The sequence below is a fragment of the Helianthus annuus genome, chromosome 12, assembly GCF_002127325.2.
Source record: "Helianthus annuus cultivar XRQ/B chromosome 12, HanXRQr2.0-SUNRISE, whole genome shotgun sequence".
NCBI classification, from domain to species: domain Eukaryota; kingdom Viridiplantae; phylum Streptophyta; class Magnoliopsida; order Asterales; family Asteraceae; genus Helianthus; species Helianthus annuus.
The window spans coordinates 108,437,135-108,509,223 of NC_035444.2; the positions used below are offsets into that span (position 1 = coordinate 108,437,135).

The 72,089-nt window shown below is 38.9% G+C and overlaps 1 protein-coding gene and 1 pseudogene across 1 annotated transcript; one reads left to right on the top strand and one right to left on the bottom strand.

Annotated features, from left to right (window-relative positions):
- Positions 1–30,773: 30,773 nt before the first annotated feature.
- Positions 30,774–35,668, top strand: LOC110895767. Its single transcript, XM_022143122.2, has 4 exons — positions 30,774–31,409; positions 31,942–32,540; positions 32,697–32,884; positions 35,085–35,668. Exons 1-4 carry the CDS (start codon positions 30,938–30,940, stop codon positions 35,455–35,457), a joined length of 1,632 nt encoding a protein of 543 aa, XP_021998814.1. The 5' UTR covers positions 30,774–30,937; the 3' UTR covers positions 35,458–35,668.
- A 9-nt stretch (positions 35,669–35,677) lies between these two features.
- Positions 35,678–43,682, bottom strand: LOC110895768 (annotated as a pseudogene).
- Positions 43,683–72,089: the final 28,407 nt, after the last annotated feature.

A 72,089-nucleotide genomic window follows, 5' to 3' on the forward strand; every position in this document is an offset into this window, starting at 1 on the left:
AGAAGTTTCATCAGTAGCACTGATCCTTTTGGGCAACTTGCCCTGTTCCACAGCCTGATCAGTGAGTTTGTGAGCAAGGCGGACAACTGGCTGAATGGTGTTGAGGTTAGCTGAGGTCACATGGCTTCAAATTTCTGGGGCCAAACCCTTGATGTACAATTCGATCCTTCGGTACATAGGTCGAGACATGTTTGGGCAAAGAGCAGCATAGTCATTGGACAGTTTGGTGTAGGTCTCAATCTCTGACCCAACCATCTTAAGCTCAAAGTACTCGTTCTCGAGTTTGTGGATGTCATCCCTGTGACAGTACTCTTCTTTGATCATATCCTTGAAATCTTCCCATGCAGTGGCGTTAGCGGTTTCCAAACCAATCATTTGAATCTGCGCTTTCCACCATGAAAGTGCGTTTCCTTCAAGCGTACCGGTAGCAAACTTCACCCAATTAGCAGGGGGACACTCGCAGACAGCGAACACAGCTTCGACCTTCTCGATCCAGTGCAGAAGGCCTGTGGCACCCTCAGTGCCATTGAAAGGGAGAGGTTTGCAATCCATGAAGGTCTTGAAGGTACAAACACGTGGTTGCACAGGCGCATGCTGACCTGTTGTGAGAAGTGAAGCGAAATAGGTTTAGGGGAGAAAAGACAATGCGGCGGTAGGATCTAAACATCCTAAAATAACGAGTTTACCTCCAGGGTGAGTCGCGAAAGCTGCAGCCACCATGTTGATCAGGTTAGTGAACTGAGCCTGAGTCATGTTAACGTTTCCTCTTCCGCGTCCACTCATTGTCTTCATAACCAGAAAACATAGTATGAGTGTGATGTCGTAATGTAGCGAGAATGAGATAGAAGAGGGAGGTGTATCTAACTAACTAGGCACATTAGTACGTATAGCAGAACACAAAGCATAAAGTAAGCAAGCAAATAAACACTAGTCCGAGCTATGAGGTCTAATGCGTTGAGCCTTGCACTTGGAGTGTAGTGTCGTCATGAGTCACGGGTTATAGTTTGGTTTTTCTCAAAAAGGTTCCCTTTTTAAAACCATGTTCACTATAACCAATGGCTCTGATACCAATCTGTCACACCCCCAAAATCCACATGCGGAGTACCACCGCTCGGAGGCGTGACTGACCAGGATCCAGCCACCAATTATACTGAGCAATTTAATTAATAACATAAGTAATACTCACTAACCACAAGGTTAGCAAATATTATAGTCAAAGTTCAAAAGTTTTAAGTTCAAATAGTAACATAAGTAGCGGAAGCGTAGACAAAACAGTTTAAAACAAGTTTCATGGTTCAAGTTTATTTAGGACCCAACCCATGGGTTAGACGACCACTACACATCCCCAAGTAGCAAGCTCCTGAGTCACTGGGTACCTGCAAAGCATGCAGTAGGGTATCAACAAAAATGTTGGCGAGTTCACGAGTTGTCCAGTTTTTAATTACCAAAAACTTGTTTCACCAGTTAATTTATCCGTTTATACATGCCATGGGGAGCTACCCCAAAGTAAGAAACTAAACTGTTTTTCCAATACCGAATACTAATTAACCCCACGTTTCTGCAGTACCCCGTTTGTCAATGTTCTATCATCATTGACGGTTGTCAGAGTCTATTAGTTCACGCCCGTTCCCAGTAACAAGGGTCGGTGTGAGGCTGGTGAGACCTAAATAGCGCTATCAACTAATAACCCGTTCGCCAGACCCTGGCGACTAATCGGTATAATGTAGTAGGGACTTAAGTGATAGAGTTTCGTTTAGTGTTGCTCGTTGCATTCCGTATAAACCATAATTAACCAAGAGTTCCCAGTAACAAAGGAAGAAAAGTAAGTTTGTTCCCAGTAACAAGGGAAGAAAAGTAAGTTTGTTCCCAGTAACAAGGGAAGTAAGTTTGTATCCCTCACAGGGGGATAGTGTTGTTTTTAGTTCCGTTTCCCAATCCACCGGGAATGCATGCTTTAAGTTGTGAACTCACCTTGGGTTGCTCGGCAGATTAGCTTACTTGGTCAAGCTTGCTAGTCACCACGTCCTAACATGGTTACCAGTATAGGTCAGGTTTGGGGTACAAGTAATCTCGTATATCCTACATGTATCTAACACATAGAATGCATGCAGTTATCTATTAAGTTATTGGGCCTGCTCTAATAATTACACGGTTAAACAACAACAGTTAACACATAGTCCAGTTAAACACATAGTCCAAACATAACACATTGTGGCCCAATAACCAAGGTAGGCAGCCCAGTCGAGACAAGGTGGTCTCGACTCGAGAACGTGTGGTCTCGAGTCGCAACCAGGAGATCTCGAGTCACGAACATCTGGTCTCGAGTAGTGCTGGCATGAGTCGCAACCTCAGGGGTCTCGAGTCCAGTCTCGAGTCGAGATCATGAAGTCTCAAGTCGAGACCTTGCCGGTCTCGAGTTCTTGCAGTCTGTCTCGAGTTGTCACGTGTTGGTCTCGAGTCGCAACCGGGGGTCTCGACTCGCAACCACGGATACGTGCACATGAAGTTCTTCTAGAACCTCTGATGTACTAGCCAATAGAATTGCAATATCATGTAATTGTGTACTATCCAATCAAATCACACAAACATGTTTCTTTATCTAACATTTAATCAAAATGGATCAAACTCAACAATTCAAAACTTCAAATCTTATTCATATCATATTGAAACTGTTCTTCACTATTTCATCAGTTTACAAAAACCATGTTCATCACTCATCAAAATGGACCAAAACCTCCTATACGATTACTTAAAACAAATATACATACTCACAACAAGGGCCGATCATGGTTGTTTCAAGAAGAGCATTGTCATTTAATCACCCGGTCATTTTAACACATGTATTCATACAGATTCATATAAGGTACATTGTTCACTAAGACAAATTGCACATTCAACATAGGAAAGAATATTAAGACATCAATGGTTGTATAACATTACTCATCTCAATCATTCAAGACAACAACACTCAATCATGCATATTGTCATCAAACTAGCACATTTCTCTAATGCTATCATCTATTATGTGAAAAAACAACTAACCGGTTAAAGATTAAAGGGTGTGAAGGTGAGTAGATTCGATGAAAGGGAATCCTCAAGTGAAGAACATGAGCCGATCCAAGAGCTCCTTCTACTACCGTCGGTTGTGCCGATAAGGGAGGAGGATGATGGTAGAACTTTAGGGTTTAATGGTAGAGGGAGAGTAGGAGGGTGTGTGAGAGTGAGTGTGAGGGAATGCTTGCAAAAGGTGAAAAGTGGCAAGGTTGGTCATCCTCATGGGTTTTATACCCATTCTAAGGTCGGTACACCCTAATGGGTTCCGAATGGGCTCAAGTGCACACGGCCCAACCATTTAATGTTCACTCGAGACCGAGTGGTCTCGAGTCGGGTTCATGGTCTCGGCTTACTATATGTATATATATATATATATATATATATATATATATATATATATATATATATATAACTATGTATATCATACGTACACATTGTCAACACATAACTTAACACGAGGATCACATAGCATATCAAGATCAACACCATTTTTCATTTAATAATATATAAACACATGATGTCACTACAAGATAGTTGCTCGGGAAAACCCAGAGTGTCACATTATCCCCAAGTTTTAAGAACTTTCGTCCCGAAAGTTAGGGCAGCCACTGTCAAGCTAGTGTGAGTGAGAACACTTCAACGGGGTGTCACATGTTATTTTCAAAAAAATGTTTGAAAATGTTTAACAAAATCAGTCTGTATTGTCAAAAGATCAACCAAGGTCATTAAATTGGACTTGGTAGATTAATTGAGTAATCAGAGTCATTAACTTGGACCTGAATACTTGAGTGGATTTCTAGAACTGATAGACTGTGTGTTTTTGTGAAAAGATAAGTTTGTAATGTTTGATGTTTAAGACACAGGTTATGGACTTCATCATTCCCACGACAACTAAGTGTTAAATATTGAACCAGATCAAGACCTCAGATTCCAGCATACTAAGAGGGGGAGTTTGTGAAAGGGGGTGTCTGGATCAACAGTCAAAGGGGAGTCTGAAAATGGAGCTGGGAAGTGATTCTGATTGTGTGAAGATAGAGTTTTTACGATGAGAATACAAACTTGGAAAAGAGACCAAGACTGAAGACTCGGAGCCAAAGACTTCGTCAACATCCAAGGGGGAGTCTGTTGGTGCACTGAATGTCTGTTTACTACGTCTGTATCGAGTCTTAGGTCTAGATAGGTTGTACGGAGTCGGAAACCAGGAAATGAGATGTTAGAGGGTGATTTCGCTCATAATGACATGTGTGTTATTAGAAGCGAAATCAGTTAGATAGGTGATTTCGCTCCTGTGTGCTTGTTTAGGTTAATTTCGCTCCTAGGTAACTTGTTAATTTCGCCCAAAATCTCATAGGGGTTTCGCTCATGTTGTTTGGACCGAAATCAGCCGGGCTATATATAGGTGTTGTGTGATTTCGCTTGGCAGAGTCTTTGGAGTGAAATCTGAGTCAAGGTGCTGCCGGATTTTTGTCAGAACTGTTGTAAAACGACTCAGAAAGTGTTTAAAAGAGGAAATTAAGAGGAAAAGCTGTGTGACTTCATTTACATTGATTCCGCCTTTGTATTTGAAGATGAACTGCCTTATACTGACTATTTAGGGTCACGACAACGGTCCAACATAATCAATTCCCTCTTTCAGAGTGTAGCCCTTTGCAACCAATCTCGCTTTGTAGCGTTCAACGTTCCCATTCAAATCCAGTTTTGTTTTGAACACCCATTTGCATCCTACGGGTTTGACTCCGTTGGGTAATTCTACCAAATCCCAAACGTCATTTTTCTTCATGGATTCAAGCTCATCAATCATTGCTTTATTCCATTCAGAAGACTGATCACTGCTAATGGCTTCATTGTAAGAGATAGGATCATTGAGCTTTCCGGGATCCATTTCAGTCAGGTAGGTAACATAATCATCCCAATTAGTAGGCCTTCTTTGCCTAGATGACCTCCTAAGTGGATTCTCGGGTTCAGCGTTGTCTTGGTTATGAGCGTTTGATGTGCCTTCGTCATGAGGTATAATAGGTTCTGATTGTGGAGGTGAATTTGGAGTTGGTGCAGTAGCTTCAGGTACAGTAGTTGCATTGGGTACAAGAGGAGTAATCGGAGTAATGGCAAGCGACGAATCTCTCCCCCTGCGTCTTGTACTTCTTGCAATTCTTCGTAAGGGTTGGTACTGCTCCCACTGACCTTGAAATCCTCCAGGAACGCAGCACGCTTGGTTTCAACAATACGGGTGACATGGGAAGGACAATAGAAACGATAACCCTTTGAATTATCAGGATACCCGATAAAGAAACAGGTAACTGTTTTAGGGTCAAGTTTCCTTAGGAAAAGATTGTAAAGTTTTGCTTCAGCAATGCAGCCCCATACTTTCATATATTTAAGACTCGGTTTCCTTCCTGTCCAAAGTTCATAAGGAGTATTAGGGACAGACTTAGAAGGAATTCTATTGAGTATATGGACAGCTGCTTTTAACGCTTCAGTCCAGAGGAATAATGGTAAATTAGTGTTGGCTAACATACTACGCACCATGTTCATAAGGGTACGGTTCCTTCTTTCAGCGACACCGTTCTGCTGAGGTGTATTGGTTTACAATCCCCTGGCCCTTACAAAACTCATAAAATGGACCAGGAGCTTGACCCACATCAGTATGTCTTCCATAATATTCACCGCCTCTATCTGATCTCACAACTTTAATCTGACGATCTAATTGCTTTTCAACTTCAGCCTTATAATCTTTAAAAGTTGTTAGAGATTCAGATTTCTCCTTAATAAGATATAAGTACATGTAACGAGAATAATCATCAATGAAAGTGATAAATGAAGTATGTCCTGTTATGTCAGCGATTTGGTAGGGACCACTAATATCAGTATGAATGAGTTCTAATAAATTAGAGCTCCTAGTGGCACCTTTCTTATTCGCTAATGTCATTTTACCTTTAAGACATTTGACACATGTTCCAAAATCAGAGAAATCGAGAGGAGGTAAGACTTCATCCTTTACGAGACGATATAATCGTTCTCTTGAGATGTGGCCTAAACGTTGATGCCACAACATGGATGAAGTTTCTAAGTCTCGTTTCTCTTTCATCTTTGTGAGTGATTCATTAATGTTATATGACAACAAAGATTTGGAAAAGCCATCATCTAGTTCTAATCTATAGAGACCACCATCCAGAACACCAGTACCATAAAGAACAGAATCATAGAGGATAGAGAGTTTGCGATGACCATGGGAAACAATAAAACCGTCCATGTCTAACTTTGGTCCTGATACAAGGTTCCGAGTTACCTCAGGAACATATAAGGTATCATAAATTTTAATACATAAACCAGTTTTCATAACTAATTGTAATGTTCCAATGGCCTTCACTTCTAATTCTCGATCATCCCCAACCTTAAGCGTTTTTTGGTTTCTTTCCAGCTTCCAGATTGAAAGGAATCCCTGAGTTGAATTTGTAACATGAACCATAGAACCAGAATCAAACCACCAAGAATTAGCAGGAACACTTAAATTTTAGGACTCAAGTATCATAAAATAATCGTTACCTTTCTTAGCAAGCCTCTCCTTAAAGTCAGGGCATTCCTTCTGCATGTGTCCTGTCTTTTTACAGAACTTGCAGCGGATACTGCCTAAGGAGTTCTTAGAGCTGGAAGGTGCACTTGTATTAGGATTAGGCCTTTGGACTTTTGAAGCATCCTTCCTCTGATGATTGTTCTTCCTTTTCTTAGAGTTGGAGGTGGTGAAGTTAGCAACATCGGTAGTGCGATCCATCCTCATACGCTCTTCCTCCTGTACGCACATAGCGACCAGCTCACTCATCGTCCATTTGTCCTTCTGAGTGTTGTAATTGATCTTGAATGCTTCAAAGGACGAAAGAAGCGAAGTGATGATAAAATGAACGAGGAAACCATCACTGATTTCCATTTCCAGCCCCTTCAGCTTATCGGCCATGTCATTCATCATCATGATGTGCTCGCGAATGCCGCTCCTCCCATCATACTTAGTCGTCACAAGCTTGAGAATAAGAGTACTAGCGTGTGCTTTAGACGTCCCCTTGAACTGCACCTCCACATGTTCCAAGTAGGTTTTAGCATCTTCAGAATCTGGAATAGCTCCCCTGATTGCATTGCTTATGGACTGCTTCATAAACATGAGAGACATGCGGTTACACCTAGTCCACTTTTCATGAGTTAACTGCTCAGCAGCAGTACTTTGAGTGGTAAGGTCCGCTGGCTTATTCTCTCTTAGAGCATAATCAAAATCCAGCAATCCAAGTGTAAGCATGAGAGCATCCTTCCATGCAGCAAAGTTATCACCAGTCAAAGGTGGAATCCCGCAATTGGGCGCTGATAGTGGAAATAAGATGAGCAAGTTATGATACTAACGAAGAAGTCCTAATGTGATCTAAGGGCACGTTAAACTAAGGCAGGCATAAATAATGACCGTTTTACATTATGAAGCTGTGATATTGACTATTACTAACATCAAAATAATTGACTTAGTTAAAAAATTCTACTTAAACGAAGACAAATCAGCTTTGGCCAGAAGTGTAATCATTTAAGCATATGTGCAAAGTGGTTGTAACAAATCAGCTTTAGCCAGAAATTGAGACAGTCACTTTAGTTATGCACTTGTTGAGTATGCCATCTATGAAGGAATTAAATCAGATTTGGCCAGATATTAGGACATTCATGTTTATGATGCACACTCAACATAGCTTTCGTAATACTTGAATAATAAGTAGATGTATCAAATCAGATTTGGCCAGAAATGATATATCAGAAGCGTATTCAAGTTAAGCCATCTTGGTTTTGTAAAACATTATCTGATTCTGATTAATTAACTAAATAATTACAAAACCAACATAGCTTTCGCTGGGGGTTGCAGGGGGACAGCGTGCCCCCGCACGGGGTTCGGGGCGGAGCACCGAGCTAAATCTTAGTTCACATTAAACAGCCTAAAATAATGAGGTTTCGAGTCAGGTCTCGACTGAGTTATGAGATCTCGAGTCAGTTATGAGGCCTCGAGTTGCAACCTTGTTGTCTCGAGTCGGAACCATGGTCTCGACTACTATATCTTATGAGATCTCGACTCATGAAGAGGTCTCGAGTCGCAACCACGGTCTCTAGTCGCAACCTTATGGTCTCGAGTTATGACCTTATGGTCTCGAGTCGAGACCTTATGGTCTCGAGTTGTAAACTTTTGAGCCCTTATGATTTCGAGTCGAGACCTTATGGTCTCGAGTCGAGATCTGTTGGTCTCGAGTTGTGAAGGTTTAATGTGTGACACCCCAGGATAACCGGGAAAACCATACAACTTAACTAGCTTCCTCAGTGAGTGCCATCAAATTTCGGGACGAAATTTCTTTCAACTTGGGGATGATGTGACAACTCGAAATTCAGAACCTTTCTTGTATCTTGATGTAACTTGCTTGAAACACTTCGTGACTAGTAACTTGTTAATGTGATAACATAAGTGAACATTTTATGTGACTATGTGCTTGCTTGTACGTATGGTATATATGTATGTATATTACGTGAACCGAGAACCCAACTCGAGACGACAAGGACCCGACTCGAGACCATGAGGTCTCGAGTGAATAGTGACCGATTTGGGCCTTTGGGCCGTGACCTCCTCTAACCGGTTTTGGTAAGCCCTTTAGGGTGGATCATGAAGAACTAGTATAAATACTACACTCATGACCACACTCACCATTTCCTTGGACTACACACACTCACACTCTCATACTTTCCCTCTCACTAAAACCCTAAGAACACAAACACACATCATTTTCGGATCCAATCGGTTAGCACTAGGATTTCGGTTCAAGCTTGGAAATCAACATTTGGAGTTCACCTTTCATACCTCTTAACCGGTTAGTAACTCACATTGTATTTCGGTTTGTTGTTGATGTGTAATGAGGTTGAATGATAATATGTGTTGGCTTGATGATTGTCTATCTATGATAAAGATGTTTGCTAGATAGAAAATAGTTGTTTGTTGTCAAAAGATGATATTACATGTATGATAATAATGAACCGGTTAACATGCTTGAATTCGGATTGTTGATGCTTTGTGTTTAAAGGAGGTTGAATCACTAGTCTTGTTGAGCATGAAATCGGTATATGTTGGTCATATTATCGGTTAAGTATAGAACCGGATTGTGGTATTAAGTCCAAGTGCTTGATAGTTGTTCGTGTATAATTAGGAAGAATGCATAATATGCTTGAACAAAGGTTGAATATGTTATGAATATGCTTGAATGTTTGAAGAACATGAAGAACTTGTTGAATATGCTTTGAATGTGGGTTAAATATTTGAAATCCTGCTTGTTTGATCTGAATTCATGAATGTTTAGACAAGAAAACATGTTTAAGTGGATAGTACACAAATAGGGTGCATGCAATTGGAATGTTATTGGATAGTACAACTGTGCAGAATCAGCAACTGTTGGGGAGTCGAAACCCCTGGTTGCGACTCGCAACCACAACATTACAAGTCGAGACCGCCAATTGCGACAGAAGTTACGAGTCCTGTTGCGACTCGCAACCACAGCATGATGAACCGAGACCATAGTTGCGACACAGGTTGCGACTCGAAACCTTAGCATGATCAGCCGAGACCACGGTTGCGACTCGCAACCACCTATGATCAACACAAACAGCATGACTCGAGACCCTGCTTGCGAGTCCGGGTGCGACTCGAGACTACGCTTAGTGGGCTTGCTTAGTTACGGGCCTTAATCAATGGGCCGGTTTTATGGGCTTCTGAGTTACCGTTGACACGTTGTTTTGGGCCTGTTACCACGAGCCCAACTGTTAGGGCCTCACACTTAGACTCTGAGTTGTGTTTGACTGTTAACTGTGAACTGTTAATGATAAACGTGTTGCCATGATTATTACCTGTGTACAATACGTGTTGAACATACGTGCACTGCTTGGCTTAAATCTGATACGAATAATATCTGTGATAGGACCTAATTGATTACCTGCAATTCGATTGACCTTTCTGTGATTTAACTGCCGAGCAAACCAAGGTGAGTTCACACCCTCTACAAAGCATGGGATTCCCTGGGTTGGGAACGGGGTTAAGGAACGTGGGTTCCTCGTCCTCCTTGGGTAGGACGGTGTTGGTTCAGGAATGTAATTCCTCGTCCTGGTGGACGGATAACTCGTACTAGACTAAAACTCTATCACGAAGTCCCTCCTTTTTGTATCGACTTAATCGCCGGGCCAATGGCGAGCGGGTCATTAGTTAGATAGCGCTATTTAGGTCTGACAAACCTCACACCGTGCCGCAGAGGACGGGCGTGAACTAATGGATCTGGGGCACGTCAATGATGATAGACATTGATGTTTACAGGGCACATAAACATGACTACAGTCAGCAGTCGATATGGTAACGAGTCTAGTGTACGCATGGGGTAGCCCCCACGGCCGAAATGCCTGATAACTAACATGGGGTAGCCCCCACGGCTGGAGTGCCGGAGTAATTGGGAACGAACAAGTCACGTTTTTAAACTATGGGGTAACCCCCACGGCAGGATGCCAGATAAAGGAAACTGTTTTCGAAACAACTAAAACGAACAACCACTGTGAACTCACTCAACTAGTTGTTGACTCGTTACTACATGCTTTGCAGGACCATAGGTACTCAGCTGGAGCTTGCATGGAGGAGAGTCGTTGTGGGACACGGATTGCTGCGTACCTTGTTAAACTTGAAAACATTTGAACTTATGTTTTACTTTTGAGACTTATGCTTCCGCTTGCAACTTAAACTTGTTTGTTTTGAAACACCAATCGTATTGGTTAAACTTTTATAACTGTTTATATGCTCGTTCAGTATGATTGGTGGCTGGATCCTGGTCAGTCACGCCTCCAAGCGGTGGTACTCCGCAGGTGGGATTTTTGGGGGTGTGACATAATGGCCTGATGATTTCGGGTCGAGACCTTATGGTCTTGAGTCGTAATCTGATGGTCTCGAGCCCACTATTGATAGCTATTTATTGTGATAATAACTGAAAACTCGAATTCTAAGGGATTATGAGATATGATTTCCTGTTTTAAGATGATCTAATTTTATCAAAATATTTCGAAAAATTATAACTGTATATCTTTTAACAGTTTTCGAATAAACTTAAAAGATAAAATTGGATCAAACATGGAAAAACACTCATCAATCCTAAATACATTCCAAAACATAGCAGAATTTTCAAATTTTCCTAAGAACATGATGAACCCTAAAAAAAATAAACATATATTCTGGAACCCAAAACCTGAATTTTTTTAAGGTTTTTAAAACAGATTTCGGTCATAAACATAATCCAGTTGATTTCGAATGAACATGTGATTAACCTTTTCCGAAAACAGTGATCTCGAGTGGAAATATTCGACTCAAAACCGGCTGTTAGTTTATTAAGTTAAAATTTTCTGTTTTCATGATTTCAATCCTAGAATTAATGGATACGAAAACAGAACTGACTAATCAACATATGCTCTGATACCACATATTGGTTCAGTTCTGTTTAAACATAATGGAAAACATGAAAACATACCTGTCACCGCAGACAGTGCAGTGGAGAATCCAGTGATAGATGATGCCATCGAGTTCGACATAGATGTCAGTGTGATCTGGTTCCTCCTTAGGGTGCTGACTGACGATGGTGACTGATTAAACCGAAAAGGGTATCGGCTATGGAGATGGAGGTCGAATGTGATGTTATGCTTATGGGGTATGTCTAATTGTGTAACTGTCTAACCCCTTAGCCTCCACATAAGTCTCCTTATATAAGCACCCAGGAGGAAACCTAATTAGTTAATAAGGGTAATATGGTCCATCAACAATTACCAACTAATTATATAATAGGTTATTATATATTTTGATCTATATAATGTAAATGATTATAATGGCTATAGATTAAATATTAATACATAATATATTTAATCTAACAAGAGATTCCACGAAAACAAAGTATATAAAAAGCCCGAGTTAACGGGACTTAAAATAAAACGGGTTAGGTAACACCCCAAAAAAATATATATAGGTTTCGTATATATATTGAATATCGGTTATGAACAAGATAAAATAACTAGGAAGTAAATAACTTAGTTAATAACGAGTCTTGTAGTAATAAAGAAGTTGGTTAAAATTCACTCAATGTAACTTCGGTAAATTAGAGGGGCCATAAGGGACAAACTAGAAACAAGTTTTAATTAAATAAAACTCTCAACACCAAAACACACACCTTGAGTGTGTGTTCTGGTCGACATTTTCTACAGGAGCAAAGGAACTCCTTTGTTCAACGCTAACTTATCTAAATCCAAGAAATTGAGAGGCCAAATCAGTCCCAAATTGAAATCCAAGCTCGGATTAGTGATCACCTAAGTGAAGGGATCACAAGGTATGTTAAATTTCATCTCTTGGTTATGCCTTGAATTTTGGTTAGAATGTGAAATCGAAAATTTAGCTTTGCATGACCAATGTTTGAACGAAATTAGGGATGAAATCATGTATAGGAGTAAACCCTAGTCAATGATTTAGTAAATTAGTGTTCAAAGTTATGAAATCATAGTCATCCATTTGTGTGTTTAGTGGGTTTTGTAGAAACATGATGAACATTAGAATCATGAGTATCAAAGTAGTGTTATTAGAATTCTATAAAGTTAGTTTTGATATTGAAGTGTTAATTAGACACTAAATTGAAAATGATGTTAAACTTGGTAGAAATAACTAGTTATGAACTAGTTTGTAAATGTGTAAAAGTATGCCCCTTAGGTGTTTGATAAAATGCCTAAATGAACGCTAAAATGTGGAAATTTCGGGTGAAACACATATTTGAATAACATGACAAATTATGCGAAGTATGAACCGATAAGGATTTAAAGCATAAAGTTAATCTAGAGTTAATTGTATAAATGATCAAAAGTAGTTAACTTTTGATAAGTTAAGTTAACTAATGAAGAAGTCGAATAGTAGTTTCGACATAGAAAATAAGTGAGGTGGAATAGTCGTGATTTTTAATGACTAATTTAACCACCTCGTAAATGTTGACAATAGTTTGACGCCTAACGAGCTAGGTGGAGGCTTGGGAAAGAAGCGGTCAAACGAATCAAGCACGAGAAGAAATGCGTATTCGGGATACGAGGTAAGTAAAGCTTACACTTTTTTTTTGTAATACCTATAGGTTTTATAGGTCATGATGAATATAAAGTCTTGCTTGAATTATGATGTTCCGACACGACATGTGCGGTTCGGAACAAAAGACAATGTTAATAAACCATGTTCAATGGTTAAAAAAAGGAGCTAATGCGGTTAATTTGTCATGAAATGACTAAAAGATAACGAGTTTTTAAATGGTTACCTTATAAGGTAAACCATTGCAAATAATAAGGGTAAAACGGTATTTTGGTCACTTGTTGATAATAACCGTTAGTTGTGAAAGACACTTTATAGCGTAAGTTATAATGGGTCAAAAGAATCAATAAATGATTTATAAGTAAAAAGACTATACGGTGTAAACCGGAGCGAGTCATATAGATAAGACGGTGATAAATATCATCTCATAAAGATTCATGGTCATTTAGTCCAAACGGGTCAAAAGGTGAAAACATCACCCTTTGATAATATTGACTAATGGTTTGTCGAGTTGTGTGATTCAGGGATAAATAGCACATGGATGTTTACATCGCTATTACTTAGCGACCACTAAGGCAAGGTATCGAAACGGATCTATATATTGATCCGAGCCAGGTTTATATAACGATTTAACTCATCATGTAGAACTTGAGGTTCTATAAGAGTTAGACATGGATAAAATATAGGTATTCGGTTATCTTTGAGCTAAACAGAATAAATTGAGTTATGATTATAGTGTTTTAGAAATATAATGGTTTCTAAACAAGATAATAGTTTTAAAAGTGGGATTTTGGTCGAACATGGCTTTAAAAGTCCTTTGTCGTAATAGGAGGGGTAAAAGTGACCAAAATGCCCTTATAAGTGAAATTCAGCAAACGACCCTTAAAGGTTGTTTAGAAATGAGTTTTGTGATCAAATAGATACTTGGAATAAGTATAAAAAGTGAAATATGCGAATCTTTGGTTCAAATGACTCTATATGAGCCTTTGCCGTAAAATGATAATCTGAGGGGTAAAACTCGGAATAAATATATCTCCACATTAAATCCTCCACACATATAGTTGTGGTGGAAGATAAATTGATAAATAATGTGGAAGTACAATACTAGAAGTGAATGGGTATGAATTATACGTTAAAAGTGCTTAAATACCCTTAACGGGTCAAAATAAGCTTCTAGGTCAAAACGGGTTAAAGAAGGTATATAAACCCGTGATTTTGAGCCTAATATGATAGGAGATATTGAAATTATGAAGTTCATGAGTTCAAAGATCAAATAAACATGTTTGTTTGATAAAATCACAAACGGGTCAAAATTTTGGTAAAAAGGGTAATAAGCCGAAGACTTAAAAGTCTTAAATTTTGTTAATCTGGATGTTGGATTTTAACTCCATATGATGGAGAATTTAATTACGAACGCGTAGGAAAAAGAATCGCGTAAAACGGACTTGTATAGTGAAAGTTATGCAAGTTCTAAGTTAATATTTGGTGAATTTTCGTAGTTGGGCAAAGTGCAGCAACAATAAAGGAACTTGCTGTCAAAAAAAGGGGCTAGGTGGGGCGTCTAGCCCCCCTGAATCCCAAAATTGTTTAATTTTGTTTGTTTGAGCTACATAACTTGCTTAAACTTGTAATTTAACTATCAAAACTAACTTTTAAGTTGGTTTTGATCATAGGTGAAGGTTAAGAGTGCCCGGATGAAGATCAAGCTCGATGAGGAACCAAACACGATAAAACACAAGCTTCCACGCGGCGTTTCGTCGTATCTTTTAAAGGACGAATTCAATTACATTAAGTTGTATATTCTTTTAAATTGTAAAAGTTTTAACTAACCTTATTTATCAAAATTACATGTTTGTTTTCGTAAACTATACGAAAACCGTAAAATAATAACAAGGGTGTTACAAGTTGGTAATCAGAGCCCAAGGTTAAAAGAATAAAGTGTTCGGTTCGAGGCTTGATCGCAAATCCGGTAAGTACATGTATGTTAATGATTTAGCATGCTAAAGTGTTGTAAACAACACATGGTTATCGTGTAATACACGTTACACCAATAAAAACATATAGAGTAGATATAGTCGACGAAATTACACGCGTTGATGCGTATAGTAGAAAAGCCTTGTATTATAATACGGGCATCCATTAATATCGAAATTACTAACTGTTGTAAATGTTTTAGTTGAAGGACACTCGCATATGAAGATAGCAAGTGTCTAACAAATTGCGGATTTGACAGAGGAACGGTCCAAAGAGTATGCTAATCAAGGACCTAAATCGCGTAGCGACCGCGAACAAGGCTAATGGCAAGAGAAGCCCGTTAGGGCAAGCATTACCAGGTGCACGTTTTAAATTTAATTGCACAAATAGTAATATGCAACAAATACGTAGAGATTGAAAGTTGCATATGTAGATTAAAAACTTGGAAAAACCCGAATAGAAAATCTATCCAGTATATTTTTTCCAAGAGAAACAAATAGAGGCATTACTTACATGGGGTGTAATGTGAAAATTATAAAAATGTCATGTATACCAGGTATTGGTCGCTTACTCTGGCCAAGTAAGTGGTGAGCACGTGGTACCATGAACTTTTTATGATGGACACGCTTACACCTGATGTAGTGTCACACCCCGACCACGTAGAACAAACAAAACGTGGCGGAAATGTCGGGGAGTGTTGTAACAGAATTAATTGTTTCAAATCCATGGCATTTGAAGTTTCATTTTATTAATCAAACATGAAAGTTTACATTGTTTTAATCAAGAACCAAAGAGTACATAACATAAATTAACTAGTTCTTGTCTCGTTTTAAGTCACTAAAGCACAGGTCCGCCTAAGTATGTCTTCATAAGTCCTATGCATCATATCCTGAAACACATGTGAAAATAGGTACGTCAGCATAAAAATGCATGTGAGATACATAGGTTTTGTGAAAATAGAATTCATGACTTATGTTTAAGAAAATGTTTAGTCATGAACCTTGTAATTTGCTTTGTCTTGTAAATCATTTGGAAAACGATAAGATCAGATGATGTGTATAAATAAATGTAAGGTTAAATGAATAACCAAGTAAAATGAGTTTGTATAAGATAAGTTGTTTGTAAAACAATGTCTTGTGAAAAGTATGTTATTTGTATAAAATGTTATACGTCTCAAATTGATATGATTCAAATAACGCTACGATATGTAATACCATACAAGCACTTATATATAGGAAGTACCAGCGGCGTATCCACCATGCTTGTATCATATTACACACGCCTCGTTACTCAAATCATTTACCCAAATCAACCATCAATGTAAATTGTTCATGTACAAATCAATTGTCAAGTGTTACTGTGTAAACCATATCAAAATGTCCATGTCTAATGTTTATGTTTCAAGCGAGTCATGTAATGTGTATATCAATGTCAAAATGTTTATGTCTAATGTAAATCATAAATTGTGTATATGAATGCCAAAATGTTTATGTATGGTAAGTGAAATATATCAACTAAACCATATGTAAAATGCACAAAAACAAGATATTGAAGTAAAACATGGTTTAAATCAAAGTTATGCTTTGTGTAATAAATGCATGCTATACTGATATAAACATCTATGCGGTATTGTGAAAATGCATACATTCAAGCCTTTGTGACTGTAGTGATAGACCATTAAAGAAATTAAAGGTCTATATGTGTTATGTTCATCGAATTCGGTCATTCCTTCCAATCCAAACAAACCCGGGATTTCAGGAATGGGAGTTGTCAAGTCCTATGGTACCATTACCTACTAACGGGCGGCATGATCGGTGTTAATGAATGTACATTGTATAATTTGAACAAACCAAATGTCATACCAAAATTTGAGCATGTGATGAATAAATGTACTAAGTACGCACACAATGGGCATACATAGCATAAAATGTAATGTAAAACATTGTACTAAGTACGCACACAATGGGCATACATAGCATAAAATATAATGTAAAACGTTGTACTAAGTACACACACAATGGGCATACATAGCATGTAATGTAAAACAATGTACTAAGTACGCACACAATGGGCATACATAGCATAAAATGTAGTGAAATCGTGTACTATGAATGTACTAATGAACATAGCAAGTATATGATGTGGAAACAAGAAAGCATGAAAGTAACAAGTAGGCACATGTGTTTCACCCCAAAAAAGTTTGGAAAACAGTAAAAGAGGGGTCTATGTACTCACCTGAGATTGCTTAGAAGTCCTTGTGTAATAATTACACAATGCTAGAGATCACGGAATATCAAACGGCACCTAATAGGTAGCTATATTAATATACCGGACCTAAATCGAAAGATTGGATAGAATGAGAGTTCGTAAACCAAACGAGTATAGAGACTCGTGTAATATGGTTTAACAAAGCCTACATTCTAAAATGAAACCTAACCTAAGTGCTTACGACCCATTACGACCCGTTTAGGTAGCTTATGCCACTTTAACGCGTCGTTCGCGTAAAACGCATTCGGATTGCCTAACTAGCCCTATGATAAGTAAAATATGCCTTAACATGTCTCATATTGTTACCAAATCAGTTTAGATACCAAAAGTTATGTTACATATGCTTAAAATGAATTTTGGCGTAAAAAGGGCATTTTGGTAATTTACCTAAGGCATATAAATTACCTATCACACAACTACTTAAACGAAGCGACCATAAGGTATAACCTCGGAAGGTTATTCCCTATATACTATGGTCACCTAATGTGTTTGGTTGGATCCTAAGGATCGACCAAATGGGTCGGGTTCGAAAGTATAAGCGATTGTTTAGATCGCTTACCTTACGACCCTAAATAAGCACTAAACTAAAAGTGACGAGCTAAGCATGTTAGAACATGCTTAACTAAGTTTAGAAAACAGGTTTGGCATCAAAACAAATGGTTTTGATACCTATGAGTAGTTTGGTTACAAAATACACAAGAATGCGCATTTTGGCCGAAACTACGACTCGTCACTGAGCCTAGATAACGTGGTGATCAGTAGGTGTAGTCACTAGGGACTATAACCATCGTGATCACACTCACGTTATGAAGTTCAAACGAACTTCGTGTTGACCATAGGCTGGTCAACGCAGAAAGTCAAACATAGTTTGACTTTAGGACTAGAAAGCGATTAAAAGAACGAAAGAACACTTACGAAGGGTCCCCGAAAGCTAATCTCGATCCCGGAGTTCAGGTATGAAGCAAAGGCCTCAACTTAGAGCTTTAGATCAGATTTTGTGGGTTTTAACACAAATGGGGGGTATTTATAGGAAAAGCAAGACCGTTAGGATCGTTTCTTGAATATCGTGCCTTGATCTCATTCATACACTTGTCAAGATGTTGTGGTATCAAAATATGACCCTAACCCCAGAGATTGTGAAGAGGCATTGCCCCTTGGATGCTTGAAAGGCCAAATTTTGCAAGAAAAATGAGTTTCTGCATCTGCAGGGCTGACGCGGCCCCGTGAGGATTTAGACAGGGCTTACGCACCCCGCCTGGGAGTCCAGATCAGAAACCAAGTTTCAAAAATGACAGTTTAGGTCCCTGATGTGGTTTAGGGCCATTTCCGACATGTTTAAGGCCCGTTAAGCCATCTTTAAGGCCCTAAAATGATGCCTAAACGTTGAGGACATGAAACATGCTCAAAAATATGTCGGATGTTGGTTCGTTTGGCCGTACGATCGCGATGTTCGGTTAATTACGACGGAATGCGCATAAGCGCGAAAAACGATCCAAATGACGCGACGAATGGATTTTTCTCATGCCAAACACTAAGGCATAATATAAGGATGCTTACATAAATTTTTGGATGTCCGGATGTATTCAGAACGTAAGTTATGCGCGAAAGTGCAAACTTGTGCACTTTTTGACGTTTTTAGTCCCTGAATGACCCAAAAGTTTATTTTAGCACACCGAACACCTCAAAGCCTATTTCTAAGCTTTGTAAAGGATATTTAAGGTGTGTTTAACTTATGCTCATGTTCCGGAATGTCTGTTTTAGTACGAATCGTCATACTTTCGCAGTTTGTCAAGTTTAGTCCCTGTAAGCGAATAAACTTGTTTTTGCCATACCAAAGCCTTCAAAACCTATTTCTAAGTTATGTATAGGTTATTTAAGGTATGTTGAGTATATGATGATGTTCCGGAGTATTTGTCGCATTAAACTGGTTATATTTACGCATCAGTGCGCGTATAACCTTCTAGAAAGCGATTTAGAGCCCGAAATCGAACAAGACTTGATATGTGCAAATGATAGACATATTTGTACAAATCCCAAGTATGAAATACAATATCTCATTGGTTTGGTATTTGTTTGATGGTCGCAGTGACCCAGGTGTCACATGTAGTAAGGACGGGGTGAGTGGGACAAATTAAAAAGTACCCAAATGAATTAGATAAGCAAAATATTTGATAATAATGTAAACGCACAGCCGAGTGACGGAAGCGTATTATATTAGGATAATGAGCCCGAGTGAAGGGACAAAGAAACATGTAAAACGATTAAGCTACGCATTGGGAGGGGGTGTACTTACACTCGAACCCAGAGAATGCAAATATGTAAAACGATTAAGATATGCATTGGGAGGGAGTGTACTTACACTCGAACCCGGAAAATGCAAATATGCCCCTTAACGGGCCGTTTTTTAAAAACGTCAAACTTGAGGACAAAGCCGGAATATAAAAGTGAAGCGAAGTCTTAATGCATACCGGGAGGGTTGCAATAATAATGACTTCGGTAAAACACCCGGTTGATGGGTAGAAATTTAAACACATGTGTAAACCAAGAGACACGAACGCAGGTTGAAAAATTCAAAAGACTTGGATTATAAATTATGACTATAAAATTTCGTAAAAAAGAAATTTTGAATAAATATGTTCAACCATTTGAGGTTGAACAGGTAGAATAAAGAATAAAGTTGATTGTTTACAAGTGATGGATTTCACATTAATAAGTCAAACAGGTTGAATACAATATAATGTCGGATGGCACAAATAAGCGCTAGCCAGAAAAAGGTAGCGTTAAATGCAAAAGAGTAATGAGCCCGGTAATGGGACATAACCAAATAAGAATATATGCAAACCAAATAACAGTGAGCATAAGAAGAACTGACGCATAAATGACGTGAGAAGTCATAAAGTTGGAAAATTGTCCAAAAGAAAACAATTATAGCCACGAAACTACAATCAAGGTTAACGGGATCTTAAGCTTGAAACCAAATGATTCTTCAAACAAAAACAGGGTGCTTTGACACCAAACATGTATTTTAAGAATGACATGAGTAAAGAATGATCTACGGGATCAACATAACCACTGGGGTTATAAACAATGGAAAGGTCTACGAGACTAAAACAACCTACGGGTCATGACTAGAAAGAAATAGATTATAAGTACCTCGCCTTAAAGAGGTGAAAGTCTAATAAAATAGCCTATAAGGCAAAGTGATAAAACCTACGGGTTAATTAGACAAAGCGAGGGAATAAATTGAGAATCCCCGCATAAAACAAAGACTGTAAAAGAATAAATTTTGGACTATCAAAATCCCGGTATGGATAATTGACAAAAGTTAAAGAGAAGATGCTAAACTAAAACTTCGATTTTGGTAAGAAACAACATTTTAACAAATATGAATTCTGATTGACGTATAAATAGTAAGCATGAAAGATATAAGTCTTGACACTGATAGGTGCAAGAAGATATATTCGAAAAGTGATATTTTTGAAAATAAAAAAAAGTTGATATAAAATTTGGCGGAACGTGACATGATCACGGTCAAGAAGTGTAATGTGAAGTAGAATCACATTAGAGCCGAGCGATGAATATTGCTAAGTTAATTAAACTGGTGGAAATAACGAGATTACGTTATCTCAAGTTGCATTATGTCGTATGAGATATGTAGATGATTAGTAACCAAAAGGATATTATCATACTTTTATGGTAATACTAACAATTGGTTAAAATATGAGCAATGCTCAATTGATTATCGAGAGCAAATGAAAGGAGTTAAACTCGATAAATTATGTAAGAAAACGTTTCGGGAACGAAACCTCTTTAAGGGGGGTAGACTTGTAACACCCCGAAAACGGGTTTGGTAATCAAACCCCGTTAATACTAAAAGACGGGTAAAATAGCGTTAGTAGTGAAAGTAACCCGGTAAATATTAGGATTTAAATAACTAATCCTAATATTAAATAAAAAACGAATAAGAGATTCCATGAAAACAAAGTATATAAAAAGCCCGAGTTAACAGGACTTAAAATAAAACGGGTTAGGTAACACCCCAAAAAAAATATATAAAGGTTTCATATATATATTGAATATCGGTTATGAACAAGATAAAATAACTAGGAAGTAAATAACCTAGTTAATTACTAGTCTTGTAGTAATAAAGAAGTTGGTTAAAATACACTCAATGTAACTTGGGTAAATTAGAGGGGCCATAAGGGACCAACTAGAAACAAGTTTTAATTAAATAAAACTCTCAACACCAAAACACACACCTTGAGTGTGTGTTCTGGTCGACATTTTCCACAGGAGCAAAGGAACTCCTTTGTTACCCTAACTTGTCTAAATCCAAGAAATTGAGAGGCCAAATCAGTCCCAAATTGAAATCCAAGCTCGGATTAGTGATCACCTAAGTGAAGGGATCACAAGGTATGTTAAATTTCATCTCTTGGTTATGCCTTGAATTTTGGTTAGAATGTGAAATCAAAAATTTAGCTTTGCATGACCAATGTTTGAACGAAATTAGGGATGAAATCATGTCTAGGAGTAAACCCTAATCAATGATTTAGTAAATTAGTGTTCAAAGTTATGAAATCATAGTCATCCATTTGTGTGTTTAGTGGGTTTTGTAGAAACATGATGAACATTAGAATCATGAGTATCAAACTAGTGTTATTAGAATTCTATGAAGTTAGTTTTGATATTTAAGTGTTAATTAGACACTAAATTGAAAATGATGTTAAAGTTGGTAGAAATAACTAATTATGAACTAGTTTGTAAATGTGTAAAAGTATGCCCATTAGGTGTTTGATAAAATGCCTAAATGAACGCTAAAATGTGGAAATTTCGGGTGAAACGCATATTTGAATAACATGACAAATTATGCGAAGTATGAACCAATAAGGATTCAAAGCATAAAGTTAATCTAGACTTAATTGTATAAATGATCAAAAGTAGTTAACTTTTGATAAGTTAAGTTAACTAATGAAGAAGTCGAATAGTAGTTTCGACATAGAAAATAAGTGAGGTGGAATAGTCGTGATTTTTAATGACTAATTTAACCACCTTGTAAATGTTGACAATAGTTTGACGCCTAACGAGCTAGGTGGAGGCTTGGGAAAGAAGCGGTCAAACGAATCAAGCACGAGAAGAAAGGAGTATTCGGGATGCGTGGTAAGTAAAGCTTACACTTTTTTTGTAATGCCTATAAAGTCTTGCTTGAATATAAAGTCTTGCTTGAATTATGATGTTCCGACACGACATGTGCAGTTCGGAACAAAAGACAATGTTAATAAACCATGTTCAATGGTTAAAAAAAGGAGCTAATGCGGTTAATTAATCATGAAATGACTAAAAGATAACAAGTTTTTAAATGGTTACCTTATAAGGTAAACCATTGCAAATAATAAGGTAAAACGGTATTTTGGTCACTTGTTGATAATAACCGTTAGTTGTGAAAGACACTTTACAGCGTAAGTTATAATGGGTCAAAAGAATCAATAAATGATTTATAAGTAAAAAGACTATACGGTGTAAACAGGAGCGAGTCATATAGATAAGATGGTGATAAATATCATCTCATAAAGATTCATGGTCATTTAGTCCAAACGGGTCAAAAGGTGAAAATATCACCCTTTGATAATATTGAGTAATGGTTTGTCGAGTTGTGTGATTCAGGGATAAATAGCACATGGATGTTTACATCGCTATTACTTAGCGGCCACTAAGGCAAGGTATCGAAACGGATCTATATATTGATCCGAGCCAGGTTTGTATAACGATTTAACTCATCATGTAGAACTTGAGGTTCTATAAGAGTTAGACACGGATAAAATATAGGTATTCGGTTATCTTTGAGCTAAACCGAATAAATTGAGTTATGATTATAGTGTTTTAGAAATATAATGGTTTCTAAACAAGATAATAGTTTTAAAAGTGGGATTTTGGTCGAACATGGCTTTAAAAGTCCTTCGTCGTAATAGGAGGGGTAAAAGTGACCAAAATGCCCTTATAAGTGAAATTGAGCAAACGACCCTTAAAGGTTGTTTAGAAATGAGTTTTGTAATCAAATAGATACTTGGAATTAGTATAAAAAGTGAAATATCCGAATCTTTGGGTCAAATGACTCTATATGAGCCTTTGCCGTAAAATGATAATCCGAGGGGTAAAACTCGGAATATATATATCTCCACATTAAATCCTCCACACATATTGTTGTGGTGGAAGATAAATTGATAAATAATGTGGAAGTACAATACTAGAAGTGAATGGGTATGAATTATACGGTAAAAGTTTATAAATACCCTTAACGGGTCAAAATAAGCTTCTAAGTCAAAACGGGTTAAAGAAGGTATATAAACCCGTGATTTTGAGCCTAAATAGCAAAGACCTAACAACTAATTACACAGGAAACGATCTAATTACACATGGGAAAACAATTTAGCTTTCAGTAGATAGTTCATTGTTGTTTGGTTTTGGCGCAAAACCACCAGGGTTGTCATCATCTATGTTGACCGTAAAACCCTAATGCCACTGTACCACACTGGATGGATACTACATCCATATACAAACTTCAACATACCAAAAATAGCCATTCATTAAAAGCCAAAAAGTGGTGGCTGGATCCAAACAGACCTAAGCTAAATTAGACAAACAAAAATCAGAAACGAAAATTAAGCAAATCAAACCTTTAATGGAACCGATGATTAGGACATTGTAAGAAGGAGCCATCGGCTAAGATTGCCCCAACGAATCAGAGCAAATTAGAGGTTTTAGTGTATAGAGTTTCCAGTGAATTGAAGTTGAAAAAATCTTGAATTTTCTGGCTAGAGAATTGTCACACCCCAACCGATGGCGGAAACATCGGGGCGTGGCACTGAGCGAAACAGATTGTCCAGAAGTTTCCATAACAACTATAATTACCAATTATTTAAAGCATCATGTCCCATACCATGACATAAAAAGTAATACAATTATTACAGACAAAATCTAGTCAAATTGTTCTGTTCCGACAACTCAGATTTCAAATACAGACAATTCGTTTATTTGTTTCTAGACCTTTCCTATCCTCGATTTCACAGCAAGCAAAGCATTCAAACATCTTAAGCACCTGCCACATACGTTAAAGTAAAAGTCAATACACATAGTGTAAAGGTGAGCATACAAGTTTAATAGATATAATAGAGTTCGAAATCGATTACGGATAACCAGCACTTACACAGTGTGAAATGAAGCACGTTAGTTATCGACATGAACCTATCGATACCAATGACTGCGGGTTGACTGCCCAAGGCAGTTCGTAATAAACACTCACCACTGTGAGCCAGGTAACAAATTGTCCTTAACAACCCCTGAGTAAACAGGTGCTGAGTCCAAACTATAGTACTATCGTTGCTAAGGCAGGTAGATAGCATTCCATGTGTAAACATAACAAACAAGCATTCATTAAGTCATGTATATCATGCGGTAATGGTTAACGTTAAAGTAATTGCATAGTGTGTTCGATGTGATTTAGATTAAGTAACGTATGCAACACCCAAAAGTGCGTAAAACAAAAAGGGATCGAGTATACTCACAGCGATGATGGATTGAAGGGAGCGCTAGAGTGAAATTAGCCTGATCAGAACGATAGCATAACGATAAGCAACCCGTAAATCGGTGTAAAGTGTCAGTGGATCGGACGGTAATCCGATCGGGTGGCCGGTTGATCGGGTGACAATCCGTTCGGATGGTCATCCGATCGGGTGACCATTCAATTGGATTGTTACCTCGTTTGGGATGGATGTCTTTGTGTATGATGGCTTGTTTTTTGAAGTTTTCGTTGTAGCATTTCGAAAACAGAGAACTATCTCTACCTTTCAGGTCGGTCGATCGAACGGCTGTTCGATCGAGCGGCAATCCGATTGGTAGAACACTTCAGTGAGAACAAGTTCACAGCAGTTTGTCACTCGATCGGATTACAATCCGATCGGGTGGCAATCCGTATGCATTGAACATATTGAAAATTGTTTAAGTGTTGAAGTCCAAACATCACATAGTCGGGTGGCAATCCGATCGGGTGGCAATCCGATCGGTCAGCAATCTGTTCCATGTTAAAACCTCTAAAATGTTGAAATAAAAGTCAAGTGTGGGACCCAAGGTGCAAGCCGATCGGGTGGCAACCCGATCGGGTGGCATTATGATCGGACAACAATCCAATTGGGCAGCACTCCGTCCTGGTCGACCTGATCGTTTTACACTTAGTTGTTTTTGATGGTTTGTAGATTTTCTCGAGACGTTGTGACCACGTGCTAAGCAACAGAACCTTGCCAAGACCCTTGTGACCCGAGCGGACAGGAATCACCCAAATCCGACCCGTTCACAGATCCGTGACGGTTGTTCATGCTCAACCCGGAATCGATTGTCTCGTTGGTAGAACTCAGATCTTGAACCAACACATCACCAAGAAGGAGTAGAAGGTTAGAACAAGGTCCGATTCTATCGGTTTGAGTACATTGAGTGTAAAAGAGTTGAAAGAAAGTTGGAAAACCATCTTTCAATCCTTTTCACCATGAATATGTTCAGATCTATGCAAGATCTTTGTTCATTTATGTGGAAATCGGTTAGATCTAAGTTGTTCTTGGTGGATTGAAGCCAAAACATGAAGTTCTCAAGAACACCATGATGACATCATCCTAGAACACCTCAAATCTTAGTGATTTCACGGTTAAAAGTTAAGATTCAAAAGATAGAAAGGTGTAGGAGTGCGTGTAGATTAAGAAAGTACAAGATTTAGGTTGAAAACTTACAAGAATCGCGAGAAATCTGAAGAAAAGCGGGCTAGAGCGAGTAGGGCAGAGAGAGAGCTATCAACATTAAGTGATGTTAACATATGGGGTATTTATAGGCTTTCCATAAAAGGAAAGGGGGAAAAGTGGCTGGTCGATCGAGTGGCAGCCCGGTCGGGTGGCAGCTCGATCGAGTGGCACCTCGATCGGGTGGCAGCTCGGTCGGCTGGCCACTCGATTCGAGTACACAGCGCGATGAGTTTTGCGATTTCGATTCACGTTTAGAGCGTTGCTATGCGATAGAGTTTCTCATTCAAATTACTTTTAATCTCAACTACTATATCAACATACAAGCATTCTAGTAAATCTTGCGTTTAGCGTTTGCGGTTCGATTGCGATTGCGTTCTGATTAATCACCACACATAAACATAAATAAACATGCACAAGTAACACATAAAAGGCACACACACATAAGAACAATAACCAGAACGCGTAATTCGAGTTGCGAGCATGATTGCGATAAGCGATAGAGCGATAAAATAAGCGATAAACATCGATAAATAGCGATAAAACCTCGATTATTAATAGATACTCCACATAATACAACTAACGTAAAAGCATAAAAAAGACTATCTACAAGTCAAAGAAGTCAAAACAGGAATTGAGCAAGGAATGACAGATCGCAATTAGAAATTTTTTCTTCCTTTGACTTCAATCTTGACTTTGACTTTGACTTTCGAAACACGGGGTGTTACAGGAATGGTTGGGACGATGATGTGGAATCTCACCTGACAATCAATGTTGGGTGAGGTGGAATGACATTAGGGTTTCCAACGATTTCAATTTGAGAGAGAGAGAGAGAGAAGAAAAGATAAAAAGTGGGTTTTGAATTTTGAAATGGGGTGAGCGGCAACTCAAAAGTTAAATTTGAGAATAGGGGTTGTTTGGGATTCCTTCTCAATAAGGACTTATATAAGTCATAAGTGAAAAGTTAGAAATTCTAACTTCTCAAAAATAACTTCTTAATACACAAAACCTTCTTAAATAAGTTTTTCCAAACACTACAAAAACAACTTATTAACTTTTATAAGTCAATAAGTCATAAATTACTCCAAAATAAGCTAACCCAAAGACCCCCTAGGTCACCTAAATGTGATTTAACAAGCTTATAATTTGGTGTGCTTTAGATGGTTGTACAGTATGTTTTAAAAGCTTGTATTTTTTAAGTAAATGGCAAATGACCATTTCTGCCCTTCGAATATGTATTATATATATATATATATATATATATATATATATATATAGTATAGATTAAATAGGTAAATTTGGATTGGTATCTACAATGCACATTTTGAACCACTCCCAAAATTCCTCTTTATTTCTTTAAGGAATTATACGCACGTTATTACTAATAACTCCTGGAGCATCATTATACGCTACTTAAACATTCACCGGAATCGGTTTCGGTCACCAAGAATAACCCCAGCTCCTCATCGTTAACTATTATACAAAAATCAAACATCATAATCTGTTTAATAATCATATAATTGGAAGAACATATTCGAGAGGGGGTATACCATACCTTAGCAGTATCGACAGCTTCTAATGTTCATCCATATACTGTAGGGTTTACGTTCTGACTACTTCTAACCCAGAAAGCCTCATTGGAACGAACCCCATAACTGACCACCGATCATCATCTTCGAGCCTTCATCTACTAGAAAAAGTGTTGAATAGGAATTGTTGAAATAAGTTAGAACCTTAAGTTGGTTCACCAGAATTCTCCCGAATCTCTTTACAACACCATCACTTATAAGTCTTCCGTTCAAACATCCTCACAATCACCGTTAATTGCACTCAATTCCTCTATGACCGTCAACACCATCACCTATAAGTATTCAGTGGTCTCGATTAAACTGCCATCGTCGCACAATCGGCTAAACAAACACCTCCATAGAGATCGCCATCTCAGGTAATGTCGAATGGTGATGATGGCGCGCTGAATAGATCAGCGCAGCCTCTTCAACCGTTTATTTTTCCTTGTCGGTTCTCCTTCTTTCTCTGTCTACAAACTCTCCTAATTTCTCTTATTATCGGTACACTCACTCCCTACCCAAGGGAGCAAACTTGAATAACTTTCAAAACTTCTGTGGCCAAATTGAAGAAGCTTATACGAAACTGATGATTTCAAAAACTTATACGAAACTTATACGAAACTGATGATTTCGACTTAATAATTATATAACAAATCACTTGATTCAATAAGCACTCAACTTTGCAATCTAAGACGTAAAGGAACCTTTACTAAAATTTAAAATGTACAAACGAAGTACCTCGGTCTTGATTCCCTTGTTGCTTCGAGTGGCTCGAACCTTCTTCCTTTATACCTATACATAACCGTTTATACTTAGATTTCATATCTTATACTTACTTTCATACATTCTTTGATTAGAGATCGTAAAAACTTAACACATATCTCATTTACACATTCAAACATGATCGTTATGTATGGTTCGAGGTCAAAATTGCTGAATTTGTTAACTAACACATTTCATCAAACACTTGGTGTGCATATCACCAACAAAGCATAAAGTACAAGTATTCTAAGCTTCTTGTTACTAGTTCATGTCATGGATTATCATATTCACAAAATTCACATATATTTTTCATTCTACATCAATTTATTTAGAATTTCGCTATTACTTACAAGATCTTATATCAAGATTATTCCCATTTGCATTTACATGATCATCTTATACATCTTAGTACTACATCAAGCGGGTTTTTACTCTAAATCATTCAATGACCAAAATTAAGCATAATTCTTGTTCTATAGCATCATTCTAACTTAAAACTACACAATTTCTCACATGAACTCATAGGTGGGTCGAAACCCACTTTTCTACAAATCATCAATTCAAGAAATTCGACTTACCACTTTAATAAACAACTTAGATGGTCAGTAATCCGGGTTCATGCATTAGCTTGGCCTTGATTATCCTTTCAATTTCTCTGATTTAGATCAAAGGGGTTTCCCCCTTTCTTCTCCCTGCTTTGATCGACCCAGACACACAAAAGTGTGTGTTTTTGGATGTTAATTTTATTTTTAATAAACCTACTTTCCATTTTTCATATTCAGCCCCTCCACTTATGCATTTGTTTTTATTTAGGTATTAGTCATTCTTAAGTTAGCATTTTACATACAACTTAACTAGGTTATGTTTCTAGTCAATTTAATACAATTGCACAATTAACTTTTTGGGGTGTTACAAAAATAGATGTCTAACAGGTGAGATCTATTTATACTAAGTACTAAAGCTCCGTTCGTGATAGGCTGGCATTACCTTGATAGTGACATCTAACATTCCTAACAGAAAAGATTCCACAGATGTTGCAAACATCTGTGCAAATCTAACATCTGTTCTAACTAAACTAAACAGTAATAAAACTAGTAGTGTTACATTGGGAAATATCTGTTTGGACTATCCCCTGTTGTTTTGATCCAAACATCTGTTTGGCTAGACAGACGTTTGGTCTTCTTCCTCAAACCATTGGCTTCAACAAACTTTAGCCTTCAATCAGACATTGTTTCTTCTTGAACAATGGTTCCAACGCTTTGATTAGATGTTTGCTTGTCTTCAATAGATGCTCTGATTTAGGCGTTCAAGATTCACTATCTTTGGGGAGAGAATTACTTCATCAACTGTTTATTTCTTGATCTTTGTGTCATGTCTTGGCTTTTGGATATCATCTGTTCTTTTGTAGGTCCAACACCTTCTACGTTCATGCTCCTGCGCCCCCATGACTTCCCCCTGAGCGTATGACTCTTGCCCGCGTATAACTTCTACATTCGTGCTCCTGCGCGTGTATGACTTCTACGCTTCAGGTGGTGCGCGCGTAGGACTCGAGCGCTCTAGCATGCTATTTTTAATTTTTCGATCTAAAATCTTCATTTCATCGAATTCAATGATGAAACCACCACAGACATGTGCGAAAACCAATTCTGAATTTAATAATATCTTGAATTTGACATTTCATGTGTGAATTGATCTTCAATTTTGATTTTTCGTCTAAACCACATAAATAATGAGCGTAGGTGACTCAATCAACGGTTAGATCGATTGAATCTGTATCGTAGCTCTGACACCATTCTAAGTGCAGGATCCGGTGTGTTTAGACGGAAGTTTGGATAGTGAAATACTAACACGGCAGAAATTTCAGCAGTATAACATTTAAGTCATCACGATTTTATTAGCTTCTAAATCATGTCGAAAGATTATACATCATTAAGCTTTGAGAGTGAGAGCACGTAGTTCTATCTCCAAAACTTATGAAGGCAAGCACATAAGATTACTATTTATAGGATATTTTATGCGGCACTACATGCGTATGAGATTACCAAATGGAAATGAAACAAAACATATCTATCGAGTTCAAACTTTTAACCGAGTGAAAGTTTGTATTCTTTCAAGTTGGAAATGGAAATTAGCAATAAAATGTATTTATTATTATATTATATTATAAGATAATTCCATCATATGCTAAAAGAAAAGATGTCGACGATGATTAGATATTTGTAGCGATTCAAAAAGCTAATGCCCCACGACACGAGGATCACTTGTACTTGGGGACACATGCTCACTGTTCCCTCTCTTATCTTCCTTCCTTCAAATTCAAGCAATGCTTTCACACCTTGAAGAACAAAACTCTATGTTCCCTTCATTCAATCTCCATGATCTCTGCTTCCTAATCCACAACCATGGCCTCCCGCTTCTACCTCACCTTCACCCCAACCATCCACCGATTCCCACAACCACCCAACCGCTTCTTCTTGCTAACTGACTCCAATCGTAACACCTTCAAACACAAGCAAATTATTAGGGTTTCCGATGGCGGTGGAGACTCGTCGTATCTCGGGATGTGGAAGAAGGCAATGGATAGGGAGAGGAAGGAGATCGAGTTTAATAAGATTGTGGAGAATGTGAATGTTGCTGGAGAAGAAGAGGAGGATTTGGAGGCCAAGAGTAGTGAGTTTTTGAAGATTTTGGAAGTTCCGACGGAGGAGAGGGATAGAGTCCAAAGGATTCAGGTCATTGATCGGGCGGCTGCTGCTATTGCTGTTGCTAGTACGCTTTTGAATGACGAGAAGAAGACGGTTGAGAATGAATCATTTGTGCTGGGAGATCTGGATCATGATGATGATGGTTTCACTGGTGGGGATTCACAACAAGGTAATTCATCTTTTAATGTTTAATCTTTTTTTGGATGATATTTGGTTAGAGGTTAGCATAAAACCAATTAACCGAATCCAAACGGAAATAACTGACCTAAATAATAATCAACGCTTCGGTTTTTATGGTTCGGTTATGCTTCGCTCCAAAACCGAACCTAACTTGTTTGAATGTTTGTTATTGGATCTATGTACAACTTTGTCATTTTGGCATAAAGTTTCATGCCCAAATTCATCATAAGTGCTGTTAAAAAAATTTAGTCCAAAAGTTTTAGGCTCTGGGTCAACTTTTTCGAAGCCGAAACATTTCTATCTTAAAAGCAATATTGAAATTTGACGCATAACCAAACTGAAACCGAGAGTTTTTTTAAAACTAAAAAGCTGAAAATTCCGTTTTGGTTTGGTTTGAGCCCAAAACGGACACATCCACACCTCTACATTTGGGTGTGCGTTTTGATATTGTTAACAACGAGACATGCAACTGTGATGATGGATTGTTGTAACATAACTGTATAACATTCTTGCTTTTTCAGGATCTGCCAGTATTGGAACACCAGGTCCGGATTTCTGGTCATGGATACCACCTTCTGATTCAAATGTAAATGATGGAGGTGAGTCAGCAGCATCAAGTAGAAAAGCGTCACCATATCCTAGTCAACCAAACCCTGTGATAGAGTTAGAACCTTCCGTAACTCATCTGTCTCTGCCTTTTGAAAGCAAAAGCCACAATCCTTCTCTTCCACCTTTCCAGTCACTAATGGAGGTTGAAAAACAGGATGTGTCTAGCTCCAGTCCTGAACTGAGTGCAGAACGTGAAGTTGATAAATTGTTCTCAACGAACGCAGAAGACGCAGCTCATGCTCTTGCTGAAGTTGATCCAGTGTCATCTCATGGGACGAGTCCAGAAGGGTCAATGTGGTGGAAAGAAACGGGGACGGAAGTTAGAGCGGATGGAGTGGTTTGCAGGTGGACGTTGACTAGGGGTGTTAGTGCTGATAAATCTGTCGAATGGGAAGATAAATACTGGGAAGCTGCTGATGAATTTGGTTATAAGGAACTCGGGTCTGAAAAATCAGGCCGTGATGCTTATGGGAATGTTTGGCGTGAATTCTGGAAAGAATCAATGTCAGAGGTATATATGTGGTTTGATTTTGTTCAACATGGCTAACAACCCAACCGATGGATTTCATGCTGTAAATTTCACTTTTATGAATGCGGAGATACACGTATGCTGCTTTAATGTCTACTGTGCTTATAGTTAAATGTGATATTTATGGTGTACGTGCAGATTGAAGGGTGTCTGCATATTGAAAAGACTGCAGATAAATGGGGGAAGAATGGGAAGGGTGATGAGTGGCAGGAAAAATGGTTTGAACATTATGGTGCTGGTCAAGCTGAGAAGTGGGCTCACAAGTGGTGCAGCATTGACCCGAGCACACAGCTAGAGGCTGGTCATGCTCATGTTTGGCATGAAAGGTATCACATTACAATCTCTTAGTTCCTTATTTTTTTTAACAAACTTTGAAAATCTCATCTGTGCATGAATTTGTTCATTATATTAGTTATGTCTCTCAACATCAACATGTCTTATATTTGAAGGGGTAAAATAGTAAATTCTATAATAAGTTGTCATAATTAGTTCTTCCCCAGTCCTTCTGTTGAGACTATCATCTTTATTTACAACAAAGGTTTAACACATGTTTTGAGTTTTATATGTCGATGTGTATGAACATGAAGACACTAGGTTTTGTTAATTAACTATATTTAAGTTGTGATTTTTTATGCTATAATACTTTTAATTTAGCTATGACCTTGGTTTTAAATTGCGTGATGCGCTCCGATGCGTTTGGTCCAAAAATCTGATGGGCGATGCGTGATGCACGATACGCGATACGAGTGCATCACGTATGCGATGTGCTCTTTATTAGAAATATACGAAAAGTTTATTTATAAATAACATATAAAAACATACTTCAACTAAAAAAACGAACATAATAAGAAGATAAGGATTGTGCTTTTTGGCATAGTTATCAAATGCGCTAGGCACACTCAAGGTGCATAGGCCTTGCCTGTCACCTGGGCGAGAAGCGCAAGAAAAGCACGGGCCTGAGAAAAAAAAGCGCAAGTAAATAAAAACTTAAAAAATAATATTATGTATTGAAAAAAACACAATCAATACATAAATAGTTGAGTAAACTGTCGAAATGGTCCCTGAGGTTTGGTCACTTTTGCCACTTTAGTCCAGAACTCAAACCTTTTGAATCTAGGTCCCTGTGGTTTCAATTTTGTTGCAATTTTCATCCAAAATCAAAATCTTGTCAGATTTTTCAATTAACATCCAACCTTTTTGTCTTTTACCTCCCTTTTAATGAAGGGCAAAATGGTCTTTTTAATGTTTTATTATAACAAATTAAAAAAATCTGACCATTTTGCCCTTCATTCAAAGGGAGGAAAAAGACAAAATCTGGATTAAAACTGAAAAATCTGACCAGATTTTGTTTTTGGATGAAAATGGCAACAAAATTGAAACCAGAGGGACCCATATTCAAAAGGTTTTGAGTTTTGGACTAAAGTGACCAAACCTCAGGGACCATTTTGACAGTTTACTTTAAATAGTTTATATGAAGAAAACCAACACTTCCAAAAACTTAAAAAAAAATATTATGTACTATTTTGACAGTTTACTCTAAATAGTTTATATGAAGAAAACCAACGCTTCCAAAAACTTAAAAAAAATATTATGTACCTAAAAAAACACTTCCAATCATATCTTACTAAATACATATGAATTAATTTATATGAAGCAATTGATACACTGCAGAATCCTTTATACAACAGAAATATTGAATAAAAAGAAAAACAATTAGAAGAGTATGAAAAATTGTTTATCAGAATATATACAACAGAAATATTGAATAAAAAGATAAGTATATCTCTTAACTTTTTTAAAATTCAAATATATTTTTTAAAAAGATATAAGACTTGATTGAGACATGATTTTAAAAAAGATACAGAAAACTGTAAATAAATATCTGGTGTATGTATAAAAGATAAGATCTCAACAGAAAAAAGTGCGGCTTTTTTTACCTAGGAAGGAGAAGCGCGAAAAGGTCGACTCGCCTAGAATGGTCGCCTGGGCGAGCGCTTTTAATAACTGTGCTTTTTGGTTCAAATCAAGCATACTAAAATGTTTCAAGAACCATAAAAGGGGGTGTTTAGGAACCATAATGGTCCAAATCGAGCATACTAAGATATTAATTATTGAAAAAACCCAACCCATTTCATAGAATCTGAAAAAAAACATAACAGACAATGTGGCGTGCATTGGAGCGCAACATGCAACGAGTACATTATGTGAAATCGGCGCAAATATTCTCGCATCACGTAAACGCAACGCATCAGCTGTGGCTATGCGCTCTCATCAGCGCATCACGCATTATGCGCGCATTTTAAAACCAAGGTTATGACGAGTATTAGTAATGTCATTCATTAGCATACCTGTGTTAATGCTGATGGATGAAAATGTCAAGTAATTTGTGCATGTTAACGGGTCAACCCGTTTAATGTTAATAGAACCCAAACAAGGTCTGGTTAGTACAGGGGTTAAAAGTTTCACATTTTGCTTCACTTCAGTACCCACATATATGAGTAACATACACGTTTGATGATTTGGCAGGTGGGGTGAGAAGTATGATGGACAAGGTGGCAGCGTGAAGTACACTGACAAATGGGCAGAACGTTGCGAGGGTGATAGGTGGACAAAATGGGGCGATAAATGGGATGAGCACTTTGACCCGAACGGGCATGGTGTGAAACAAGGAGAAACATGGTGGGAAGGCGCGTATGGAGAACGGTGGAATAAGACGTGGGGCGAAGGTCACAACGGCTCAGGTTGGGTCCACAAATATGGAAAAAGCAGCTGCGGTCAACACTGGGACACCCATGTCCAGCAAGACACCTGGTATGAGAGATTTCCTCATTATGGTTTCTACCATTGTTATGAAAACTCGGTCCCCTTGCGTCAGGTCAAGAAACCTTCTGAGAGGTAACGTGTTTGTAGATCATCATATACCGCTGAAGCTGTCTTTAATTTTAACTCCCATCAAATATGTAATGTAATCTCGGGGTTTATTATTACCGAAGATAATACGTGATTGTGGCCATATCATCATAAGTGTTGGAAATATTATTTATGTAGTTTGTATGATGACATGTCAAAATTCATAACGATTTTTTAATCATCAAAGTTGGTTCGTGTTTGAGAAATGCCTTAAACAACAATGATTACATATCCACGGCCACACGTTTATACAACACCGGAGGTAACCTGGGTGTAGGGATGGCTTGCAAAGGAGTATGCATGTATGTCACCAACCCCGGGTTTTCTGACATGTCGATTTCTTCTGGTCTCACATTAGCCGAAGACCAGGAGAAATGGTGAAGAAGGTGACCCAGCATTGAGGTCACCAAATTGATACCTAATTGTGCACCTGGGCACATCCTCCTTCCTGCCCCAAATGGCAATAGTTGATAGTTGTGTCCTTTCATGTCCACGTCCTCTTCTAGAAACCGCTCGGGACGAAATTCTAGTGGATCTTTCCATGTGGTGGAGTCTCGAGCCACTGCCCAAACGTTTACAATCACGTTGGAGCCCTTAGGTATGTCGTAACCACCAAGTTTGACATTTGCATTTGCTTTGCTTTGCTTTGCTTTGCTTTGTGAGGGAGCATGAGTGGAGTGGGAGGGTGCAACCGCAACGCTTCTTTTGCTACACATTGAAGGTATGGGAGGTTAGTTAAATCGGGCTCGGTGAGCAGTCGTTCACATCCAATCACACTATCTAACTCCTCTTGAACTTTTTGTTGCACCCTTGGGTTCTTGATAAGCTCCGCCATCGCCCACTCAACAGAGACCGCGGTCGTATCTATTCCAGCTGTGATCATGTCCTGTTTATGCATCAAACAAAAATTAGCTTATTTTGATTTTAGAGTGTGAGCAATGCACACGAACACCCATCTTTAAAGGAATGATTAGTGACAGATACCCAAAGTAGGCCGATGACAGTGTCGTCACTCAGATCATACTGCTTTTGAAGGGTGAGCAATGCATCGACAAAATGTTGCTTGGCTCCCCCGCTTTTCAAACGAGCAGCAGTATGCTCCTCCATAATGGCGCGGGTGCAGTGGCGGACCCAGGAATTTTTTTTCTGGAGGTGCGGAATATTTTCAAAGATTTTAGACCCCTAGCTGTACAAAAATATCGGTTCATAGCGGGTCGGGTCGGGTCGGGTCGGATCATGTAAGACAAAAATACATCAAACTAAAATTTATAAATCATCAAAAATACGTCAAACGTAATTACAAATTACAAACGTATTTAAAATTGTGCACTACAGGTTTTTTTTTTAAATATATCCAAAATATCATCTAAAGATACTAAACATGCCATATGTTCATTACATTCTTACTCATTGTTCCTTTTTTTTAACGGCTAATTTATTTAATCCCCTGTCATCTATGGGACTGAACCCAAGACCTTCCCCTTCCAACCTAGGTGTTTTAAAGACTTTACCTTTTTCAATTGACCACCACCCCATTGGTTCATATAATTTGCTCCATAAGTTCATAAAACAACATTAAACACTTAGAACAAAATAAACAATCATGTTCAACCATAGCCCATAACTTTCAGTTATATTTTTCAACATTCAAGTCCTAATATTAAATGTTGATTACTTGTAACTAATAATTTAAACAAATAAAGCTATAAATAAAACAACAAAATCATTTAACTACAAGTCTAGAACAAAAAAAATATAAAAAGATTAAACCCTTACACATCTATATTTTCTCCTAATCATCACATAAAACAAAATAAATAAATAAATAAACCATACTAGTTCTATATAGGAATTCTAACGTAATATGGGTCGGTCCAACCGGAATTTTGGTTTTTCAGGTAAAAAAAACCACCAGGTCGTGAGCAGTGTCGTCAAGTCGCTGAGAGTTTTTTTGGGGCGGGATTTGGAAATGGAATAGGTGGATGGGTTTGGGTTATTTTATTTAGTTCAAATTTCTTTAGGTTGGGTTTGGGCTTGTGTTAATAAAAATTGATTATAGATGGGGCTTTGCTTGGATTAAATAATCAAGTGAATAAGTGGTTAATAATTATTTTTTTTTCTAAGTGGGGCGGTTGAAAATTGTTAAGGGGTGCGGGTGAAAAATTCCAAGGGGTGCGGTCGGGATTTCCGACGAAAAATAACACTAAAAAATATTTTTTCATGGGGTGCGCCCGCCCACCCTAGGCTTAGAGTAGGTACGCCCCTGCGCGGGTGAGACGGTCACGACGTTCACCGTGCTTTGCAAAGGCCTCTTCCTCGAGCGGGAAGAACCAACGCAGCCATGGAATGTGCTCGGCCATGGCCAAAGATGCACCTAGCTTCAACCCGTTGGCTACTATCGCCTTGAACTCTTTTCCTTGCTCGTCTATGACACCCTCATTGTTCATAAACCGTTTCCCGAAAGCGAGTCTTGTGATGTTGTTAAATGCTACTGCTCCCAGGTAACCTCTCATCACCAAACTCTTGCCAACTTTATCTGTTCATATAATGATTATAATCCATCCGGATTGGTTGACAGTGTCAATAACTATAACCTAACCCATATTGGAAAATTCTAAGAAATAATGGTTGTCACTCACTTTGAACAGAAATAATTCTCTTTGAACGGCAAACAGAATCAATCCCAAGCACTATTGGGGCACCTACTGGACCAAACGGATTACTCCGAGAGTAACCCAAGTCCACCACCAATTCCGGGAAAAACCCGATAACCCACCCGCCCGTAGGCACGACGGTGAAATTACCGGTAAAACCCGTTTGGCTCAAGGATCGGACCCATATTTCCCTGGGTCTCCTATCATTGCCCACCAATGTCTTACTCTGCACCAAGTGGGAGTTGAACTTGCATCTCTCAAGAGAAATGCAAGCCTTCCACCACTTGATCTAAGAGATCATTAGAACACAAATAATTATTCCTGGGTTTGTGTTCAAACTTAAGGTAGACTCCCGGTGAACCAATCTGTGTGCAAAAGGAGCTAAGATAAAAAGATATTGATGCTCAGAGTTGGGTGATTGGAATAACCAAAGCTGTGAAACTGAAAAGAAAATGAATGAAACTTTTAAGAAGGGCGTGAGGTTGATTAATCGGGTATGCGATTATTTTGTTTACCTTTTTCACTTGTATGTCACATGTATGCGATTTGGTGATATACCAGTTTACCCGACCTGATTACCTGATAACATATACCCGTTTACCTGATTATATACCCGGAAATTTTATTTTGTATTTATTTTAACTATAAATATATGATCTATCCTTAAACTAGGGGAATTGGTCTGTCATAATCCCGACTAGAGGTCATTGGCCATTGACAGTTCCACCTTTGAATATTCCCCCCACCAGTCCCACATTTCACCTATTTTTCCTACATCGGTCCCCTGTTAAAAAAAACTTAACGGAGTTACGCTTTTTTCCAAATTATAAACAAATTTTTAGGGCTTTTGATCAGAACGACGATACAAGTCCATTGATATAAAAATTTCTATTCTATTAATTATTTTACATCTTTTTTATTTAATTACCTGTATAGTGTAGTATTACAATTTATAATTTAAATTTAATTTGAGTTACATATTTTTATTTTATTACTTGTATAGTATAGTATTTAATTTTGAGTTACATATTTTTATTTTATTACTTGTATTGTATAGTATTTAGTTAATCTATTATTTATTAAATTGTTAATTTCTTTTAATTTATTTGTAGCTTACTACTTATAACATCCTTTTTATTCGTTGTTATTTGTTAATTTCTTTTATTTTATTTGAAGCTTACTACTTATAACAACTTTTTTATTCGTTATTTTTTAAACATTAAATAATTAGATAACATTTCAAGTCATGTAAAAATGTTTTTTTTTTCAAAATTATCTAGTAATAAGAAACCTCATACACTAACAAATTTACTAAATTAAAATTTGTGATGAATTATGAGTACATATCAGAAATACAAAAACTTATGCTAGGACCCAACATGAACCGAGTCGAAAAGTTTTATGTTTGCTTGTATGAAATTGGAGCAATTAAAAACCTGTGACTCCATACATATAAAACACTGGATCTGTCACCAAGTGTACGTTAAAAAATGGTTTCTCCGTTTTATGAATGTACGGGAAAAAGAATTAGGGATGCCCCTAAATTTTTATTCTAGTTCCGCCACTGGCACAAGGCCCGCGATTTCAAGGGGCATGCGATTTAAAAAAAATTCTGATACGTATATGTTATTTTTTTTAAATAGTAAACACATATCACTTCCAATATAGGCCCATTTACAAATCATTTTTTATGGTTTAGAATTTAGCCCACTAGGAATTAAGTTTATTGAACCTAATACTAATTTGATTTTTTTTTAAATAATAACAAAACATGACGGAAGAGCACATTTTTTCAAGCTCGAACAGGGTATGTGAATTCTCAGAGACGTCTCTGGATCCATTGAGTCAATAATAATATGAACAGCTAACTCAGTTCCAAATGTTTAGAAGAGATACAATTATACAGGGATCGTGACTTGAAACAAAGATCCCGGGTGAAATGGGCGTCGCTGGGGGATGAGAATTCTAATTTTTTTCATAATGTGGTAAATGGTAGGAAAGCCAGAAACGGGATCCCCGGGTTAACCATTGAAGGGGAGTGGGTTTCTAAACCCGCTTTGGTTAAAAAAGAAGTCTTGGGATTTTTTAGAAAACATTTTAAAGAAGACTTTCACACTCGCCCTCGGCTCCATTGTTCAGGATTGAAGACCATTTCAGAGGATGACAAGGTTACGTTAATCTCCCCCTTTTCCAAACAAGAGATTAAAGAAGCGGCGTTCGACTGTGGTTCGAATAAGGCTCCGGGCCCGGATGGGTTCAACTTTCGTTTTGTCAAGCGTTTTTGGGACTTATTAGAGAACGATTTCGTTCGTATCTTGACAGAATTTTACAAGTCTGGCTTCATTAACCCGGGATGTGCATCATCGTTCATCACTTTAATTCCTAAGGTTAAAACTCCTTTGGGTCTTAGAGATTATAGACCTATAACTCTTATTGGGATGATTAGTAAGGTTATCTCTAAAATCTTAGCTAATCGCCTTAAAAAGGTTATGGGTAAGGTGATTTCTGAATCTCAATCGGCTTTTATTTCTGGTCGTTTTATTCTTGATGGCCCTCTTATGATTAACGAGCTTTTTGATTGGCTTAAGAAAAAAAGGAGAAAGGCTTTTGTATTAAAAATCGATTTTGAGAAGGCATATGATAATGTTAATTGGAATTTCTTAATTTCGGTTATGGAGCAAATGGGCTTTCCCTCTATATGGTGTATGTGGATCAAGGGTATTCTTATTTCAAATAGAGCTTCTGTTCTTGTTAATTGCTCCCCAACCTTTGAATTTAAATGTGAAAAGGGCTTGAGACAGGGTGATCCCATATCTCCTTTTCTGTTTCTCTTTGTCATGGAGGCGTTGTCTTGTTTGTTAAAGAAAGCTAAGGAGTTGGGGGGAACTTAAAGGGATCCGCTTGACTGAAATCGAGTCAGACATAACACATCTTTTTTATGCAGATGACGCATTAATTTTGGGGGAATGGTCTAAACCAAACCTCCAAAGCACGGCCAGGATTCTTTGTATTTTCCACCTATGTTCAGGGCTTCGTATAAATATTTCTAAATCTAATCTATATGGGATTGGTACTGATGACGAGGAGGTGGATGAGATGATGGAAGTGTTGGGATGTCGAAGGGGGTCATTTCCGTTTGTTTACCTTGGGATACAAGTGGGCGCATCTATGTCTCGGGTTTGTAATTGGGATCCGGTTGTCGATGTGATAAAAAACAGGCTTGCTACTTGGAAAGCTAGGTGTCTATCTATTGGTGGCCGATTAATTATCATCAAATCGGTCCTTGAAAGCTTACCTATATATTATTTATCGTTGTATAAAGCCCCCAAATCGGTGCTGGATAAAATAGAGGCCATCATGCGACATTTTTTATGGGCCGGTTGTAGTAGTGAAAGGAAAATTGCATGGGTTGCTTGGGATGTCATCACAATGACAAAAGAGGATGGTGGGCTAGGCGTCTCAAATCTACAACATGTGAACGAAGCTCTCCTATTAAAGTGGTCGTGGCGTTTTAAAAATGAAACGAATACTTTGTGGAAAAAGACTGTGTTAGCGTGCAATGGATCGTCCAGCACTTGGCATTCTCTTCCTTGCTCTTCAACGGCTAGTAGAACATGGAAAAATATTGTCAAAATCGCAGATAAAAGACTTCCAAATGGTTGTTCGATGCAGAATTATTTCATCGGGACTGTTGGAGATGGGTCTACCATTTCATTTTGGAGTGACATATGGTTAAGGGACGAACCTTTAAAGATCAGTTACCCTAACCTATTCAGACTTGAACGCAACAAATGGGTTAATGTATGTAATCGGTTGAAGATGGATAATGATACTCTTACGTCCAGCTGGGATTGGAGGTCTGACCCGTCTTCCCAAGAAGAGAATTCCGAGTTGTTCCAACTTCTGGATGATTTATTTGGGTTTCAGTGGATGGGAGGTGTAGATAAATGGTGCTGGAATAGCAATATTTTTTCAGTTCGGTCGGCAAAAAAAAATTATGTATAAAGCGTCTCATTCGGCTCCTTCTTAGACCATCGATTGGAAGGCATGGGTTCCCCTAAAATGTAAGGTGATGGTGTGGAGATCAATCCGTAATCGGCTTCCTACATGTTCAGAATTATTGAAGAGAGGTGTCCATATTCAGCAACAGTCTTGTGTTTTTTGCCATACGGTCTCGGAAACTGCTATGCATCTTTTCTCGGGGTGTTTATTCGCTTCGGAAATTTGGTATAGACTAAGTGCTTGGTGTCGGTTGAGTCCTATTTTTATCTTTGATGTTGAGGATATTGTGAAGCTCGCTGATATTGATTCCCTTCCGACATCTAAAAGGTTTGTGCTCCGTGGTATAATCTACACTAGCTTGTGGATGATATGGATCGAAAGAAATGAAAGAATTTTCTCCAACAAGTCTTGAAGGCCGGTAGAAGTGTTGGAACGCATCAAGTTGACGTCTTTCTTTTGGTTTCGTCATAGAACTAGAATTAAACATGTCGATTGGAAACAGTGGTGTATTTATCCGTTGGATGTGATGTAATCCGTTTGTTGCCCGGGGGTCCTTGCTTTGAGGACCCTTTGCGGTTTTTGTTTTTATGAAAGTTACTTTACAAAAAAAAAACTCAGTTCGATATTTCCATCTGAGCTATTAGCTCATATTAACTGTCACGTATAAATCGAGCCAACTTAACACAATGACTTGTTTTTCTCACTTTTGTTTCTTTCCTTTTATTAAAGTGTTATAAAAAGAAAAATCTTAAATTGTGTTAGTTTCAAATAATATACCAACTACCTACTGATATACAAGGAAATGAACTTATTTATTATATGAGGCATGATCAAGTCACTCAAGCCAACAAGCTGTCTTAGAATTCAGCTTGGAAATTTATACGAACCGGCCACTAACTATATTAGCAACACCAATTCCATTAAATTTTATTGATGTTCAATTTCGACTTTAGTCACTTAACTTGAGCTCCTTAGTTTAAACAATCTACCATGATTTCCGAATCTAAAGCATATTAATAAAAGAAGCATGAAGATGATCTGCTGACGTAAAGAAGATGTACTCACCAGGATGTGTACAGTCATTGAAGATAGATTCCACCATCGCCGTGACTTCATCTTCCCTGACAGGCCGAAGCGCCTCAAGCCTCTTACGCGCAAACAACTCAACCGTGCATAATTTCCGAACCTTCACATAATGCGGTCCGTAATCTGCCCAAATCAAATCCTATCCATCTCGGCTGAATTTCGCGGCCGATCTGCTCCTGTGACGATCCGCCAACTGCTGGTCCTTGTCCTTTAGCACTTCTTTCGCCAACTCGCTGTTTGATACCACCACATTCCGGGTTGATCCAAACCAAACCGATATGATCGGGCCATACTGCTGCGCCCACTCAGCGTAACAGCGGAACCTCACCGGTTTAACGTGGTAGAGGTTTCCAACGATAGGCCATGGATGTGGACCCGGTGGGAGCTTGAAGCGGAGGAGGCGTTGATAGAATGTGTGAAGTAGGAAGATCGAACAGACACAGATTGGAAGGAGTAGGAGTGTCATTGTGGCAGACAATGATGGATTGAGTGTAATTTGAAATTGTATAGAGCGTTTAAGTTTGTGGGTGCTATAATTGTTAGAGCATTCACATCCAATCCATCAAATTATACATACATTCCACTAGAAAACAACTCATATATCAATATATTTTCACTAAAAACAAATATTTTTTCTTTCTCCTTTTCAATTAAATAATATTATCATTACATTTTTCTTCCTCCTTCACTCACAACCACTTTCAATACATATTAAAAAAATTATAGTGGGTGAACAGTGTCCCCTCAAATATACAGATGAACAGTAATATTTTCTCTCTCCTCCACTCACAACCACTTTTTATACCCTTTATAATATAAAAATTCCCCCTCACATATTTTGATGGATAGAATGTGAATGCTCTTAGAGGTGTGATAAATACACCAAATATACATATGGATTAATATACAAAATTAGTAGTTATCTTTTTGGGTTGGTTCTGGTACAAACCATATTTATCCTACAAACCGTAAGAAGAGATTCTAGCCCTTAAAAAATGTTAACTTAGCACATACCAAAACAATACATACATAAAAGTAGCACTTTTTAGTTATATTAGCACATAAAAATTAATCAAGATAATTGATTTTAGCACATATTTGAATGATATCAGCATTTTTCTTAATTAGCACATTGAAAACAAAAGGAATATTCAAATAAAGAATTAACTGATTGTTAGCATATTTATAAGGAATTCAATGTAATTGATATTATTTAGGATATTATTTTATCATTTCTCTATAATTGGTTGGATGTCACGTGACACTTTTTAAATGGTTTTTACAGTTTGTATGCAAAATGTGGCTTGTATTTGATCCTACTCCATGTTTTTTATGTTATTTTATTTTATAATACTTTTTTTACTTTTTTATATTTTGTTATATCAATATTAATAAATAAATAATCAAGACACTTTATTATAAACACGAAAGTGAAACAGCTCATCATAAATTAATAAATAACGAGTCTCTAATAAAAAAGTAAACGTGCAAACATTAAAAGAGTAAACGTGGCACTTCGTTCAAAAATCTTCTAAAAATCTTCAAATAACATGTGATTTAATAATTATAGTTGTATTTGATAAAAAAAAATATGTTATTATATTTATTTTATTAACCCCTCAGATAAAGATTAAATTTGAACTCACGAACTCTTTCGTGGTAGTTAAATCAACAACTTTGTTTTTATTAAAAACAAAGAAAATCTTATAATAGGAAAGTATTTATTTATTTTTACCAATAAAATAGTACATTTTTGTTTTGATAAAAAAATTGTTTGTCAAATATTTTTACGTGTTTCATTCAATGTATTGAAGATATGTTATAACTAGTGTGATTAGGTTTATAAAATTATATTGTATTTTGTTATTTATATAGAAAAACGTAAATGAAAGGAAATACACAAATTATCGTATATAAATTTGACTGGTTATTAAAATACGTCTTTAAAGTTGTCTTTCAATTTTTATAAGACTTGCAGCAAAAAAAATTAATAATAAAGGCTAATGATTGAGTAATAAATACTTAGGGTATAAGGAGTGGAATCTAGGGATTTAACGGAGGAGGAGGAGTGGATTTTAGCGAAGAATAAAAATATTTTGGCTAATATTGAGCTTGCCAGAGCGAAGGATTTGAAGCAGAGGTCTCGGGTTAGATGGGCCAAAGAGGGAGACGAAAACTCTAAGTTTTTTCATTCTATGATTAATTGTAGAAAGGCCAGTAACGTGATACATGGGATTGATATTGGGGGCGTTTGGGTGGACAAACCTACTCTGGTCAAAAAGGAAGTTTTCAACTTTTTTAGATCCAAATTCGTGGAGGAGTGTGAGAACAGGCCTCGGTTGTCATGCCCCAATTTGTCTAAAATTTCGGCTTCAGAAGCTTTGTTTCTGGAATCTCCGTTTACGGTGGAAGAGGTTAAAGCCGCTGTGTTTGAATATGGTGATGATCGTGCTCCTGGCCCAGATGGGTTCAATTTCAGGTTTTTTAACGGTTCTGGCGATTGTTCGAAACTGATTTCGTAAGGATATTGGTTGCGTTTCATGATACAGGCACTATTAGTATCGGTTGCGGATCGTCCTTTATTGCCCTTATCCCGAAGAAGAGAGATCCGTCGGGTCTTTGTGATTATCGGCCTATAAGTCTTGTTGGAGTGGTGAATAAGGTTGTTTCTAAGGTTATAGCCAATAGAATCAAGAGGGTCCTTGGGTCGGTCATATCGGACACTCAATCAGCGTTTCTGAGTAGTAGATTTATCCTTGATGGTCCACTAATTATTAATGAGGTTTGCTCATGGATCAAATCTCGGAAAAAGAAAGCTTTTCTTTTTAAAATAGATTTTGAAAAGGCCTATGATAACATTAACTGGGGGTTTGTTGTGGATATTTTTCGTCAAATGGGCTTTGGCCCGAAGTGGTGCAATTGGTTGTGGGGTATTCTCTCTAGTGCTAGGGCGTCCGTTTTGGTTAATGGGGCGCCTACTTTTGAGTTTAAGTGTGGTAAAGGTATGAGACAAGGGGATCCTCTATCTCCTTTTCTTTTCGTGGCGGTCATGGAGGCTTTATCCTGTTTACTGGAGAAAGCCAAGGATGTAGGAGTTTTTTCGGGTATTCAACTTCCTAATGGTGGTCCAACGCTATCTCATCTTTTCTTCGCAGATGACGCTCTTATTATCGGGGAATGGGAGGAGATTAATGCGTTAAATGTTATCAGGATTCTAAGATGTTTTCACGCTTGCTCGGGTTTGAAAATTAATCTGGGGAAGTCTTGTTTGTTTGGTTTAGGGGTCGATAATGAGGAATCCAAGGCTCTTGCGGAAGTTGTTGGGTGTAATCACGAGTCGTTACCATTCAAGTATCTTGGGCTTAGAGTGGGGTCGAACATGAGTCGGATAAACAACTGGAGGCCTGTTTTTGATATTTTCGAGTCAAGACTTGCTCTTTGGAAGTCTTCGTTACTGTCTATTGGAGGAAGAGTCACTCTTGTTAGGTCGGTTCTAGCAAGTCTTCCGTCTTACTATTTTTCTCTTTACAAGGCCCCCGTGAAGGTAGTTAAGGACCTGGAGGGCATGATAAGAAAGTTCCTTTGGGGAGGGTCGGAAGAAGTGAGAAAAACACATTGGGTGGCATGGGAAAGACTTACGTTATCAAAAAAAGCTGGGGGGTTGGGCATCAGTAAGCTTAAAAATGCTAATATCGCGCTATTGTGTAAGTGGGGATGGAGATACAAGAAGGAAAAAAATAATCTTTGGGTCAAGGTGGTGGACGCCTTACACTCTAGCGGGTCGGATTGGTCGTTCCTTCCTCTAAAAAAATCTCTTAGTGGAGTTTGGTCGAGTATTGTTTCAGTGATCAACAAGCCGATTTCCGGTCAGCGGAGTCTCCGAAATTTTTTCAAGGGTTCGGTTGGCAATGGTGAGGACGTTTTGTTTTGGTTGGATCCTTGGGTCAGGGAGGTGCCGTTAAAAGAGATATTCCCCAACCTATATCAGCTCGAGGTTGTCACTAATTGCTCGGTGAAAGATAGATTGGCTGGTATTTGGTTATGGAAGCATGAGCCGAACGAGGGAGATGAAATCGCTGAGCTGGAGGTTATGTTAAGAGAGACTGGGGCTGTCTCCTTAAACGCCAGGAGGGATGAATGGAGGTGGGTGCCGGATCAATCGGGATTACTTTCCGTTCATTCCGTTAAGAAGCTGTTGGAGGGTGATGTGGCCGTAAACGTAAATTTTGTTTTAGAATGGTGCAAGTGGATCCCAATCAAATGCAATATTTTCGTATGGAGAGCGGAATTAAACCGAATTCCTACGTCCGATGTGCTGCGAAGGAGGGGTATCCAGGTTGGTGAGGGGCTGTGTCCACTGTGTAAGTCGGAGCCTGAAACTGTCGAGCATCTTTTCACATCATGTGTGATGGCGGTGGTTTTATGGCAAAAAATCAGTCGATGGTGCCGTATAGCTCCAATCTATGCCTTTTCTGTTAAGGATTTATTGGGTTACCACAAAGATAGGAGTATTCCATCAGCGATTCAGTCTGTTCTTCATGGTGAGCTCATTACATCATGCTGGTGTCTTTGGCTTGCTCGCAACAAAGCGGTGTTCTCGGGAGCGGAGGTCAAGGTTGAAAGTGTCTTTAGCGAGGTCAGATCTCTAGGCTTTTTGTGGTATAAACATAGATTTAAAGGTAATTCGATATCGTGGACGGATTGGTGTAAGTTTGTAAATATGTAGCTTGTCTTTTGTTTGTGCTCGTCCCGGTCTTCGGGTTCAGGTGTGTGTTTTAATGAAGTTTACCTTTAAAAAAAAAGACACTTGAGAGTGGCAAACTAAAAAATCAACCAATCAGAGTGCGCCACGTCAATCAGTGAAAAGTGTTTAAACGATGCTGAAAAGTGTTAGCAATGGTTAGACACTTGCTGAAGTGGTATACTTTTTTTTTTCATTTTTAATTTTTTTAATTTAAGATAAAATGCACAAAACATCAAACTTTTATAAATAAAAAAAACATTACATTAAAATCTAAGTTTAAAAAAAAACTAAAAATTACAAGGCCATCCATATTTTTGCGATCTCACGTTTTCTAGTGATTGTGATTTCCAACATCGAAGGGTGAACATTGTCGTGAGGCCGATTAAACGTCTCCAAGTCCTTGTCGAAGATAGTTTGTCGCAACGCCTCTCGTTGCTCTTCCGCCAAGGTCATGTATTTTTCTTCTCGTGAACATTTAATATCCATCAACTCTTTCTTTATGGCTTTGTATTCTTCGAATCTACCGGTTATATCTCTTGGATCTTCGTTTCTTGAAGACGGTCATTTGTCCATTTTCTCCCTTCTCTTTTATCGTCTTGGCGAGGGATCCTCGTTTATATCAGGAATACCAAATCCGATCGAGACTTCGACATTTGGTGTATCCACTCTATAATTTCCCGAATCCGAAGACTTTCTTTTTTGACTCGAGTCGGAGCTTTCTTCACCCAACAAGGGTACCGGCGACCACTTTTGATTTGTTCTAGCAACCTCCCAAGCCGCAATATGAGCAAAGTCATATCCTTCTTTGCCTTTGTAATCCTTTAGCGCTTGCTTCATTACAAAAGCATCGTCACTCCCGCTAGGGCGCAAACGATCCTAAAATAATAAATTATCAACTTAATCCAAATACTTCATTAAAAAATAAACCGTATATAAATAATAAAGTATACCGCTTGATGATATAAACCATTGAATGTGTTCAATTTTGTTTGCATCGCGAGCCATTTTGATCGAACTTGGTGGTGGGTTCGGTTACTTCCTCCGACCGTTTGATTGAAGTGGTTTAGAACTTGCTTCCAAAACCCATCCGCCTTTTGTTGATTGCCTTTCTTTTTATTCAAAGTGCAATGAACATAAGCCTTTGCCAACGCCTCTTCTTGTTTAGGCGTCCAACTTTCTCGTTTCGCTTTTCCTTTTCTTTCCGGTGCGGCTTCATTTTGGTTCATGGGATTTTCTTGAACCGCAACATCTTCATCCTCATCATAATGTTGCTCTTGGGTATCCGGCACGAACTCTTCATTGGAGTCATCTTGTATGTCTCTCGGTGATTGTGAGCTTGGGGTTTGAAAAGCTCTTTGTGATTGTGAGCTTGGAGTTTGAAAAGCAAACGGGTCAAAAGCATTTTGGGCGTTTAGGGAGTAATCATAATAACTGGGTCGAACCATCGTCGGACCGTGTTGCATCCAATTTTGGAGGGGTTAGCTATCATAACCGAAATTTGGATGCATAGGTTGGTTAAAAAAAATGGAGGTTGGGTTTGATTCGCAAACCCAAGCTGGGGATGAAATTGTACACTAGAACTACCCGAACCACCGCGTTTATCTTGAGCCTTCGCCTTCGAACCGGACCCTACATTTTTTCTTGCCTTTACCTTTGTTTGAGCCTTCCATTTTTTGAAAAGATTTGAAAGAATGAGTGTGAAATGTAGTGAATATAGATGTTGAGTTTGTTTGGTGAAAATGAAAATGAATTTGTTTAATTTATAAAGTTAAAATTTGAATTTTTTTTTATTAATTTCAACGGCATTATAGCTGTTTGAAACACTTTTCCTGAGCGGCAATTGATCTCCGATTGAGATTGAAACCGAGCGACAAAAGGGGATCGGCGGCGGTGTTCCCGCGTGTAACAACTCTCACTAAAAATTTACACTTAGTATGATTAATTGTCTATTAAGGAAACCCTAATTGAGAAACCCAAGTAATTCTGCACTAACCCTAAAATTTTCAGAACAATTGGAATCAGGATCAGGGCCCCTAAAACTCAGGGGGGGGGTAAACCCTAGTTAATAATTATCCTCAAAATTTGCTGTAGAATGTTAATTCAGTCGAATTGTCAACTCACCCAAGCTACTGGACACGAAACCTACCCTACCCTAAATTGTTACCCGTCGCGCCACGCGAAGGAGACAAGTCTCCCTGTCGCGACACGCGAGGGGGACAAATTTCGGGTATAAATAGGGGGCCTTGGGACTTGCATTCTGTTGTTGATTCGACGAAGAAATTCGTTGTATACGTTGAGTTATAACAGAAACAGTTCACAACACACACTAATCTCGAAACGCTGCCGCAATCAGGGTAATAACTCGATCGCTATTACGATTCAACGTTCGATCGATTGAAACTATCAAACGATTGTTTGAGTGCTGCTCAAATTGAGCTTATACTTTGTTAATTAGCGTGATTTCGACTTGAATGTTTGAGTGTTGTCCGAATTCGGATTATACTCTGTCATTCGTTGTGAATTCGCTGAATTGTTAAGTATTGCACTTTGTTAATCGTTGTGAGGGTTTAATCTCGTGAATTGACGTAACTCTTAGTTACTAACCCTGTTTGCGTGTATTGTGAATTAAATTAGGTTAATCAAGGCTAATCAGTAGGCTTATACTCTGCTCGTTAAATCTACAATGTGTGTCATTCTCTTTTATCAACTGTTTTACAATACTCCAAGTTATTTTCAAAGGTTATAATTACAGGGATTAAGTCGTGGCTATCTTAATCAATGGCTAGTGGGGTATTGTGCACATTACTAATTTTCTCATAGGGTTAGGCTAATAAGCCCTAACATAGGTTAGGCATATAAGCCCTAACAGTGATAATCATCACTAATTGGGTGACAGGACCCAATAGTGGTATGACCACCATCACCAGGAGGTGACACGGTGCCATATAACAATAAGATAGGAACCATTGTAATCGCTCTTATGCTGTAATTTATAACTAAATGTCATTTTTATCAAAATGAATGATTCACTCAGTATTTCCCCGCTGACAAAACGTTTTTCAAACATGTTTCAGGTGATCTATTGTGAGCAAAGAAAAGTGCCGTGGAGCACTACAAGCTTAATAGAAGTGGCTCAATGTAAATAAATAAAAGAAACCTGTTTTGTAAAAATAAAGATTTCCCCGTGAAATCATCATATTGTAAATTACAAGGTTTTATTCTTAAGTTATGGAAACGGGCAGTTTTAATATTAAAGATCCTGTTTTAAAAAGACTTCCGCTGTCGCTTAAAATTTAATACCACAGGATTTCCTGCCTCGCGGCTCTGGACCTGGTCAAACCGGGGCCGAGGGCCGTGACAGGAAAAAGGTGATATCAGAGCCACTGATTTAAGCTTACTATTGATTTTAGCCTATTAAAGTAATTGAGAAACACTTAGTAATTTCAATTGCCATTCTGTGAATATGTGTTTTATTAACTGATTAATTGTTAAGTTACAGTATGGGTAAAGAAAGACTTTCTGCTATCTACCATAAGTTAGATACTGCACCCACAGAAAAAGGAACCTCTTCCTCCAAATACCCAGCAAATCTGGAAGAAGGAATTTTTGTCCATAAAGCACAATATGAGAATCCTCTTACACCAGAGAAAAGAAATTCGATTATTAGGAAAAGCCAGAAACCCCAAGTCAAGAAAGTGAGGTTTAATCCAGAAATCCAGGAATTTGATACTAGTCCACCTTGGGAGGACAACTTAGATGAAAAATGGGCAAATCTGTATACACTAGCTACCGTAGCAGAAAATGCAAACCCCTAAACTACCAATAAGCCTGAGCTAGTAGAAAATCACTACTCCGTAAATAAATAAATCAATCCTAAGTGTGTTCTCTTTCCTGTTGTCCTTTGTACGAATTAGTATGCAATAAAACTTCAATGTTTATTTGTTAAACTTTGTTCCAAAGTTTTAACTTAGCATTTTTGTGCATTTTGCATATATGCTACACAGCATGAGTGAGCTATCTGAAGCATTCCAGAATCTCAACCTCTACCCAGTACCAATTGAAGTCTCCCACAACTTCACTGGTTACATTGCTGACATAGAGGAACATCTGGAATTCCAAGCTCCACTTCTGGAAAAAGAAAAACCTAAAAAGAGAAGAAGACATGTAGGATGGAGGAAAGTGCGCAGGAGAAAACCCACAACTAGGAGACTCCCTAAAATAGAAAATCCTGTGAGCAAAGGAAAAGAAATAGAGACCGGAGAAAGTTCTAAACAAGCAAAGATAGAAATAAGGGAAGATACTAGGCAAAAGGGAATAGAGATCGGAGAGAGCTCGAAACAGACTGAAGAGATCACATTTCAAGAAGAAATAGATCGTCTACTAGCCCAATGTGATGTCATAGAACCTATCAACAATAATCTCTACTCTTACCCTGCCACAGCCCAACTCCTAATAAACTTAGAACCAGCCATTCCAGATCCTTTACTCCATACTCGACCTTTAGGAAACATGGAAGAATGGTGGACGACGACTGGCAATATCAAAACATGATCAATAGTCCTTATACCTTACTTCCTCAATTTGATCCAGAACCTATCCCCAATCCTCCGATGAGTAACGAAAACCTGGCCGAACTTCGTCAGTTTGGTGAAGAACTGATAGGTACAGGGAATAGGATCCGGGAAATGGGGGAACAAATCTCCTGGAAATACGACGAGAGGGAGCATCGCTACTAAACAGCTAGTTGACCAAAGAATAGTGGGGTTGGGAAGTATGTTTGTATCATAACCGTAATAGTAAAATCTAACTCTGTAAAATGAGAAATAAAACATTGTAAGATAAAAAGTGTGTATGGAAGCCTATATAATCTATAAAACAAAATAGAATTCGAGACATCGACGATTTTGGCTATATATATGTGTTGTAAGATTTTATGTGCTTATGTGTAATTATTTTGTTATCAATAATTGGATACTAATAATTCATATCAATACTAATTATCAGATGGAAAATGCTAATAATGAACCAGTTAATGAAGTAAACCAATCTGAGCAAAATCAGGAAAATCAGTATATGACTAGACAAGATATCGAGAACATTGTTGTTCAAGGGATAGCCAATGCTATTCCAGCAATTATGGCTGCTGCTCAGAAACCTGCTGAACCACAACAAATAATTCCTAGCAAACGTACTCCGGAAGATAACGGCAGTAACAACATAAATGGAGGCGGCAATCATGACTATCATGGCCCACAACAGGCCCCACACTCTAAGAAAATGAAAGCTGCAACGCCTGGTTGCACTTACAAAGAATTTCTTGCCTGTAAACCAGCATAATTTGCAGGTAATGAAGGGGCAACTGCAACACTACGTTGGTTAGAGAAAACCGAAGCAGTAATTGCAATAAGTAAATGTGCCAAGGAAGATCAGGTCATGTATGCGTCAAATTTGTTTAAAGAAGGGGCACTAGAATTGTGGAACACGGTATTACAAGCAAAAGGAAGAAGGATGGCCTATGCTATGAACTGGGAAGAATTTAAGAATCTCGTAGAAAGAAAATTCTGTCCCGAATATGAAAAGGAACAAATGGCGAATAAGTTCCTAAGCCATCGTATGGTAGGCATAGAGTGTCGCGGTTATACTTCGACATTCTTTGAATATGCTAGAGTAGTACCAACACTGGCTTCGCCAGAACCGGTACTCATTTCTCGCTACATTTGGGGACTAATTAGTGAAATCCGTAACATCGTTAAGGCTGCGAGACCTCGTACTATTGACGATGCTGTGGAATTAGCTAATACTTTAACCGATGAACTGGTACGCACAAGAGAAGAAGATCGGAAGAAAGAAGTAGCTCAAAAGATTACCCAAGGATTCCGTGTGGGTAATCGTAACAACTTCAAAAGAAAGGGGACTGGACAATCCTCTACTGGACCATTTTGCAATTCTTGCAAAAAGAAGCATTTTGGAAAATGCAAAGGATATTGCAATTTTTGCAAACTTCCAGGGCATCAGGAAGAAGACTGTAGGAGAAAGAAATTCATAGTCTGCTTTAACTGTGGAGAAGCAGGGCATTTCAAAACAGAATGTCCTAAATTGGTTAAACCCACAGACAACAAAGGCAAACCAGCTGATGGAACAACAAAGAAGAATGCCCGAGCATTTCAATTAACTACTCAGGAAGCCGAACTAATTCCTGATGTGATAGCCGGTACGTTCTTAGTTCATGACGTGTTCGCCAAAGTATTATTTGACTCTGGTGCAAACCAAAGTTTTATTAATACTTCATTTTGTCAAGCTCTTAAGTTACCCTTAACCACCCTTAAGCAAATTTTTATGGTCGAAACGGCAGATGGGAATTCTATTAACATAGATAAAGTTTTGCAAGAAGGAAAAATAGAACTTTTAGGCCATAAGTTTTCTGCAAACCTATTACCTATGAAATTAGCCGGATTCGATGTCGTGTTAGGAATGGATTGGTTAGTAGCCAACCATGCTCGAATCCTGTGTGATAAGAATTCCGTAGAAATTCGTACCCCCACAGGAGAAGTAATTTTAATTACAGGAGATAAACCTCAAAAGCCACTGAAATTCATTTCAGTAATGAAGTTGGCTAGTTATTCAAGAAAACAAGAAATGGTATATATGATTTCTGTAATCATTAACACTAAAAGTAAGGAACTTCAGGACATCCCTATAGTCTCAGAATACCCAGATGTCTTTCCAGAATAATTACCTGGATTACCACCCGATAGAGAAGTAGAATTTAGAATTCATCTAATTCCAGGTACTACACCAATAGCCAAAGAACCATATCGATTAGCACCCACTGAAATGCTAGAATTGAAAAAGCAGTTAGATGAATTACTAAGCAAAGGATTTATACAACCTAGTTCATCCCCTTGGGGAGCACCAGTGTTGTTTGTGAAAAAGAAAGATGGATCGATGAGGATGTGTATCGATTATAGGGAACTAAATAAAGTTACAATTAAGAATCGATACCCATTACCTAGGATTGATGATCTTTTTGATCAACTCCATGGCGCTAGGTATTTTTCTAAGATAGACCTAAGATCCAGATATCACCAGTTGAAGGTACAAGAAGAAGACATACCTAAAACTGCTTTCAGAACTAGGTATGGCCATTATGAGTTTACAGTCATGCCCTCTGGACTAACAAATGCTCCAGCAGCATTTATGGACATGATGAATCGGATCTGTAAACCATATTTGGATAAATTTGTAATCGTTTTCATTGACGATATACTTATTTATTCCAAAAGTCAGGAAGAACATTGTAAACACCTACACGCACTCTTAACTTTGTTAAGAAAAGAAAGGCTTTACGCCAAATTCTCGAAGTGTGAATTCTGGCTACAAGAAGTGCAATTTTTAGGTCACATGGTGAATCACGAAGGTATTCATGTAGATCCTTCTAAGATAGAAGCAATCACCAAATGGAAAGTCCCACAAACGGCTATGGAAATTAGAAGTTTTCTAGGCTTAGCTGGATACTACAGACGATTTATTAAGGATTTCTCTAGAATAGTTGTGCCTTTGACTAAGCTAACCTGTAAAGCAATTAAGTTTGAATGGGGACCTAGACAAGAAGAAGCTTTTAAGATTTTAAAGCACAGATTAACAAATGCTCCAATTTTAGCCTTACCCGAAGGAACAGAAGATTTTGAAGTATATTGTGATGCTTCAAAATTAGGATTCGGATGTGTTCTAATGCAACGCAAGAAAGTAATTGCGTATGCCTCTAGGCAGTTGAAGAAGCACGAAGAAAATTATACGACGCATGATTTAGAATTAGGAGCCATAATTTTTGCCCTAAAGATTTGGAGACATTATCTGTATGGAAGTAAGTTTACTGTTTATACCGATCATAAAAGTTTAAGGTACATATTTGGGCAAAAAGAATTAAACATGAGGCAAAGAAGATGGATGGAAATCCTAAGCGATTATGACTGTGATATTCAAGATCACGAAGGAAAAGCGAATGTAGTTGCGGATGCCTTAAGTCGTAAATATCATGAGAAGCAAAAGCAAGTTCGTGCTCTTAGATTAAATCTACAAGTAGATTTAATGGAACAATTGAAGAAAGTTCAGGAAACAGCAATTAAGGACAATGCTGAAGGGATGAAAGGTTACATAAAAGAACTAGAGCAAGGAAATGATGGAATTTGGAAATTTCACAAGAAACGAAATTGGGTACCTAAGCAGGGAGAATTAAGAAATAAGATTTTAGAAGAAGCTCATAAATCTAGGTATACCGTACATCCAGGAAACAATAAGATGTACCAAGATTTAAGAAACAATTTGTGGTGGATAGGAATGAAAAAGGACATAGCTGAATACGTATCTAAATGTCTTACTTGTTCACAAGTTAAGGCCGAACACCAGAAACCTTCAGGACTACTACAACAGTTGGAAATGCATGTATGGAAATGGGAACTCATAACAATGGATTTTGTTACTAAGTTACCCAAAACCAGAAAAGGTAATGATGCAATTTGGGTAATTGTGGATCGATTAACCAAATCAGCCCATTTTCTACCAATGAAGGAAACTTTTAGCATGGAAAGGCTAGCCAAGTTGTACGTAGATGAAGTAGTATCTTTACATGGAGTCCCACTCTCCATTGTATCGGATAGGGATAGTCGTTTTACTTCTCATTTCTGGACTAGTTTCCAAGAAGCAATGGGAGCCCGACTAAATTTAAGTACTGCATATCATCCTCAAACAGACGGACAAAGTGAAAGGACGATACAAACCCTGGAAGACATGCTCCGAGCATGTGTAATTGATTTTGGTGGTAATTGGGATAACCACTTACCCTTAATTGAATTCTCCTATAATAATAGTTATCATTCAAGCATAGAAGCTGCTCCGTTCGAAGCACTGTATGGACGCAAGTGCAGAACTCCAGTTTGTTGGGCAGAAATAGGAGAAAGTCAATTATCAGGTCCTGAAATAGTACAAGAAACCACAGACAAGATAACTCAAATCAAAGAAAGACTGAAGACAGCTAGAGATCGCCAGAAGAGCTATGCAGACAATCGCCGCAAGCCACTAGAATTTCAAGTAGGAGACAAAGTACTTTTGAAAGTTTCTCCTTGGAAAGGAGTAGTACGCTTTGGTAAGAAAGGAAAACTGAGTCCAAGGTACGTAGGACCATTTCCAGTAATACAACGAATAGGACCAGTTGCTTATCGTTTACAACTACCAGAAGAACTAGCTGGAGTACATGATGTGTTTCATGTATCCAATCTCAAGAAATGTTTATCCGACGAATCCCTGGTAGTACCTCTTCAAGATGTAGAGGTAAATGAAAAGCTGAAATTCGTAGAGAAACCACTACAGATAGAAGATAGAAAAGTCAAGTTTCTCAAACACAAGCGACTAGTGCTAGTCAAAGTCAAGTGGAATGCAAAGCGAGGACCAGAATACACTTGGGAGCTGGAATCCAAAATGAAGCGAAAATATCCTCATTTATTCCAATAAATCTCGAGGACGAGATTTTTCTTAAGGTGGGGAGGATGTAACAACTCTCACTAAAAATTTACACTTAGTATGATTAATTGTCTATTAAGGAAACCCTAATTGAGAAACCCAAGTAATTCTGCACTGACCCTAAAATTTTCAGAACAATCGGAATCAGGATCAGGGCCCCTAAAACTCAGGGGGGGTAAACCCTAGTTAATAATTATCCTCAAAATTTGCTGTAGAATGTTAATTCAGTCGAATTGTCAACTCACCCAAGCTACTGGACACGAAACCTACCCTACCCTAAATTGTTACCCGTCGCGCCACGCGAAGGAGACAAGTCTCCCTGTCGCGACACGCGAGGGGGACAAATTTCGGGTATAAATAGGGGGCCTTGGGACTTGCATTCTGTTGTTGATTCGACAAAGAAATTCGTTGTATACGTTGAGTTATAACAGAAACAGTTCACAACACACACTAATCTCAAAACGTTGCCGCAATCAGGGTAATAACTCGATCGCTATTACGATTCAACGTCCGATCGATTGAAACTATCCAACGATTGTTTGAGTGCTGCTCAAATTGAGCTTATACTTTGTTATTTAGCGTGATTTTCACTTGAATGTTTGAGTGCTGTCCGAATTCGGATTATACTCTGTCATTCGTTGTGAATTCGCTGAATTGTTAAGTATTGCACTTTGTTAATCGTTGTGAGGGTTTAATCTCGTGAATTGACATAACTGCTGTATTAGTTACTAACCCCGTTTGCGTGTATTGTGAATTAAATTAGGTTAATCAAGGCTAATCAGTAGGCTTATAATCTACTCGTTAAATCTGCAATGTGAGTCATTCTCTTTTATCAACTGTTTTACAATACTCCAAGTTATTTTCAAAGGTTATAATTACAGGGATTAAGTCGTGGCTATCTTAATCAATGGCTAGTGGGGTATTGTGCACATTACTAATTTTCTCATAGGGTTAGGCTAATAAGCCCTAACATAGGTTAGGCATATAAGCCCTAACAGTGATAATCATCACTAATTGGGTGACAGGACCCAATAGTGGTATGACCACCGTCACCAGGAGGTGACACGGTGCCATATAACAATAAGATAGGAACCATTGTAATCGCTCTTATGTTGTAATTTATAACTAAATGTCATTTTTATCAAAATGAATGATTCACTCAGTATTTCCCCGCTGGCAAAACCTTTTTCAAACATGTTTCAGGTGATCTGTTGTGAGCAAAGAAAAGTTTTTGGTAAAAATAAAGATTTCCCCGTGAAATCATCATATTGTAAATTACAAGGTTTTATTCTTAAGTTATGGAAACGGGCCGTTTTAATATTAAAGATCCTGTTTTAAAAAGACTTCCGCTATCGCTTAAAATTTAATACCACAGGATTTCCTGCCTCGCGGCTCTGGACCTGGTCAAACCGGGGCCGAGGGCCGTGACACCGCGCGGCAAACCCCTTATCCGATCACCCTTACCGCACCACTCCGTATCCCCTTAGGTAATAATTAATGATTACTATTATGTTTTCTCTCTCCTGCCCACCCCTCTCCCTCCTGACCGTATCCTTCTTTCTCTCTTCTGCCCGTACTTTTCATTCCCTTTAAAAGTTGACTTTTGGGTGTATTTAACACAACCCCATTCTTATCTCCTATTTTCAATTTTTTGCTGCCTTACTCCCTTTATTCCCAATTGCATCAATCTTGGAACCTACCCTCTATCGCCGTTAAAGTCAACCATATCTTGGTAATGGTCAAAGGTTATGATAGGGGTATTATGGTAATTTCCTATTTTAGTTAATTAAGTCAATCACCAACCTTCTATTTGTTAACCCAATTCCATTTTTTACACCCTAACCATTCACACCAAACCACTCTCCACGGCCTCGGCGATAGACCAAGAATTCTGACACCTGCAACCAACCCCCTCCCCCGAAACTAATCGGGGCCTCCTTTCGCCGAATCGTCGGCTTATACCACCAAACCCAAAAGCAAGAATCTACAGCGACCAAACACCTCCCCACTCCAACCGACCTTCACTTCCACCGTTCCCACCGGAGAGCCACCGTCATCCCCGCACCGTTCTGTTGTTATATTTTTGACACATTGTCACTCAATATTCCAGGTATGTTTCTAAATCGGCACCTGAAGGGGTATGGTCCCAGATCTCGCACCAAAGCGGACACGAGTGACCATCACCCTTATCAAATACTGCTATCAGCGAGGACGTATCTGCGTCTGTACGGGCATGCGCGAAGGCAGTTAGACATTCCAATCGGTCAAGTGATGAGAAGACTTACCTTGTGTATGAAAACGGTTGTTTCATCATGACAAGTGTCACACCCCCAAAATACCACCTAGGGATTGTCCCTGCTAGGCGTGTGTCGTACCAACAATGAACCACTAATTACATTGAACCCATACAAGTTTCTAAATAAAATTCTCAATTATTAATGAAAAATACCATCAACAAGTTTAAATGAAATCCAACATGTTCAACGGAAGCGAATAATAAACCAAAGTTAAACTGTTTCAAATCCAATGTATAATATCAATTATTCAATCATATAAATCCCTCCAGTCGACCCATGACCACTCCAGCTACTCCAGACAGCAAGTTCCAATTCCAAAACATCTAACAACCTGCGAGCAAGCAACAAGTGTATCAAACAATGCTGGTGAGTTCATAGTTTTACGAAAACGTTGGTTACCGAGTGTTTAGTTAATCCATTGAATTTAATTCCGAAAGTAATGTTGATAATATCTCGACACTAAACAAGACGGCTCCTGATGTATGTTTTGCCCGTTCCCCAGTGCTCCTATCAAAACACCGGGCATGATTGGGTCATTAGTTCACAATCGTCCTCCCCGGTACGGTGTGAGGGTGCCAAACCTAAGTAGCGCTACTGACTAATACCCCGTTACCTCCCCGGTAACAAAAGATGGGACTTAAGAGTGATAGGGTGAGATTATTATCCAACATCCCAGTTTTACCCAAAAGACTTATCCCTCCCCGGGATACCCACTGACTGTCCCAACCACCGGGACGCATGCTCAATAGGTGAACTCACCTTGGTTTGCTCGGTAAGATTAATTATATGATCCAATTCAATCAACCGACCCTAATGTCGTTATCATAGTTGACCACCCCTACTCAGTCTGTATGTAAATGAACTAGTCATGTACTTATCTTATCACCAATCCGAATTAACATGTAGCACAACTATGTAGACAAACAATATTAAAGTGCACATGATATACCAACACACTCAATTCAACATACTGTACCGAATCGGCCCACTTGAAAGGGGTCTTCGGCCCATGTACAGTTTAGTCCACAAACTACACCAAACTCATTTAACATATTAGGGTCAACATATATGTGTTTAATTGTATGGCAACTATTCTGTGAATCATTAATTGTCATATGTTTTAGCGGTCCAGTGAAATGGTGTGTTGTCACAGCCATCACTTGATTCGATTATAATCAATACTTGTCAGAGAGGTCACATGCAATAGTTAGGCTCAATAAGACGTTATTCAGTTTGATGGTTTCAATAATATTCAAGTTGATAAGTGTTGTTGGTCAAATTAAAACTAAAGTGGCGGCCCAATATATTGTTTTGTGATAAATTTGTGTCTGATGAAATTAGAAAAGGGTTGACAGCCCATGTGCAAGAACCGAACTTTAGACAAAATTGTAGAGGCCCAAGGTTGTTCACGTGAAACATTGAGCACATTCAATGAGTGTCAGTTCATGTTTTGAATTCAGATTCAAATGTTAGAAATCATAATTCACAATCAATTGTTACCAAGTAGAATCAACCATCTACTGGGTTTATATTTCAATAAGAGTATTCATGTTTCCATCAAGAATAATATTAACTCTAACTTTCATGAAATCTCTAGTTTTGTTGCATCATTCAACAACGATACCAACTAATGTTATGCATGGCATTTATCAAACTCACATATACACATCCCTAGATCATTAACACATATCACAGTTCGGATGTTTCAATAATTTAATCTTGAGTTAATATTTGAATCAGCATGTGGCGCATATCATCAAGTTCATGAACATCAGAATATCATGTGCTATAACCCTAGTCCATCGTTTCATCATTATGCGTGTTCCAATATTCATGACAACCATTAACATTAATAATCACACATTCCTATCCACTAGTTATTAGACAACATTCATGCAATCAATCACACAAGGTAACATGATCAATCATCACAAAGAAACTCAATCAACAAAGATAATAACTGACCGAGAGGTGTAGGGTGGGAGAGGAGATGACCAGAATCGAGGGTGGTCCCCGGCTTGAAGATCTGCCGTCGCGCAAAAGGAGGAAGGAGGAAAAGGATAGGGTCGGTTTATTTGTTGCTAGATTATGGGGGTTTCCAAGATTTTAAAGATAATCAAACTTTAGCTAAGTGGGCCGGGCCTAACTTATACTCACCAGCCCATCCCTAACCTTTGACCCTTTCATCAATTAATTATGTGATACATGATGTTCTAAGATAATTTTTAATACCAACAAAGTTGTATTTAAAATGATCTATTTTCGATATAAGGTTGCTAAGAGTAATGTACAAATTAATTAACCTTAATTATGTGCTTAATGACTGTGCTTGATTACATCTGACGCTTTAGACTGCTTACTGATTTATGTTATATACATACATGTGCATTCTTTACATACAATCACTCTATTCATTTCATACAGACTCTTAGTGACAAACCTGATGCACAAAGCACAGTTAGTACAGTGAGCGGATAACTTAGACACATGCTGACAATTCCAGCACTTAGACAGATACTATTTTTAGGCCAGTATGGGCCAGGAATGAAACACTACACCAGTATGGAGTGTAGGGAAGTGAGGACCATAAGACTATGTCACTAGGTGATAGTTTGAGTGCCGGAAAGTGCCTAAAACGCAATTTAATTACAGAATTCCGCATTTTTAGTAACAACTCAGCTTTTAACACACTCATATTATACAGAGTATTGACTAAATGGTCCTGGACACTTTCCTAAGTGTTGGAATTAATTTCGTTACAAAAAGATGCACAAAAGACGCTTTACGGGACAATTAAACGCTTTAACGGAACGATGCGAAACCGAACAACCAGACATTACCCGAGACATGAAAATATTGTTAGAAATATTATTTTATCATTTTAGATTAATTATGGTCACAAAAATCCCCATGCACCATGTAAACATGACATACACCCACTATACTTGTAAATACCCTTAACCTTTTAATAATTACCTACTAATTAACAATACACTTTACCCCTCCCCCCCCCCATAACCGAAAATCTGCCCAAATAATTAAAGAATATTTTAGTTTAGATTTTGTAAAAAGGATCTTGCTTCCATTGGCCAAGAGGATGGGTATGATTACCCTAACTCCTAGTTGTGCATATTTCCAAGGGAATTTCATCATTTCAAAAGCAACAACCAATCTCCTCCTTCCTCTCTCTTAATTTTCGGCTCATATACCCCCCCCTCTCTCATAACCGAATTCACCACCATCCATCTTCACATCTCCATTTTCTTCTCCATCAAGCTCTCTTTCAAGTTGTGAAGATCCTCCATAGAAGTGTGAAGTTGAAGTGCTCTCAAGAAGCCTTGTTCAAGCTTTTCTCACCATCATTCTTCATCATCCTTACACTAAGATTACAACCCTAGCCTTGTGCTAGTAGTAAGTCCCTTCATACTCTTGTTCCATCTTGATTCTTGTTACGATTTGTTGAATGTTCATCACACACAAAAGCTTAAACACTAAAATATGAACTTAAGTTTCTGCCTAAAAACCACATATAAAAAGGTTGTGTGAGGTTGAAATCTGAATGGTTTAGGGTTGGTTAATGCATGATTGAAGTTTTAACATTTGTTCATCAATAAACCATGGTTAGGATCTTCGTTTATGCACTTTTAGTCACCTCTACAATATAAACAGCTTGCTGAGTTGGATTTTCAGCCAAATTTAACAGGCTGTAACGGGATCATTTTAAATCCAAAAACGGATTTTCTAAAGCCTAAAATGAGTATTTTGGAATAACGAAACAAATGGCACTGGAATCGTAATTTTTTGAGACCGTTTACTATTTTTAAAAGACTATTTTTGGACAGCAGCTCAAGCTGCATTTTTATTGCAGAAAAAGTATGTTATTTTCGGAGTCATAACTTAAAACCTGAGTAAAATCAACTCATGGAATTTTTACAGTAGATGGACACCGTTGTCAGGACGACCCTCCAACTGGAATTTCGTCAAACGGAGTTACGGTTGATTTTTAGTGAATATTTCCGTAAACTGCGATCAGAAGGTAACAAATCTGATTGCAGTCGAGAAAATGATTTTCTATAAAATATGGGTAACGAATTGGACTTTGATATTTTTACACAATAAACTTTGGAACATATGTGACATTCTATAAAAATTTGAGAATTTTTAGAAATGGTTAACTATTTTAGAAAAATCCTCGAAAACAGTCCGGTTTCGAGTAATAAAGCTGAAATGAAGTATGTAATGTTTTGTATGTCTATATGTTGGTTTGGTTATTGAAAATGAACTATTGGATATATATAAAAGAAAATGATATGCTATTTAAGCATGGAAACCTCTATTTACAGAGGAGACTCTGCCAAAATTTTTCCGAAAATCCGAACACTTAGTAAAATATTCGAGAAAATAGATGCGAAATAGTTGTCTAACTATTTTTCTAAGAACGCTATTTAAGTTAAAATAATTATTATTGTTTTAACAAAATAATACCAAAGTAACACAATCAAAACACTAAACTCTAAGCCAAGGCACGGCCCGTCCGTCTAATAGACATTAGTACGTTGTAGGTTGTCGTGTAGCGGAAAGAGTTTAAGTTCGAGTCAAGACGCACTACGGTGAGTTCATGACCCCCTATTCCTTTACTGTTTTTGGTTTTATACTTCGTGGGTGGAATACATGTTTACAAATTATTTCAGACATTTTAAGGGTGGAATACATGTTTACAAATTATCTCATTTTTAAACAAGTCATGTTTTGTAAACGTATCGTGTGGTTGATGTTTTTGTTTCAAGACAATATGTTATGCATTTTTAACTATTTTAATGGATAAACATCAAGTGTTTTTATCATATAGCATGTTGTGATTGTTGCTATGGTATTAAGAAGTCACACCAAACAAACCCACGCTTCCGCAAAAGCCAGGGTGTGACAGCTTGGTATCAGAGCCTCGATCATAGCGAACTAGGATTCCTTCTCGAGTCTAGACTATGATCACTAGGGCTCTCACGAAAATGTTTTCAAACGTTTTTACATTTGCATACACTAAAAGTCCAGATCCAGGGCACACACATTTTTACAAACAAAAAAAGGGCGCAAATACACTTTTCAAAATTTTTGTATCAGTCTTAGAGACTGTGGGATTCAATCTTAGAGATTGGGGATGTTTAGCCTTAGAGGCTGGGAAAAATTCGAGTCTTAGAGACTGGGAGGTTGGTCTTAGAGGCCAGGGAATTAGCCTTAGAGACTGGGAGGTTGGTCTTAGTGGCCAGGGAATTAGCCTTAGAGACTGGGAGGTTGGTCTTAGAGGCCAGGGAGTTAGTCTGAGAGACTAGGGAATTCAGTCTTAGAAATTGGGTGGGATAGTCTGGGAAGACTAGGATGTATACATGATCTCATTATTATTTGTTTACATGCTTATCTTATTTGTGTGCATATGTTGTGGATGTGTTACAGACACCATGGCATCATCCAGTAGCGGAGTGTCTGATGCGAGTGACCCGAGGACTTTTACCTCTGACGACGAGATGGCTACCGATTCGGGAGTTTACACCTCAGACTACACGAGCACTAATGAAGATGACTTTCAGCCTTTTGCCCTACCGATCTTCGGAGATGATGTACCTTTAGCTGACGGCCCACCTGGAGAGGACCTACCTCTTGTTCCCATCCCTGCCCCTCTCCCCTTCGCTGCAGTTCCCTTTGAGGAACAACCTATCGACGCATTACCCGATGGTGACATCGACCTACTCATCGAGGGTCCCCCGGAGGGAGACCAGGATGGTGGGGGCCCTGGTGGAGGACGGTGTTCCGCATGTTGATATCCCAGTTGTTGATCCTATTGTTCCCATGGTCGAGCTTCCTGATATGGAGGTTCAGTCCGATTCGTCCACTTCTGATTCCTTTGAGTCGATAGCTTCACGTATCCCAGCATTGGGACTCGGTTCCATTCCACGCATAGACGCGGATGAGGAGATGGAGTTGGAGCAGCCTGCTGAGGCTCCTGCTCATCCAGATGATCCGATTCCTGCCATGCTCATTGATTATCAGCCCGCTCCAGTCACTTCCGAGCCCGTTCTTGCCATTGACCCTGTTACTATCACTGATACACCTGTTGTTGCACCACCAGCCGTTGAGATACCCGATCCCATGGCTATCTTTGATGACCTTGCACCATTCGCTACCCACATGGACCCGAGGTATGCCCACTCCAGCAATGGGTGGATTGAGGAGGAAGACTACCCTTCGTACGTAGTCCCAGTCACTCCCCCTCCTGCACCTATCGCTGTACCCTTCGATGCTCCCTTGTTTCCTCCATCCACATCCGATACTCACCACACCGACCTTCCTATCACCTTCCTTCAGGACATTCCTCCGCCCCAACCTGGGAGGGATCGTCGAGTCAGCCCTTCGGCCACATTCCATTCATGCCAGAAGATAGCCAGTTCTTACCGCAGGTCCCTTATTCAGATTTTGTTCCACCAGTGTCACTTTCTGCACCTTTCGAGACCTAGTTACCCCATGTCACTTCACAGTTTGTATTTACCCCACACATTACACTTCCGGTTTCAACCCCGATGGGTGAACCATCCCTATGGTCAGCACCCCATGTCATGCCTGCATCTGACCCTTATCATCCATTTTATAACGGATTCTCTATGGAGGACACGCTCACGTCGTTGCAGTTACAGCGGGACGCCTTGAGGCAATGTGTCCAGCGGTTGGAGAGAGCTCCACATCCTCATTGTCCCTGTCAGACTCAGTTTTCGGCATCGCACACTTCTTTTCCCTCATTTCAGGATTCAGACGTTCATTTCCTCCCTCTCGATCGACAGGTTGCTTTCGTGTTACGTTTTGCCTATGCACTTGAGGAGGATTTGGTGCAGTTGCGCCGATTGATTTTCTCTCACTTTCCACCTCCTCCTCCACCGTCAGCTTAGGGATATACTCGGGCAACAGAGATTTCAGACCGGCTACTCTTAGTGGGAAGACAGTGCTAGAGCCATGATTATGAAGACTTTTTTTTGAAGACCACGATTTTGATTTTTGGTTTATTTGTCATTGTACTCAGACATATATTTTGACATATGGTGAAGTTGTGAAACAGTATTGGTGGTTTGTTTATGAAACATTAATCGCAAGTCTTTTAATTTCATGCATTGTTGATTATTTGTTATGGTTATGACATGAGATGTTATGTGGATGATGAATGTTACAATGTATACGTATAATTATTATACTTACTTGACCTGACCAATATGGAACATCCTCTAGGAAATGCCTCCTCGACGTGACGCACGCATGCCGACTAACCAGGCAGAACTACAAGGAATCATCGCTGCCGCTATTGCGCAGTATGCTGCTTCTCAAGGAGAAACAAGCGGCAACATTCCGAACAGCAACAACAACCCTCCCAACGGTTGTACCTACAAGCAATTCCTGGATTGTAAACCCTTGAACTATGACGGCACTAGGGGTGCTGTTGCTTTCGTTAGATGGACGGAGAAGACGGATTCTGTTATAAGGATGAGCAAGTGTGCTCTCGAGCACCAAGTTACGTACATCTCAGGGCTCTTCCTTGACGGTGCCCTATCTTGGTGGAACCTTCAAGTACAGACCCTGGGGGAAGCAGCGGCGTATGCTATGACATGGACTGAGCTAAAGGAGCTCATGAGGAAGAAATACTGTTCTCGGGCCGAGATACAGAAACTGGAAACTGAGTTCTGGCACCTCAAAATGGAAGGCCCAAAGATTGCTGAATATGTGCAAAGGTTTCACGACTTGTCACGCGTTGTGCCGTATATGGTTGAGCCTGAGTTTAAACGCATTGAGCGTTTCATCTGGGGATTGGCACCTCAAATCATGAGCATGGTAACGACGTCCAAACCCCCAACGATCATCGAAGCCATTGATCTCAATGTGGCACTTACAGAGGAAGCCATCAGATTGAACAAATTTTCAATCTCTGAACCGAAAAAGAAGGAAACACATGTTGAATCGTCGCCAAGTGAGAACAAGAGGAAGTTCTCGAATTTCAAAAAGGGCACCAGCAGTGTTAGCAAGAGGGAAGAAGGAAGTGCACCAGCCAGGGCCGGAACTGGTGCCGAAAACAGAGGAAGAGGATACATGGGCACTCTGCCCAAGTGTGGTACATGTCAGTTCCATCATCCCGGCTCGTGCCGACTCAGGAAATGCGAATCTTGCGGGAAGACAGGCCATTCAAAGGAGACGTGTTGGGTTGGATTAGGCCAAGGTGGCCAAAGGGGTTACAATAACAACAACCGCGGTAATGGAAACAGACTGCAAGGAAATAATGAGGGAAGCGGAAATCGTGGGAATGCCCCGAATCAAGCTGGTAACCGGGGAACAAATGGAAATCGAGGCGGAAATGGAAATGGGAATGGCCGAGGGCCAGGATGCTTCAACTGCGGGGACGTTGGGCACTTCAAAAGGGAATGCCCAAAGATAAATCAAGCTCAAGGCCGAGTTTTTAACATTGGTGCGAGGGAAGCGTGCCAGGATCCGAATGTTGTCACTGGTACGTTCCCTATAAATCAACGCTATGCATCTGTTCTTTTTGATACTGGTGCCGATTATAGTTTCGTATCATTAGACTTTAAGAACATGATTGGGTTAACCGCTAGTAAGTTAGACGTTCCGTACTCTATTGAATTGGCGAATGGAAAACTAGTGGAAACGGGTGAAGTTATTAGGGGATGCATGATAGAACTGGGAGGACACGAATTTACGCTAGACCTACTGCCAATCGAGTTGGGAAGCTTCGACGTGGTAATAGGGATGGACTGGCTGTCTAGCAACAAAGCCGAGGTGGTTTGTCACGAGAAGACCATACGCATCCCAATGGCCGATGGAGAGACGATTGTAGTTCACGGAGAGAAGTGCGATACGCCATTGAGGATCATAAGCTGCTTGAAAGCTAGGAAGTGTTTGAGGAAAGGATGTGTTGCCTTTTTGGCACACATCGTGGATAAGGAAGCCGCTAAGCCTAAGATCGAAGACGTTCCTGTCCTGAAGGAATATCCTGAAGTCTTTCCAGAAGACTTACCAGGATTGCCGCCTCCAAGACAAGTCGAATTCCACATTGACTTAGTTCCAGGCGCCGCGCCTGTGGCTAAGGCACCTTATCGACTTGCACCTTCAGAGATGCAAGAGCTGTCGACACAACTCCAAGAGTTGTTAGACAAGGGATTCATCAGACCAAGCTTCTCGCCTTGGGGAGCTCCAGTTTTGTTCGTTAAGAAGAAGGATGGTAGTTTTCGCATGTGTATAGACTACCGCGAGCTTAACAAGTTAACTGTCAAGAACAGATATCCTTTTCCAAGGATCGATGACCTGTTCGATCAACTACAAGGTTCGAGTTTTTACTCAAAGATCGATCTAAGATCAGGTTATCACCAGTTGAGAATACAAGAGGAAAGTATTCCCAAAACTGCTTTTAGAACTCGATATGGACATTACGAGTTTCTGGTTATGCCGTTTGGGTTGACAAACGCTCCAGCAGTTTTCATGGACTTGATGAATAGAGTCTGCAAGCCGTACCTCGACAAGTTTGTAATCGTATTCATTGATGATATTTTGATCTACTCGAAGACGAAGGAAGAGCACGAGCAACACTTGAGAGCTATTCTAGAGCTGCTTAAGAAGGAGAAGTTGTACGCTAAGTTCTCGAAATGTGAGTTTTGGTTACGCGAAGTCCAGTTTCTTGGACATGTGGTTAATAGAAGTGGAATCCATGTGGATCCCACAAAGATCGAGGCGATCAAGAATTGGGAGTCACCAAAAACGCCAACCGAGATTCGGCAATTCTTAGGTTTGGCTGGTTATTATCGAAGGTTCATTGAGGATTTTTCCAAAATCGCTCAACCTCTCACCGCACTTACTCAAAAGGAGAAGAAGTTTGATTGGAGCGATAAGCAAGAAGAAGCGTTTCAATTGTTGAAAAACAAGCTTTGTGACGCACCGATTTTAGCTCTACCCGAAGGCACGGACGACTTCGTGGTGTATTGTGACGCCTCGCGTCAGGGTTTAGGCTGCGTGTTGATGCAGCAACAGAAGGTCATAGCCTATGCTTCACGCCAACTGAAGGTACATGAGAAAAACTACACCACGCATGACTTAGAGTTAGGCGCCGTAGTGTTCGCATTGAAGATCTGGCGACACTACTTGTATGGAACAAGATGTACAATCTTCACTGATCACAAGAGTTTACAGCACATCTTTGATCAAAAAGAACTTAACATGAGACAGAGACGTTGGGTTGAACTGTTGAACGACTACGACTGTGAAATCAAGTATCACCCAGGAAAGGCGAATGTAGTTGCTGACGCCTTGAGTCGAAAAGAAAGGATTAAGCCCATAAGGGTTAGGGCTTTAGAAATGACTGTCCAGACAGACCTCTCGTTGCGCATTCGTGCCGCGCAGAGAGAAGCTTTGAAAGAAAGCAATATTGAGGATGAGCATCTCCGTGGAATGGAGAAACAGTTAGTGCCAAACAAGGAAGGAACCTTGCGTTTCATGAATCAAATTTGGGTTCCTCTGTTTGGAGGATTGAGGAAGGTTATATTCGATGAGGCTCACAAGTCACGATACTCGATTCATCCAGGAGCAGATAAAATGTACCAAGATCTTAAGGATTTCTACTGGTGGCCTAGGATGAAAGGCGATGTTGCAGTATATGTCGGCAGATGTTTAACGTGCGCCAAGGTTAAAGCCGAGTACCAGAAGCCTTCAGGTCTCCTGCACCAACCTGTAATACCCCAATGGAAATGGGAACAGATTTCCATGGACTTCATAACGAAATTGCCAAAGATGCCCAAGGGCCATGATACAATTTGGGTAATTGTAGACCGACTGACAAAGTCTGCGCATTTCCTGCCAATCAAGGAAAAGGACAACACGAGTAAACTTGCTGAAATATACATGAGGGAGATTGTTGCACGTCATGGAGTGCCTCTCTCGATTATCTCTGATAGAGATGGACGCTTCGTATCAAGGATTTGGCAGTCCTTCCAAGAAGCATTTGGTTCTCAATTGAATCTGAGTACAGCATTTCACCCACAAACGGACGGCCAGAGTGAACGAACGATTCAAACATTGGAAGATATGCTGAGAGCATGCGTAATGGACCTGGGTGGTAGCTGGGACAAACACTTACCCTTGGTCGAATTTTCGTACAACAACAGCTACCACACCAGAATTGAGCAACACCGTTTGAAGCTCTTTATGGACGCAAGTGTCGATCACCGCTATGCTGGGCGGATGCGGGTGATAGACAGTTGGTTGGCCCCGAAATAGTTCAAGGAACAACAGACAAGATCTTTCAAATTCGAAGACGCATCGAGGCAGCTCGCGACAGACAGAAAGGCTACACAAACCAAAGGAGGAAACCTTTGGAATTTCAAGTTGGGGATATGGTTTTGTTAAAGGTTTCACCATGGAAGGGTGTAGCACGCTTTGGAAAGCGTGGGAAGTTGAATCCGCGCTACATTGGTCCTTTCAAAATTCTGCAAAGGATTGGGCTTGTAGCATACAAGCTGGACTTACCTGCGGAACTTAATGGTGCTCATGATACATTCCATGTATCGAAACTGAAGAAGAGTCCGACTCAAGAGACAGTTGTCATTCCTGCTGACGAGGTCCATATCGATGACACACTCCACTTTGTTGAGGAACCGGTTGAGGTTACGGATTGGAAGATTAATAAGACACGCCGGAGTAGTGTCAAACTCGTTAAAGTTCGATGGAATGCACGACACGGCCTGGAGTTCACGTGGGAGCGTGAGGATCACATGAAGTCCAAGTACCCACATTTATTCCCCAAGACCCCTGCAACTAGAAGTAGAACCTAAAATTTCGGGACAAAATTTTCTTAACAGGGGGAGAATGTGACAACTCGTACAATTACAGGTACTGTACAAATTAATTAACCCTAATTATGTGCTTAATGACTGTGCTTGATTACATCTGACGCTTTAGACTGCTTACTGATTTATGTTATATACATACATGTGCATTCTTTACATACAGTCACTCTATTCATTTCATACAGACTCTTAGTGACAAACCTGATGCACAAAGCACAGTTAGTACAGTGAGCGGATAACTTAGACACATGCTGACAATGCCAGCACTTAGACAGATACTATTTTTAGGCCAGTATGGTCCAGGAATGAAACACTACACCAGTATGGAGTGTAGGGAAGTGAGGACCATAAGACTATGTCACTAGGTGATAGTTTGAGTGCCGGAAAGTGCCTAAAACGCAATTTAATTACATAATTCCGCATTTTTAGTAACAACTCAGCTTTTA

Bases quoted from the DNA above. Each gene is read 5' to 3' on its own strand.
- LOC110895767 (XM_022143122.2), top strand. From the start codon at position 30,938: ATGGCCTCCCGCTTCTACCTCACCTTCACCCCAACCATCCACCGATTC. The intron at 32,541-32,696 runs GTATATATGTGG...GTGTACGTGCAG, and splicing joins GGAAAGAATCAATGTCAGAG to ATTGAAGGGTGTCTGCATAT. The intron at 32,885-35,084 runs GTATCACATTAC...ATGATTTGGCAG, and splicing joins GCTCATGTTTGGCATGAAAG to GTGGGGTGAGAAGTATGATG.